This window comes from Dipteris shenzhenensis, chromosome 8, assembly GCF_047967505.1.
Source record: "Dipteris shenzhenensis isolate YYH24624 ecotype China chromosome 8, Dip_SZ_1.0, whole genome shotgun sequence".
In the NCBI taxonomy this organism is placed as follows: domain Eukaryota; kingdom Viridiplantae; phylum Streptophyta; class Polypodiopsida; order Gleicheniales; family Dipteridaceae; genus Dipteris; species Dipteris shenzhenensis.
In genome coordinates, this window is record NC_141603.1 from 23,627,013 (window position 1) to 23,699,101 (window position 72,089).

General features: G+C 42.3%; 2 protein-coding genes across 3 annotated transcripts; one reads left to right on the forward strand and one right to left on the reverse strand.

Moving 5' to 3' along the window:
* Positions 1-11,395: 11,395 nt before the first annotated feature.
* LOC147899308 (uncharacterized) lies at positions 11,396-47,528 on the reverse strand. 2 transcript variants are annotated; one of them, XM_087378060.1, is made up of 10 exons: positions 47,181-47,528; positions 46,940-47,025; positions 46,520-46,699; positions 45,176-45,251; positions 18,807-18,936; positions 18,590-18,695; positions 13,999-14,090; positions 13,627-13,696; positions 13,436-13,518; positions 11,396-13,158 (listed from the first exon to the last, which is right to left on the reverse strand). In XM_087378060.1, the coding sequence occupies exons 2-10, from the start codon at positions 47,015-47,017 to the stop codon at positions 13,032-13,034; spliced, it is 942 nt and encodes a 313-aa protein (XP_087234186.1). In that variant the 5' UTR covers positions 47,018-47,025; positions 47,181-47,528; the 3' UTR covers positions 11,396-13,031. The 2 variants fall into 2 exon arrangements, with proteins under 2 accessions (XP_087234186.1, XP_087234185.1); XM_087378059.1 differs by having other exon boundaries at positions 46,940-47,051.
* Positions 47,529-65,113: 17,585 nt separating this feature from the next.
* On the forward strand, positions 65,114-67,687 carry LOC147899309 (putative inactive purple acid phosphatase 29). The gene is made up of 4 exons (XM_087377691.1): positions 65,114-65,251; positions 65,422-65,569; positions 65,718-66,118; positions 66,995-67,687. Exons 1-4 carry the CDS (start codon positions 65,114-65,116, stop codon positions 67,685-67,687), a joined length of 1,380 nt encoding a protein of 459 aa, XP_087233817.1.
* The last annotated feature ends 4,402 nt before the right edge of the window (positions 67,688-72,089 follow it).

Sequence of the window (72,089 nt, forward strand, 5' to 3'; positions counted from 1 at the left end):
TCTAAGCTATCCATTTTGTCAATCAATGCAAGACATATCTTTTGGAGGCTAGTGAGGACACTAGATGTGTTATTTGGAGTTGTCACTGCTGTGTAAGCTGTCATGGCATTTTCAAGTGCTTGATTTCCCCAAATGTCCTCTACACATGCTCGTGTAGGCATTGTACAAAATCACTATTTTGTCCCTTTAAAAAAAAATAGAACTATAAAAGTGCAGAAATAACTAGATCCGAGCAGGTACCTGTATTGATAGAGAATATGTTTTATTTGAATTTTGGAATTTTAGCATATAACCACACATTTTGTTTTTAGAAAATTTGAATTAGCACATAGCAATTTTAATTTGACACATAGCAGTTTGCTTTTCACTTTATGCTCTACACATAGTACTTTGCAATTAGTACATGACCACACATTTATGTGGGGGGAGCGTTACGACACTTCCTCACCAAAGTTATAAGACCAAGGAATGTTTTCTTTTTTGGGTTCATTACAATTTGCATTTGGCACAAAGCACTTTTAATTTTGCACATAGCATTTTGAATCTGGCATATAGGACTTTGCATTTGGCTTATAGTAATTTGCATTTAGCACATAACCACACATTTGTGTGAGGGGAGAGTTGGCACACTTTCTCTCTAAAAATTATATGACCAAGAAACGTGCCCTTCCTTGGGTTCATGTCGATTTGTATCTAGCACATAGCAATTTAAGTTTATCACGTAGCACTTTGCATTTGGTACATAGCACTTTGCACTTGTCAGATACTTCTATGGAATTTGTCTTTTTTTTCATTTCAATTTGCATTTGCCACAAAGCACTTTTAATTTTGTACGTAGCATTTTGAATCACGCATATAGCATTTTGCATTTGGCTTATAGTACTTTGCATTTAGCACATAACCACACATTTGTGTGGGGGGAGAGTTGGCACACTTCCTCTGCAAAAATTATAAGACCAAGGAACGTGCCCTTCCTTGGGTTCATATTGATTTGTATCTAGCACATAGCAATTTAAGTTTATCACATAGCACTTTGCATTCAGTACATAGTACTTTGCACTTGTTGGATACTTCAACAGAATTTGTCTTCTTCATTTCAATTTGCATTTGCCACAAAGCACTTTTAATTTTGCACATAGCATTTTGAATCTGACATATAGCACTTTGCATTTGGCTTATAGTACTTTGCATTTAGCACATAACCACACATTTGTGTGGGGAGAGAGTTTGCACACTTCCTCTCCAAAAATTATAAGACCAAGGAATTTGCCTTTCTTTGGATTCATATCGATTTGTATAGATAGCACATAGCAAATTTGCATACAGCACATAACAATTTGAGTCAATTAGCACATAACAACACATTTGTGTGAGGGGAGAGTTGGCATACTTCCTCTCCAAAATTAAGCCCAAAGAATGTGCCCTTCCTTGGGTTCATTTCAATTTACATTTGGCACAAAGCAATTTGAATTTTTCACATCATAGTTTGAGTTTGGCACATAGCACTTTGCATTTGGCTTATAGTACTTTGCATTTAGAACATCACCACACATATCTGGGGAAATTCCTCTCCAAAAATTATACAACCCAAGAAAGTGCTTGTTCTTGGGCCCATAGCACTTTAAATTGATCTCATAACATTTTGCATTTAGCATATAGAAATTTGAATTTGGTACCTCAAACTGCATTCTGTTACATAAGCTTTACATTTAATACAAAACCACTTGTTAGTGTGGGAGGAGAATCGGCACGCATATCTTTATGCATCACAAGCTTAAACAAGCTAGTTTTATGGCTTCCATGAAAGGCCATTCACCTGCATACTTGTTTAGTACTTCTTTAAGACATTCATACAAAGAGTTGGAGCATCACAATCCCTGGAGTATAAAAGGAATGAAAATGAATCTTTCTTCCTACCAAAACATTAGAGTAAGGAGAGCAGAAATACCTCCAAAACCTTTGTTTGGTCTACACTCTAAATTTACTGCATTTTGAGGTTTAGGCTCCCTAAGATCGTGAGGGCCTTTAGTAGTAGGGAAAGTTCAAAAAATAGCACACAAGGAACTAAAGAGAGCATCTGAAGCTGTGTAATGCACATGTTTTATTTTCGTAGCATGTAACAACAAAGGAATATGCCAATGAAAGAAAAGTGGCAAAGTGATTCAATCAAACCCGCATAGAGGAATGGGAAAATTCCCAACCAAGAAACTTGTTTTTGAGGCAAAAATCCACATCGTTCTAGTAAGACTCTTTGAAGACAGCACAATAATCCATTGTGATTTAAAAAAAAAAAGAATATGAATAAAAGTGAAGTGTTTGATGTAATAAACGCTTCTTACCAGCAACACTTGGTACATAATGTAATTTATACGAGTGCAAAATGAATTGCACGTGCGTGCGTGCGTACATGTGTGGGTGTGCTGCATAGACATCATGCCCAACATTTGGATACAAACCATCATGATTGATAATCTGACCATCTCGCCCTCCAACTGAAAGGATAGGTCCATTCCATGAAAGGCTTCCAACTCGAGCTCAGTAACCTGTCATCTGTCGCACCTACATTTGCCATACAATTGCATTTTTATTGTTGATTTGAGGCAAGACAATATCGATACATAAAGAGCAAATGAGCAAAAGCTGCAATTGTTAGTTGTACTTTGAATAAAAGACGACCTTATATAATGAGAACTATGAAAAACAAGAATGGCACCTCGGTCCCCTTACAAGCATCCCATATTTGAACTTCGGACATGTTGATGCCTAGTGCAATATGTTTTCCATCTGTGGCCAGGTGACACTTGTAACATAATCATCATCTTCGGTTGTCTGCATCAATTGGTTGATTGCATCGGACTCTGCATCCCAAAGATATATTGTCATCCCTAATGCAACTGTAGAACATTCTTGCAACTCCAGTCTAGAAGATTCAAGTAGCAGTCATCCACCAATTCGGGAGCATCAAGAATTCTTTCTGGTAACTACAAAGCTCAAAAAGCAAACATTTGAGTCGAGGAATGAGCAGAAAAAAGACACTTATCTAGAATAAACCAAGCTCTAGACTTGATGGGATAAACCTGTGAGACCCCTCTACTTGAGGAACATTCCGGTGAAACCTTCTTGGTAGAGAGCTCTGCATGGACTCTGTTGAGTACCAATGCTCCATAGAATCCTCACTAGTTCTTGTGTATGATTCATATATCCCACTCTGTGACAATTTTTCGACACTTGGAGGTGGAGTCAGTTTGGTCTACTTCTCTGTGCATTTCACAATAGCCATACTTTTAAGAGATATGGCTAATAAACCATCAACTCCAATCATGCATAATACGAACTAGAGCTGCTGTTCCCGTGCTACCAGGTCCTCCATGCCTCCCCCAACGCCTACCTTCCCCAACTTGGCCTGTTGCCTGACCGTGCTGCCTACCTTCATCACCACACCAGTGTCATCTTCACCCATGCTACCCTGCGCTGATTCCTCTCCATCACCGGCATGCTGCCTTCATTTTCCAACCTGCTCCTCTTCCTTTCTAGCCTGCTACCTCACTTATCGACTACATGATTGCATCTTGTCCCTTCCTCTCTATATGGGCTGATTTCTTGGGTGTGCCGCATGTGGAGGAAGTCCTGATGCTACTGCACGAACACTCTTAAAGCCTCAATTTTTGTATGTAATGAGAACTCTCATGCTGCAAAGAAAATGCTGTGGTCGTAGAGAGTCTCCCGTAAATAATTATTTACTATCCGATTGAAAACTATAAGGCTCGAAATTGGATACAAAATCCTATGGCTGGATGAGTCAGTTTCAAAAAGACAGGGCTTTCCAGTCATCAAAAGTCTCTGCACTTGGATTATTCTGTGCATTTTAAGTATGTGATAAGGATCCTGTGGGTGGATGAATCTACAGAGGTAAGGCAAGGCAAAGGCTTGTGGGAGTCATAGGTCTCTACACTTGACGCATTCTGTGCATTTTGTTGACAGTTACATTGTATTATGGTCATTAGACTCAGAGGCAGTCCTCAGCATCCACCATCCATTAGCTCATACACTCTTGCATGAACGATAGATTGATCGATCAGTTGGCCTCAAGAGTTTCAATCCATGGACCTTGCAACCCAACAATCCAGTTCCTCAAATTCCTTTAACCGCTCACTCATCAGTGAGCACACTTCCAGTTGTTGCCAATAGCTCTGCCTCATTTCTTATGCCTCTCAAAATTGAATTGGATTTGCTTCCTGCAGTCGAGCGGCCATGATCCTGACGTTCATTCCACTGCTCTCGAAACCAGCTATTTTCAGGCCCACCTTTCTTGCTTCAAAAACAACATGAAGGCGCTTAATGACAACAATCACTGCTATTGCAAATTGCCGGGCATACGAAGATCCAAAGCGGCAAGTCAATACAAAAGAGGCTCACATAAGAGTGTTCAATTGCTGAATGATGTTGGAGTAATGGATGTGCTTGAAGTAGCGAGGGAGCAAGGACTCCATGAACCCGGAGGTATCCCAGATGATGAAGCTATTGTTGGAGGCACTCCATGAGACAATGGAATCAGACGACCATATCAAGTTTTGGTGAGGAAGGGTGTAGGATTGGAGATTTTCCATGGGTTGAAGGAAGGGTGGGTGGGGGGCGGGACGGGGGAGAGGGGAGGGGGGCGAGGAAAGGAGGAGGAGGTGGAGAAGTCGAGGGAGCCAGGGAGGGAGAGGGAGCAACGGAGCTTTTGATGGGGAAGGAAAACATAACTAAGGAGGAGGCAAGGAGGCCATTGGGGATATGACGCACTAAAGCTACGGCAAAAAACGCTTTGAAGCTTAGTTATGGTGGCTCAATGATGAAGAAGATGGGAACCGGGCACGAAGGGGAAGCAGTTGCAAAAATTCTAACACATTGTTCTAATGCCAACTCCCAAAGGAAGGTTATAAAGTAGACACGGGGCTCAAGGACAAGCTACCTACCTTAAAAGATTCCTCACATATTTACTACCCTCGGTGATCTTCAAGCATGGTGGTGGTCCCCCCTGTCCTTCTGTGTCTATTTTGTTTTTTCAAAGTTACAATTCTTGTGGATATGCTGTTGGGGTCTCTTTTTCTACAGTTTCCTGATTCAAAGCTGGTCTTTCTTGATTGTTTTGCAGATCTCGAGCTTGCTAGATGGAGTCGTGGTGCCACGCGCCTTTACGATGCAGCCCCATGGCTTGGTGGCTGGAACAACCCCCGTGTGTGACAACAAGATGCCCACGATGGCCCAGACAGCTAGCAATGCCACGGGGGGCCGGGGGGAGTGTACACGCAGGGCTAAGGGCAACGGGGCTGAGCAGAGACTATAGAGCGGAGGCTGAGAGGCTAGAGAGAGAGAGAGAGAGAGGCAGTGTAGGTGAGCAGAGAGGCTAGCGGGTAGAGCAACGTAAGTTAGCGAGGGCAACGTAGACGAGTGGGTAGGGTAGCATAGGTGAGCAGAGAGGCAAGCGGAGAGGCTAGGGTAGGTGAGTAGTGTAGGCTAGCATAGGTGAGCAAGAGAGGAGTGATGTGGGAGACGGATGTCAGATGGGAGGGAGAGAGAGAGAGAGAGAGAGAGAGAGAGAGAGAGAGAGATGCATTATCGTCTTCGAGAGACCTCATGGTCCTATGACACAAGGTACTATTATGAAGAAATCTCATACAAGCCACTATGGGTTGAGGCAAGGGCTCACTAAGGCCCTTGCTGGCTCATAATATCCTAAGAGAGAGCGCACAGATGTGATAAACTAGCAACTAAGATCCTAGTGCCATGGAAGCCCTCTAGTGGGATATGAAAGTATCTCGTATCTATCTCTACCAGTTTGCCTCTCACTGTCGCGATGGGGTGTGTGGCCTCTATGATCTCTGTATCTGGTGAGCCATATCAAGAGTGACGCCTCAGTTTTGACCCTTGGAGTAGGGCCAAGATAAACTAACCTCCATCGTGAATGCTCTGATCAACCTTTGCCTCGTGCGAGCATCTCTAGCTCCACAATGTCACATCATCTCTAGCTCCACATCCACTCTACTCTCATGTCAGCAAGCTCCTCCTTGTCCACACCATTGTACCCTTGGGATAACTCAAAGGTGTAGAAGTATATGACATGCTGCTATGTCCAGTCTAGCTCTGTCTCTTGTGTCACTTTCACCTCTTGCTGTCTGATTTGTCTCAACCAAGTCTCTCTATGTCAAGACCAGTGCAGACATGATCATGAGAGATCGGCCAAAAACTGGCCCAAAACTATGTCCTCTCCCTATTGAAAAAGACATTAGTAGCATCCATGAATCTCAGAGTCGATTAGGCATGTACATAAGAAATGCTCATGTGTCTCCACCTTCTCTAGTGTGCACATAGCCTACAGATTCGTTGCTCTCTGAGTGCACCTTTGGCTCTCCTCGTTTCAATCCTTGGTTGATGGGGCGAGATGCACATCTGCCCAATGGAAATCCTCAATACTTGCGAGAGTCGTTTGTCCTCCAAGTGCTGGGGTCTAATAATCATGCCATCCTCAGTAGATCCAACTGTATGATATTGTTGATGACATAATGCGATTAGGAGGGATGAGGCATCCAACCTGTATTAAAAGGGAGGAGTCGATCCATCTGAATACCTTGGTTGACAAACCATTTGATCACTACCCCAAAAGAGTGCTAAGTGTTTCAAATATCCATTTCTTCGTCGAGAAGTCTTGGAAGTATGCGTGAAAGCACTGTTGCTCCAGATGAGCCAAAGCCCCTTGAATTCCCATGCCTTGGCTATATAAATCATGTGAAAATTTGAGCCCGTGAAAACCACCCCTATGTAGGAGTAAAACCTTGGCCTTGCCAAGGTTGGCTGTCAAGTGTTTCTCCCTACAAAACACCTCTAGGGCCTCTAGAGGTCTCTGTAGACTTGCTACTGAGGAGGATACAAGGGCTATATTCTCTATGTATGGTAGTATTTGTATCATCAAGTGACCCCTCACCTCAAGGAAGGTCATGATCTCATCAATGTAGAGCCCAAAAAGTGTTAGTATGAGAAGGAAGCCTTACTTTAGTCCGATCATGGCTCTCAATCCAATTTGGCAAGCCTCCTGGGGTAAGTACTCTCCTTCTAATAAACTCAAATATGCTCATCATCCCCCAAATCATGACTCCTGGGATATCTGTCTCCTAAAGTCTCCTAATCATACGAAATTGTGGAATTGTGTCAACAGCCTTCCAAAAACCCACGAAGCAAACAAACTTTTAAAGATCTCAATTTCACCTCCTTAATAAGGGTTTGCAATGTAATCATGTGGTCTAGACTAGAGTGCTATCTCCAAAATCCAACCGTTCGAAGCCTCTGTGCCCCTGTGCCTCTGTGTGTGTGTGTGTGTGTGTGTGTGTGTGTGTGTGTGTGTGTGTGAGAGAGAGAGAGAGAGAGAGAGAGAGAGAGAGAGAGAGAGAGAGAGAAGGAAATTGGCTACAACAAAAGGGTTCTTGTTGTGCACATTATCTTTTTATCAACCTAGATCTTATCATGAACACACATGGTGCTACTTTGACATGCATTGTGTGGTGTGCACTCTTCCTACTCTCTCATATAGTCCCTCATAGTTTTTCAAAATTGTGCAATCTCTAGTCTTTGGAGATGTTACATGAGGCAAACTTATGGGGCCCAATTGCATGCCTTACTATAGTCAACCGAACAACATGGAACCTTCTAGTTCTAATGGTTGGCCTTCTTAATGAGAGATTTGAGAAAGCAACTATGGTCTAAATTGGTGTGGTCCCCTTTGACACTACACAGAAGGAATAGAAAGACTATTGTGTGGCCATGTTGCTAATGAATCTTGGTGATGTAGATGCCCAAGGTACCAAGGTGGGTGTGTGAGAATAAACTCACCAAGCTAGAGTCTCCTAAAACGATACTAAAATATTTCCTCACATGTGCATACTATGGGCATAGTAAAGGGGGCAAGCAGGAGGGAGAGGAGTGTTATTAAGATAGGGTCAAAAGTGTGCACACACACATAAAGAGAGAGAGAGAGAGAGAGAGAGAGAGAGAGAGAGAGAGAAGAAGAAGAAGAATATATTATCGTCCTCTGAAGACCAAAAAATCGACCTATGGGACCTGAGCAATACAAAATCCTCGTACACAAAGACTCCTCCCTTAGAGGGGAGGGTATTAAGAGAAACTACCTTTATGTCTTAGGTGAGTTCCTGTGCTTGAAAAGCTTATAGACAAACGTTCCTAAAGCTGGGGGTGACCCGCTATGTAGCATATCAGCCAGTCTGTTATGTCCCTCGAGAAGAGAGCTAAATGCTTTCCGGATGTGAGTATAGTAAGGGCATATCATTACCATGTGTTCTTCAATTTTTGCCATTCCCTGGTCACATAATTGGCATATTCTGCTCTCTTTTGGCATATCTTTCCATCCTCCTATTTTAATCTGCAGCTGGTGTGATCGGGTGCGAAGTGAGGCCAAAGCTCTTCGCTTATGTATTGCCATAGGTGTGCAAATGTACTTCTGCGTGGCTGTTTCTCTTCCTGTATAAGTAGCCCAATATTCGGGGTTAATAAATGTACAGTAGTACTCAAACTTAAAGAGAAAGAGAGTTTATTAAAGTCTTCAAAAGACCGATGGGTCTATGAGACTATGAGAATCCAGATACAAACAAATTGTGAGGGTGGAGCTACTAAACGAGCATCCACACCAATGCAAAATGCAAAAAGCTAGTGCTAACTACTACATAGTCATGTTAAAGTGATCGACTACACATCATCATCATCATCATCATCATCAATTCATCCAAGTGGATGAGATGACAGGAGCATTAAGTCGACGATAGAGTGTTGTCACCAACTCAAGGGGGTGGTCTTCTGTCGTCTCTTGGTCATAACTTTGTACATAACAAGAGCTACAATGACCCCTATCGGTTGAGCTCTGACTCTAAACAGAGAGAGGATATCCCCGAGTGTAAAATGTGCGCCAATCCTCTATCTGAGCTATCGTGTCGCTAGCTCTGGATCCTGATCATGTCAGATTCCTTATAGTATGGGAATCCACATGCTCTGGCTGGAAGAACTCCGTAATCGAGCTCTAAGAGGGTCTACTAAAGAGATCTGCTCGTCTTCGTGATCGAAGTCAACATTCATAGTGCCTGACTGCCTCATGGACGAAAGCCGCCAAGCATCTCTAGTCTGGATAGGAGAGAAACCGAGACAACACTCCAACACTGTCTCTGAGAAGGCAGTAGAAGCATCCTCGAATCTCCTATAGTAAACAAAGAGAGAGAGAGAGAGAGAGAGAGAGAGAGAGAGAGAGATGTTTAGAAAGAAAGTTGCCACATGAAGGGTTCTAGTCTACATATAATCTTTGTATCAACAAGCTAGATTTTATCCAAAATCTAGCTCTTATACTTAGGTTTTCTCGTAGCATCCACTTTCCATGAGTAGCAAAATTGCATCACAACTACCCCACTAATGACAAGGTGTTACACATTGGTTACATTAGTTGGTGGTAACAAGTTGAGTTACTTTTGTGTGAAATACCAAAGGACAATCCATGTAATTAACCACTTGTGTCCCACGATATAAACAAGTGACATACTTATCAAATTTTCATCTTACAACCAATACAAACTTATGTTTCCCATAGACAATCTTATTACCCAACATGGGGAGCATGTAACATGTTGGTAGAGTAAGCTACATTCATCTAATTGAGACTTTGAAATTGTCTAAACCTTCCTCTTCCATTCTACTCATGCCAACATAACACAAGCATATATGTCCCAAGGCTCATGAAGCAATGTTACTTTGACTGATAAAAACTCTCTACCATTGTGAGATTAAAAGACTGGGAGGATTTGTTACTAGTATGTAGCATGCTTACAATAAGGTTCCCACCCTAGACACCCCTTGCAATATTAGTACAAATGATGAAAATCTACCGCCCGAAAGATTGGACCTCCATCAACTAATGGGACTCTCTAAAGATGCTCAAACCACGAAGCTAACATATATTGAATGTGCATTTTTGCATGGGAGACATATTTTTGGAATCTTCCAAGGGAGTTTCTTTAAATGTCAAAATCATTGAAAAGGATACTTTATAGCAAGATAACCAAGAGTTCCTCAATACACACTAAGCATGAGGGGCAAAATACCATCGAACACCGTTTTGAATTTACAAACAACTTAGCAACCCGACGATGGGATCAATAACTATGTATAAATCGATGTCACATTGGACCAATCCTTTATAAATCCTAGATAATCTCGCTTAGATATGAGTAAGCATTATGTAACCAAGGTCGCTCTATTGAACGACCAAAGGTTATAGGATCTTAGTATGAGTCATGAACTAGGTCCAAGCCTAATTGGATCATTAGAATTTTACTCTTTTGAGGGACATTATGGACACCTTAATACACCTCACTTAACAGCCTCACCATGTGTCACCACAACATATCCATGACACGAGCTCCTATCACACTTTAACCAAGGTCTCACCATGTGTCACCACAACACATCCATGAAACCAACTCTCATCACTCTTTAACAAAGGCCTCACCATGTGTCACCACAACACATCCATAAAACCAGCTCCTATCACACCATAACACACCTCACTTCAAGGCCTCACCATATTGACGTCACCACAACGCATCCATTAGACCAGCTCCTATCACAATTTAACCAAGGTGAATGCGAGTAAGCACTCCATCTATACCACATTACAAGCTTTCACCATTTATGATTTGATGTAATCCCAACCATCACAAACAAGAAATCACAGCTTTAAGTAGTGCATAACCGACCCATAGAAACGACATCAAAGATGGACAAAAACAAGGGTGCTCAAAAGTAATCTCAGCACCAATATATACGAGCTAACACCACCACCAACATAGTTGAGCTAACATAGTGCTACTAGGTGCCTAAAGAGATCTCAAAACCCTCCTCATTAGCTTGTCCTTCACTGATTGACATTCATGGCAATGCATCTTTACTACCTTTCACACACCCACTCAATGCATTTTGATTTCTTCAATGTACATAGAGCATACTTTCTCAACACTACCAATGATAATTACCATATCCATCACTTCCAAAATATAGCTACTAGAAATTTTTAGACAATACATACATATGAGAGTATGAGTATGAGACAAACCATGCAATTGTGTGGGGTTTAAACAAAAAGGACAGGGTACAAGTGTGACATAAAGGTGAGTGAAAAAGAGCTTATAAAAATAATAATAAAGTATATGTGATATGACCAAAAGAAAGCTACTTTGAAAGTGAGGAAGAAGATATGTTCACAGGACAATGTGTTTCTTCCAAGGAATATGATGTGGCTAGAAAACAAGAGAGAGAGACACAGAGAGAGAGAGAGAGAGAGAGAGAGAGAGAGACCCCAGGATGATTTCCTACATGTGCAGGGGCACAAATTTCCATGACCTAGCTTTCCCATCCAACAATTTAGACATTTACATATGCCCTTCATATAGTTTTAAAAGCATGTCATTAACAAAAAGCCCTAAATTTCTGACTTCTGAAGCAAACCGTTAAGCAGCCTTTTGTGTGTCCTTAACATCCTATGGAACACAATCATGATGGGTCAAGCGAAGGTCGACTTTGGAAATATTACCACCTACATCTGCCGATATATGGTGCCCTGCAAAGTGCACTTACTTTCATTAAACCAGACAGCTAATCAACCTGCACACATGCATCTTGGCAAGTGTAGGGGGTGTTGGTGTATGTGAGGGTGTGGTGGCATGATTGTGGCTGTCATGCAGGCTCTTGTCTGCACACTCCATGCTACACAAGTTTTCTCACAATTCATGTCTCACTCCGCTTTCCAAAGCACTTTTGTTTTGCTATCATCGAAACTGCAGCATTGTGATGGGCAACTACATTCCTAGAAGAAGCCACCTGCTCAATGAACTTCAAAATATCCATGGACAACTCCTATGACAGACAACTTAATTTAACCTCGCATGACACCACAACAAAACAAATGTACTCATCTAGTAAAATTGGAGTAATCCCTGCACGCAATCACTCGACCATCAATATGATGCTGCATTATAGTTCACAGTTGTTTCTCCTTCACAGCCGTTATCTTTCCATCCCATTTCCTCGTCTCCAATGATCTTTGGCCAGTCTCCGCGCATGTCTTCCACAATAAAGAGCATGAGTAAAACAGAAGTTTGGGTGGAGGAAAGTCCAGAAATCCGGAAGGCCTTTACAAAGTTTATTACGAACTTTACCCCTGTCAACCTGAACCCAAAAACTAATCAGTATTTCACCTAATTAAGCATGCATCATCATGCATAAGCTGTGTAAAGTGAAACTTGCAAAAGTATGGGCATTCAGTAAGCCATAATCCAATGACTACATGGTCATCTCATGCAATCTCTCATCCAGGTGTCCTTTGATTCTGTATTCCCTCACATGATGTATGGTAAACCGTAAATCCATGAAATACTGTGAGAATCCCATGCTTACTGGAGTGCTTACAATAAATTGCAGGCACATGTAAACACATCCACACATGTTACATAACCCATGCACAAGATGTTCAAAATACATCCACTGAAAATATGTCCACAATGAAAATATGTCTACAATGAAGGCCATCAGAGAGCGAGGGTATCTGAAATGAAAGAACTGTGGTTTCAAGGAATGTGACTCAAAATGTTGGCCCATGATTGATAAGGATGCATCTCGACTCATAATATGTTGCCCCATGATTGATAATGATGCATCTTTGCCTTAAGCCATTCTTCATGCTCGATGCCAATGCATCTATCTCCATTCCTTCCCTCTAGATGACCATGTATGCCATGAGACAACAGAACAGACAAAAGGCAAACATGCTAATGCCTAAGATATTGTTCTCCATGATAATGGCAGCAATATGATGCACCCTGATGCACCAGCCAAAGCTGAACATGCCATGATTTCATGATTTGCAAGTTTTGAAGATTGAATACATCCCTTTCCAGACAGCTGTTATTGTGAGCCCTCCGCATCCAGCACTCTTTGATCGTAAGCTATTCTGCACCACGTCCGGGTCTACCAGACCCCCCATTCACATCCGAACCACCATGCACATCTCCATCTGTGGAATGCGATCCATGCAGGAAATCTTTCTTCCTTCCAAATGGATTTTTTGAATACGTAATAAAAGGTTAAGGAAACAGCTAGCCATCTCAGTTCCTGCCCGTCACACATACCTACATACAAACATCTCTCTCTCTCTCTCTCTCTCTCTCTCTCTCTCACACACACACACACACACACACGCACACCCACACCCAGATACACAGACATGTGCTCACACACACACACACACACACACACACTCACGCACACACAGAGCATTCATGCCATACATCTGTGCATGCCCGTGTGCATGCCTATTTAGCTATGTATACATGACAGTCAAGAAGGATATTGTATACGCATGCCACCCCGATCACAACTTGTAAGGATTGCTCCTTGTAAATTATTGTGGACAGCCATGGCAGTGCTCACATCCTGCATGTAAAAGAGCATCGGTAAGACTATATCCTTTGTGCACAGCCTTTGTGTGAACATGTGTTGCAAAAACCTAGACTGCATAGATTCCAAAAGGGAGCTACACACCACAAATTCAATAAAGCACACAGTACTCCTTCCTTGCCTTAAGACCTTCATTTGTCGAAAACCTGGCTGGCTGAAAAAGAGTAAAGTCCATATGAGGGACAGGCGAAAAATCAAGTATTGTGTGCAAGCAATTCCTTTCCATCATAAACCCATGTCATTATCTCCTTTCATATTAGAAGTCAAGAGTAAGGCTTCTATTACAGCCTTTTGCAGAAACATTAGACATCCCTTCACCCAAGAAAACCTTTCAGAAACATTAGACATCACTTTACCCAAGCAAAACCTTTCAAACAGCTGTAAGGATCTGTAAACAAACATGCACATCATACCACGATTATTTCTTGTAAACAAAATTTGTATTAACTTGCATACCCACTGAAAAGGCCTCGCAACTCGGCTTCACTTGTGGATTCTCCCAAATTCCCAATGAACAAAGTGTTGCATGGCGGATTATCTTTTGTATTCTGCATAACCAAATTCACAAGTTCAGATATATTTTAAGTGGACGCACATCTCAGGGAACCTCCACAAGTTTCCTTTCCTTGATGCCATGACATAGCATGTGCACACACGTTCACCTTCTTGATGCCATATATAACATGTGTGCATTCCTTGCATTTTCCTAAAAAATTGATATTCTCTAGATCAAGGGCACAGAGGTGCAGAAACAGGAAAGTCCCACCTAAGATAAGAATGGAGACTGGTCCAGGGAGGCAGCAGCACAATAGCTATTGAAGACTACACATTATACATGTTTTAGTGATCGAAGCATGGAGAACTCATCATAAAGTTCCAAAATTTTCCATCTGAAGCTGTTAGAACCTTGGGTCTCCTTGTTAAGTTTACACAACCTACAGAGACTATTGACCCTAGCAAGGCAACACACTTAAAACTTAACAGAAAACTTTGCTTCCCCACAGTAATTTTCAATTCTTGCACGTAAGGACATTTTGTTGCAGTACCCACATCAAACAAGTTCAGCATTCCTATTTTATAAGCACATGCATGCCAAGCAGAACCACAAATGCCTGCACACAAGTGCACCCACAAACATATGCACACAAATCGCTCGGGTGACTCTTGTCAGATGTCCCCCTCTGGCAAAATGTGCTGCTAACCAGCCAGTCCACAACGCACAAGTTGCAGGAGCTGCAACCTTGAGAATGATCTCTGACACTCCACAATATGGTCGAAGAGAAGCTCGATATCAGCAGGGATGTTGATATGCACAGAGGACAATGAACCAACATTTCTGTCGAAACTGGAGCCAGAAAATGCAGGCATCCCATCTCGCTAAGGAATTGGCAGCGTCAGCTCTCAAGGAAAGTAGTCCCCCTTGCAGCAGGTGTATGATAAATCATTGCATACATTCCCTTTTCCTTGGGATGATGGATAATCATTGTATGCATCCCTTTGCTGTTACGTCACTTTAAATTATTGCACAGAGGCAGGCTACAATATTGCAAATTGACTGCTCCCTATGTATATAGAAAAGAATCTTGCACCGCTTTGTTTAATTGTGACTGCTATGTCCTTAAGCAGTCCTTATGTAAAGCAATTACTACTATGTCGACTGTATAATTTAGTGACTAGTACATCACTATGTTGGTATAATCTCAGTGACTGCTATGCCCAATATAATAGAAGTAGCTAGTATGTCACTCTACATACCAGTGACTGCAATGTCGCCTATGCCTGATACAGTGAAGACAGCTGTGTTGCAGACGCTTTATAGCAGTGATTCTAGAACTTGAGCATGTTGGTTAATCATAATATGCATCCCCTTTTCCTCGGGATGATGGATGGAGGACACTTGCAAAGTCAACGTCAACTCCTGCAGTCTTTCCGAAAATCGATAGGATATTCATTGGCAAAGGACACAAATAATTGGTGGACAAGATGAGCATCAGACGATTAACCCAAAACAGCCAGAATTCAGTATCAGACACAATGGCAACTCGAACTTTGGGGACCGACCCTTTCAAGAGGTGCAGCAGGACCACGGTTGTTACGACAAGCTTTAATTATGAGTGTCTTAGAAATGTTCCTTTTTTATACAAAATCCATAATAGTTTATATATATAAATATAAATGCGTAGATTTCATGTATAAATTGCAATGTACACACAGATACATAAACTTTAAAACATCAAGATGTAGAATTATATCGAAAATTGACAATAGCCCTATAACTTACAAAGATTGAAGCTTCAGGCCTTTGACGTTTAAAGTCTAAATATCAGGATTTGGTGTCGAGCGACTGCCATTCATGCTTAATCACATGACATTTTAAAGTACAGTCTAGACTCTTGACAAAACTAACAATATCTAATCTAGATCATGATCTAGAATTTAGGGCCCCTAAAGCTTTTGTTGTTAAAAAATATTGCAAATTTTGAAAAAGTGAAACACAAATCCAAAAACTTGTTCATTGACTTGTGCCATTTCTTAAGCACCACGTATCTTATGGTTGCGCACACTATAGCTCACCAACCCAAATTAGGACCCTAGAGACCAAGCACATGTCATCCTTTTAGTAGACTGATAGCTAATCCATCTCCCTTCAGCCATTTGAAGACCCTCAAGAGAGATGTTGATGCAACTGACTATGATCCAGCCAGTGGCAAAGAAAGATCTCATGTGGCACCGCGTGGTCCTCCCAAGTCCTTGGCTAAGGTAGATATGCAAGGATGGCCCATGGTCAATAAAGCCTAGATCATAGTTACCCAAGACATGAACCTTCTTCAAAACGCCAACCTCTCCAGAAGGGAATGGGACTTCCAAGGGGATAAGAACAACAATAGGAACACCACAACACCAATGGTGGAAGAATAGAGGAGGAAGGAATCTAGAGAATACATATAAAATAACGATGATGGGTTGTAAAATACGATGATGGGTTGTAAATGGCATACAAAAACAAGGCAACTAGGAAAGGCTCTCAAAGGCAAGCAATTAGCATCAAGCTGTACACTCGGCTCCTACAAATTTAGAAAGTATCATTTCGTTACTAGTCCCTATGGAATGGCCTCCCAAGACATTCCCTAGTTGTTCTGATGTTTAACTTTCCCTAAGCATTCCCAGTGGTCATCCTAAGCAAAACAACACTCCCATGTCCATATGAAGGGAATGGTGTTCTGTGGTAACTATGGCCTAGATACCTTATATGAGATCATTCCTATAGAGGTGTCAAGTAACACAATGCATTTGGAGACACTTGTCGCTCATTCGTTTAGTGAGCTCTGTGTGTGTGTGTGCATGCGTGTGCGTGCATCAAGTGCGTGCGTGCATGCGTGTGTGATGTGGTTCCCTTACAACAGTTTTTACACGCAAACAATCTCACTGTGGAGGATATCCTACTGGATGCTTCCCCTAGTGACTTGTAAACTTTTTTACTTTTTCTAGTTTTTAGTTCATCTCTTGGTTTTTCCCAGGGGTCTACTTGTAATCCCTTTACTTTTGTACTTCATGGTGGGTTTTCACCTCTTCTGAGGTTTCCCACAGAGAAATATAAGATTTCACTTTTCTTTAAAATGTGTGTGTGTGTGTGTGTGTTTTTTTAAATTCTTAGTGCTCGTCAGATAGATTCCTCTCTCCTTGTCTTATATTGCATGTTCCCTCTTTGGGAACTGCTTCTTGTAATATCAACAAACATGGATTTCACCAAAAAAAAAAAGTGTGTATGGGTTCACACACACACACACGCACACACATAAATGTATATATATGTATGTATACATATATATACATACATACATAGTTGTTTCCATACGTTACCATACGCATACAACATATGGGTACGGAAGTATGATTGGAGTGTGGATCAGCCCTTGGGGCTGAATCACACGTGACCCTAATTTTTTAACCAAAAAAAACAAGAAAATATACATTGTACACATTTAATTGATAGAGAGCTACAAAACTTTCAACTTCAAACTTCAAATTTCAAACTTGTATTACTTTTTAAGTGAAGAAATTGATTTTAAAATGCTTTCATAAAGGTATGGGAACGCCGCTTTTCCCCCAAAAAAAAGCCAAGTATGATTGGCCATACCATACGTTTACGAAATAATTATTTCATACGCGTATGGTTCAGCCAACCATTCGAGTACGGAACCAACTATGCATACGTACATGCATGCATGCATGTATGTATGTATATATGTATGTATGCATGGATGGTATGGACTCTGGAGTATGTATGTATATGGGCTCACAAAGACCTGGAAATCGTCGTCACCCAACACCCACGAAACAACCCCTCTCACATGCTAGAGCACAATGGGTAGCTGGCGTCATGCCTAGCACCTTTGGATGGCTCAATGTAGCCTTGTGATGGACCCATAGCTTAGACAGAGATTTCTTAGACTCGCCTGCAGCAGGAAGTATTTCAGTAAAGCAACATTGCAATTTTGGATCATGTAAAGACAAGATAAAACCCATCCTATATCAAAAGCTCGCCTATAGTGGCCACCTACAGACTTGCCCACCACAAATGGCACACATTGGCACCACTAAAAGAAATAGTGAGCTATATTGTTCATGTTGTAATAATAATGCTTAAAACAACCAAAGACACCAATTCTATTCCCAAGCCTTCATGATGATCCTTTCATGTGTGTGTGTGTGCGCGCACACACACACACACAATATATATATATATATATACACATACACACACACACACACACACATATATATATGCATAGAGAGAGAGAGAGAATCCAGTAACAGTTGTGCGTTCTTAATAGTATAAAAATGTGCCTAAGTGAATTCCGTTACCTGAAACACAATACGTTCCAAATAATTTGGCAGCAAAGAGGCCAGAATAGTCTGCCTTCCATTATGTTTATGTCTATGTGTTCTTCTTTAACTATAACAGTTTATCTCTGTCTGGTAAGAAGAGATCAAAGTAAGTTTCTTTCCAGTAGAATAAAATATATATACATTTTTATGCATTCACCTGGACAGGAGCATATCCTGCTGGCGCTACTGGTGGCACAATGGGCTGAGCAACAGGTTGGACTGAAGCAATGCCATATCCGCCATAAGGATCATATGATATGTAGCTGCAAAGGCACGCATGAGCAATTATCCACATCAGGGGAGCTGCGATATTATGAATTCCCAACTCTTGTGCATTTGGCAAGTTGCATGGTCACAACACAAAAACATTCTACCTTTGAGGACCCCAATTAGTTGGAGCTGCAGCAGCAAAGGCACCAGGAGGTGCATATGGAGAGGGTGTGTAGTCTCCACCAGTGCGGAGCCTTTTACTTTGGTCAAAAGGCGGTGTTTCTGCATTAACACCTGTCACACATATTTCACAAGGAGGAAGAGCTTGTCAAAATATTAATCATCGAAATACAAGTTAAAAAAGACTAAAGAGAACTTTTGCACAACGTTTGCACTATAGTTTTCAGTCACAACTTCAGTTGAAGATGTAGACATATAGGGCCATCGAAAGACATATTTAGTAGAATGCACAACGATGTCAATCTCCATTCAAACAGGAACAGGTGTTGTAGCTTCCATTGCAACCCGCTGCTTCACAAAGTTAACATCCAATTCTGAGAACTGGCACTTTTCAGAAGGGAGAAGTCTAACAAAAGAAACAAAACTATCTAAGATTCTCAAGACTTGCTTTGCCAAAGTGGTATCAACAAAGTATGGGTTTATTTGCAAAAGAACCACTCATACAGGTGATAATATATTTCACAAGTAAGATTTAGGGGGGACAAGTGTGAATGAACATGAGTGTGAGTGTGTGTGTTTTAATAAACTTGCTTGGGGGCACTAATGTAGCTTGGGGTACTGAGGTTAAGAATTAAAAAATAAAGTAAGCTAAAAAATAAGGGAGGAATTTTTTTAAAAACAAGACTAACTATTTAGGGGGGGATGGAAGTTTGGCCACTATAAGAGTAGTGAGTTAATAGGGGGGGGGGAAAGAAATGTGGAGGGAGGGGGGGTGGATGAGTTAAAAGCAAGTAAATTTTGTGTGTGAGTTTATTAACCAAAACATAAAAAATAAAGGATTTGAAAAAGTTAAATATTGTGTATGTGTGTAGTAGTATAAAAAAAAGGCATGTCATCGTATCTCCCTAATGCATCCAAAGAGCTCAAGAAGATTGCATTGAGTGCTTTGTCTGCCTAGACTGAGCATCGCACAACTTTATCTAGACTCGATCATAGCACTTAGAAAGTGTCATCCTGCTTCAACATGTATCCACTTGTTTGGTACTATTTCTTTTTGTTTTTCAATAGTATGCTTATTAAGAAATGAAATGTTTTCCTACTGTTCAGTTACGGACAATGGGGACTAGGTCTAGCATTTGAGGGTGGACCCCCTTGCTTGGGCTTATGGGCATTAGTGACCCACAAGAGTGATGGCCTCTCTTTGAGAGGAACATCTAGGAACCACACCCCACCTGAGTACCCAAACATGGGACCAATCAAATGCACAGATTGCGTACCGACCTAGGAACCATTCAAGAGAATGTTCCCTGAGCTTTGGGTGTGGGCCTGGCAGCATGCCAAGAGTAATGGAGATACAAGATAAGACGACAAACAAATGAGCTCAGTATGGCTCAATTATGACCTTAGAGTACGTCAATAGATAGTCTAAGCTGTTAGGAACCCATGGGTGCGATCAGAATTAAATTCTGACAACTTTGAAATTTTAGGGTTTTTGGGAGTGACGTGGCAACTGACACGTGGCAGACTGCCACATGGAATCTGAGCTGGCAGGTCAGTCCACCTGTCCCACACATGTGGCAGCATGCATGGCAAGTGACAGGGCATGCAGGCCAAGTGTTTGGCCCCAAATCTAGTAGATTTGGGGCAGGTTGTGGGCTGTCCTCTTTGGGACTGCAGCCCACCAAAAATCTGGGACAAGTGTCCACCTTCCACTCTAGGCCTAAGGGGGGGCTGAGCCTATAAAAGAAGGCCTCTCCCCTTCATTCCACACATGAAAATTTCGTCACTTTTCTTCTCCCTCCTTTTGGATGATGCTACAGAACCTCTCCAGCTCCTTGGGTGCAGCCAGCTTCTCCCCAGGCCATTCTCTCACCTCAGCAGCACTTTCTCTCTCTACAACAGCACATTCTCTCTCTACAGTTCCAGCCCCTCCTCTCTAGAAATCTGCCCCCTCTCAGCTCTTGTGGAACAGCAGCAGCATCCTTTCTCCTTCACCTAGCCTGGAGCAGCCACAGCCCCTTTCTCTCTCCTGCTGCAGTCTTTCTCTCTCTACTGCAGAATTTCTCTCTCTACTGTTCCAGCCCATTTCCCTTGCAGAAATCTGCCTTTCTGTGCACCTCTGGAACAGCAGCAGCTCCTCTCTTACATCTCCTCCCTTGGGATCAGCATTGGCACTCTCTCTCTACAGCTATCACTCCATAAAAGATTTCTCTCTCTAACCTACAGGCTGTTTTGTAACCTGTTCTCATTCCAGCCCCATTTCCACACTCTCCTCACCCAAGGTAGCTTCAGAGGCATCAAGGACTTCATCTACAAAAGGGTCAAGTCACGAAGGGAGCCTATATTGTCAAGTTTATCTCACTTACAGCACTATTTCATGTTGTTTCTACTATCTTTCTAGAAACTAGTGCTTGTCTCTAATGTTGGATGTAAGTGGTGACTGTTGCAGGCTTCTTCCTTGTGGATAAGGCAAGCCAAGAGCTGAAACCTGAGCTTGGAGTCCTCCTTTCTGTTGTCTACCTTGTACATATGCTCTTGAGTCTTGTATCTAGGTCCTAGGTTTTCACTGAGTTCATCAGTTTGGAAGGTGCATTGCACCTTGGTCTTGTATCTCCATTTTCAAGAATAAAGTGAGCCTGGATAAGGGGGGGGGGGGCCGTCTTGGCCCCTCAATCATATTGCATTCTCCAATGATGTCACTTTGTGTTTAAGCTGTATAAGTCTTAATTCCAGCTTAATTGCAAACTCTTAAGTTCAAGTATATGTGTTTGGCAACTCGCAATCATCTCATTCAAATGCCTCTGCAAAATCCGTTGTTTGAAGTGATAGAAAGCACCGAGTAGTTTACATTGGTATCAGAGCTTAGGCAGTGGTCCTGTACTCTGTGCTTTCTCTTGTTGAGTCTCTCCTTCATTGAGTCATCTTGTCATCATGGCAGCCAATGGACCTGACCCTCCTCCTAACCTGCATGAGTTGAGTGCTCTCTTGGCAAACATTGCTCAACAGGTTCAAGTGTTGGAAGGCAGCCAAGCAGAAATTCATGACATAGGGCCCCAATCCCAAGGAAGAGGCCGTGCGGACAACACCAACTCCAACAAGGAGGGAAGATCATCCTCTTCTTCCCCTCCTCGAGGTAGACGGCGTCGTCGGAGTCCATCTCCTTCGATACGTCCACGGAGACGAAGGTATGCAAAGCATAAGGTACCTCTTGGAGATAAGCTCTTCAAGTTTATCAAGTACAAGGGAGAGGACAAGCCCGAGGTCTTGCTGGCCTGGATCCGAGACCTCGAGTATTTCTTTGAGGGGGACAAGTACGAAGACAAGGCGAAGATCCGGTTTGCCGTCCTGCACATGCAAGACCGTGCTTCACTCTGGTGGGCAGCTATGGTCAACACTGGACAGCAAGCCCACACCTGAAAGCACTTCAAGAAGAACTTGATGAGGCACTTCCTGCCTAAGGAGTTTAAGAGAGATACAATGGTGCAGTGGGACATCCTCCGCCAACGCCAAGAAGAGAAAGTCAATGAGTATGTTGATCGTTTTTGGGATACTTTGTTAAAAGTTCAAGCATTCGGTAGGAAGGATAAAAAAGAGCAGCAAAGGAAGTTATTTGCTGGCCTACGGTATATCGTTCAGCATGAGGTGGACATTGCCACTCCTACTTCTCTCGAAGGCACCATCAACATCGCCTTGAAGGTGGAGAAGAAACAATCTTTCTCCAACAAGCGGAATGGCAGCAACAACAAGCGGAAGTCCCAGGAAACCTCTTCCAAGGAACAAAAGGGTAAGGAGACAGCAAAGGACGCACCAAAAGAGCAAAAGTCAGCCAGCCAGCCTCCTTCGAAGAAAGCAGCCCGCACTTTCAGCTCATTGTCTCCACAACGGAAGCAAAAGTATTACTCCGAAGGGCGGTGTTTCAAGTGTGGCGATCGAGGCCACAACTTCTACGAATGCCCTCAAGCTGCCAAAAACAGCAGCAACAAAGAAGCAGCCCTCAAAAAGCCAGTTTTGGTAGTTAACAAGGTGGAAGCACCTCCAGAAAAGGGAGCTGTAAACGACACCCATAGTTTGTTGAAAACATGGGGTCAGGTAAAGGATCAATCCGCTTTGTTTTTGTTTGATAGTGGAGCTACTCACAACTTTATTTCTCATGAGATGGCACAGAACCTCGGGATAGCCCCAGAGGATAAAGGAGAAGCCTTGGAGGCAACTGCAACCTTCAAGAACCAAGAAGAGAAGGTGTACCCCATCATCGGCAAGCTTCGGGTACACATCCAGAGGTACTTGGATCATCTACCCTTCATGGTGGCACCACTTCAAGGATCAGATGTAATTCTCGGCATGCCCTGGCATAAGCAAGTCAACCCCCGAATCGATTATGTGAAGAATATTCTAACCCTCCAACATAAGGGTAGAGATGTGAGCATTACAGCGGGAGTTTCAGGAAACACCATTCCTATGGTAAGTCATGCACGATCTCCCAATTTGCTTAAGAAAGGAGTATGTTCTTTTCTAGTGTTTGTACGCGATAAGCAACCAAGTGAAGAAAAGTCAGATCCTCTCACAAGAGATAGATTAGATTTCCTTCAGGAATTCTCTAGTTGCTTCTCTCAGGAACTTCCTAGTCACCTCCCTCCTGAGAGACCAGAGGATCACAAAATTGACATAGTTCCAGGGTCTTCACCTCCAAATAGATCCCCATATAGAGTTAGTCAATCTCAACACGATGAAATCTTCAAGCAAGTCCAAGAACTCTTGGACAAGGGATTGATCCAACCCAGTAGTTCTTCTTTTTGCTCTCCTGTCTTACTAGTCCAAAAGAAGGATAAAACCTTCAGGATGTGCATAGACTATAGAGCCTTAAACAAACAAACGGTTAAGAATCGTTTCCCAATTCCTCGTATAGACGATATCTTTGATCGTTTAGGAGGATTTGAAATTTTCAGCCGCATAGATCTTAAGAGTGGCTACCATCAGGTATGAGTTGTACCTGAGGACATTCATAAAACAGCCTTCCGAACCACATTTGGGCTGTATGAATATATGGTAATGCCATTTGGCCTTACTAATGCCCCAGCCACATTCAATCGACTGATGGAACGGTTGTTCAGGAACTATAGACAGTTCACTGCCGTCTTCTTTGATGACATCCTCATTTTCAGCAAGAATGAGGAAGAGCATAAGGAACATCTAAAGATTGTATTTCAAATCTTAGCTGAAAATGCTCTTCACATCAATGAGAAGAAAAGTGAGTTCTTTCTTCCTGAGATTCACTATCTTGGTCACATTATCTCACGAGAAGGTGTCCGTATGGACCCAGCCAAGATACAGACAATTGTAGAGTGGCCTGACTTGAAGAATGCCCATGAGGTAAGGTCTTTTCTAGGCCTATGCTCATATTACCGAAGGTTTATTTGGCATTTTGCTGAACTTGCAGCCCCTCTACATGATCTCACTAAGAAAAATCTGACGTTCAGATGGACCCAAAAAGAAAAGGACTCTTTTAATGCTCTAAAGCATGCCCTGACTACAGCTCCTGTACTTATCATTCCTGACTTAAGGAAACCATTCCTAGTAGCAGCTGATACCAGTGGCGATTGCCTTGGGGCTTCTCTTACCCAAGCTGGTCATGCTGTAGCCTTTGAAAGCCGACGGCTAAGAGATGCTGAACTTCATTATGATATCTATGAAAAAGAACTCTTAGCTGTAATTCATGCTCTCAAACTTTGGAAACATTATCTTTTAGGGATAGATTTTCTTGTAAAAACTGATCATGAAAGTCTTAAATATTTTCTAACTCAACCTCTGATCAGAGAGAGACAAATGAAATGGTCTACCTTTCTGCAATCATTTCATTTTCAGATACAATATACTCCTGGAAAAGAGAATGTAGTGGCTGATGCCCTTTCTCGTAGACCACGGCTTCACCATATTTCAGTTCCCTATCATGATGAGCTAACAGCCCTCAAAGAATTCTATGAGGGAGATGCTGATTTTGCTCAGCCATGGGCACATTTGAAAGATGGAGGCACCCATCATGCCTACCACATCAGGGATGGCTATTTATTCATGGAGAACAAACTATGTATCACAAAGCAGCTTAGATCTAAAGTGATGGAGGAAAGCCATAACCCACCCTATGCTGGTCATAGGGGTATTGTGGCCACTTTTTCAGCCATGGATAAGTTTTTCTACTGGCCTAATATGAAAAAGGACACTGCTGCCTACATTTCAGCTTGTCTCGCATGTCAAAAAGCTAAGTATGAGAGAGGAAAACCCAAGGGTTTACTTCAGCCCCTACCCATTCCTGAGAGACCATGGGAACACATCACCATGGACTTCATTACAGGAATTCCCAGGACCAATCAAAATCATGACATGATTTGGGTGATAGTAGATCGATTCAGCAAGCAAGCCCACTTCATTCCTTGCAGAAAGAATCTCAAGGCACCTGAAGCTGCCCATTTATTTATTAGACACATCTTTAGACACCACGGCATGCCCAAGTCTATAGTATCAGATAGAGACTCAAAGTTCACTAGTAACTTCTGGCAGGCTTTGTTTGAGAACCTTGGAACTCTTCTAAGTTTCTCCTCAGCTTTTCATCCTCAAACGGATGGCCAAACTGAAGTTACGAATAGTACACTCTTGGATTTGCTGAAATTTTATGTGCATGACCAGCAAACCTTTTGGGAGAAATTCCTTCCTCTTGTGGAGTTTGCTTATAACAACACAATTCATTCCTCCACTGGAAAAGTTCCTTTCGAAATTGTATATGGTAGATCTTTACCAACTCCACTCATGCAAACAAAAGAGAAAATCTTTGCCGCTGATCAATTCGTGGAGGACTCAGCTTATGCCACAGTTCAAGCAGCCATTCAAAAGGCACAGGAGAAACAAAGAGCAGCTGCAAATAAAAGACGGAGGGCGTTTGCAGTGAAAGAAGGCCAATGGGTCTTATTGAAATTTGAGAAAGCCCGGTTAAAAACCAAAGTGGGCGAAAAGCACATCTACTTCAAGCTATCCTTTCGATATTATGGTCCTTTTCAGGTGTTGCAGGTAATAAATAATGTCTCAGTCCGATTGAGACTACCAGAGCATTGGAAGATCCACAATGTCTTCCACGTAAGCTTGGTGAAACCCTTCATTGGAGAACCACCTCAAGAGCCCACACTGGACGATGCACCTGAAGTAGAGGACACTGAGATCTTGTTGATCCCAGAGCAAATTATTTTGCATAATTTCACTACAGGCGTCGAGGCACGACTCGCAAAATGTACCTTTTGAAGTTCAAAGGGCTCCCATCCACCGATGCCCAATGGGTGGACAGAGCTACATTTCAGGAGTGTCCTGAAATCCTGGATGCTTATGAGGAAGCATTTCAATTGCGGACAACCCAATGAAAGACGGAGGGAATGTCATCCTGCTTCAACATGTATCCACTTGCTTGGTACTATTTCTTTTTGTTTTTCAATAGTATGCTTATTAAGAAATGAAATGTTTTCCTACTGTTCAGTTACGGACAATGGGGACTAGGTCTAGCATTTGAGGGTGGACCCCCTTGCTTGGGGTTATGGGCATTAGTGACCCACAAGAGTGATGGCCTCTCTTTGAGAGGAACATCTAGGAACCACACCCCACCTGGGTACCCAAACATGGGACCAATCAAATGCACAGATTGCATACCGACCTAGGAACCATTCAAGAGAATGTTCCCTGAGCTTTGGGTGTGGGCCTGGCAGCATGCCAAGAGTAATGGAGATACAAGATAAGACGACAAACAAATGAGCTCAGTATGGCTCAATTATAACCTTAGAGTACGTCAATAGATAGTCTAAGCTGTTAGGAACCCATGGGTGCGATGACAACTTTGAAATTTTAGGGTTTTTGGGAGTGACATGGCAACTGACACGTGGCAGACTGCCACATGGAATCTGAGCTGGCAGGTCAGTCCACCTGTCCCACACATGTGGCAGCATGCATGGCAAGTGGCAGGGCATGCAGGCCAAGTGTTTGGCCCCAAATCTGGTAGATTTGGGACAGGTTGTGGGCTGTCCTCTTTGGGACTGCAGCCCACCAAAAATCTGGGACAAGTGTCCACCTTCCACTCTAGGCCTAGGGGGGGGGCTGAGCCTATAAAAGAAGGCCTCTCCCCTTCATCCCACACATGAAAATTTCGTCACTTTTCTTCTCCCTCCTTTTGGATGATGCTACAGAACCTCTCCAGCTCCTTGGGTGCAGCCAGCTTCTCCCCAGGCCATTCTCTCACCTCAGCAGCACTTTCTCTCTCTACAACAGCACATTCTCTCTCTACAGTTCCAACCCCTCCTCTCTAGAAATCTGCCCCCTCTCAGCTCTTGTGGAACAACAGCAGCATCCTCTCTCCTTCACCTAGCCTGGAGCAGCCACAGCCCCTTTCTCTCTCCTGCTGCAGTCTTTCTCTCTCTACTGCAGAATTTCTCTCTCTACTGTTCCAGCCCATTTCCCTTGCAGAAATCTGCCTTTCTGTGCACCTCTGGAACAGCAGCAGCTCCTCTCTTACATCTCCTCCCTTGGGATCAGCATTGGCACTCTCTCTCTACAGCTATCACTCCATAAAAGATTTCTCTCTCTAACCTACAGGCTGTTTTTGTAAGCTGTTCTCATTCCAGCCCCATTTCCACACTCTCCTCACCCAAGGTAGCTTCAGTGGCATCAAGGACTTCATCTACAAAAGGGTCAAGTCACGAAGGGAGCCTGTATTGTCAAGTTTATCTCACTTACAGCACTATTTCATGTTGTTTCTACTATCTTTCTAGAAACTAGTGCTTGTCTCTAATGTTAGATGTAAGTGGTGATTGTTGCAGGCTTCTTCCTTGTGGATTGGGCAGGCCAAGAGCTGAAACCTGAGCTTGGAGTCCTCCTTTTTGTTGTCTATCTTGTACATATGCTCTTGAGTCTTGTATCTAGGTCCTAGGTTTTCACTGAGTTCATCAGTTTGGAAGGTGCATTGCACCTTGGTCTTGTATCTCCATTTTCAAGAATAAAGTGAGCCTGGATAAGGGGGGGGGGGGCCGTCTTGGCCCCTCAATCATATTGCATTCTCCAATGATGTCACTTTGTGTTTAAGCTGTATAAGTCTTAATTCCAGCTTAATTGCAAACTCTTAAGTTCAAGTATATGTGTTTGGCAACTCGCAATCATCTCATTCAAATGCCTCTGCAAAATCCGTTGTTTGAAGTGATATAAAGCACCGAGTAGTTTACAGAAAGCGTCTAGTTGCTATCCCCTATACCTCTCAATGGAGGCAAGGTTCTCTAGCATGTGCTCCCCCCTCTCCCAAAGGGACTTGGAATGCCCAAGTGCTTGCACTTGAGAGGTCATACTTCTCCTGTAACTATCCTTCGTGTTCCATAATGCCTATCCATCCAAGCTTGACTTATAAACTTTGACTTCCACCTCTTGGTAGAGTGAGTCTCGTAACCTGCGTATTCTTTAGCATAGAGCCTCTTCTCTAGCATAGGACAATAGGGGCTGATGTAACATAGTCGTCCTAGAATCACCTCTCTCCATGGCCTAGTCACCAACATCAAAGTGATCAAGACACTCATCAAACCATTATGTATTTGCTGCCCAAAGGATATTGGGAGTGCGAAAATTCTGACTCACACAAGTGGTCTCTTTCCATATTGAGAAAATAAACTACTCCCACAATTCTCTAACTCCCATAGGTATATCTAAGAAGAAGGCTATCCACGCTTCTCATTTCTAGATTCCATGCAATCCAAGTGCCTTCTCACGCAGGTGGCTCATTCTCTAAAAGATTTCCCCTCTATTATCGACAAGATGGGGCACAAACATCCACAATACCAATCCCAAGCTCCCCAACTTTGAGCAACCTACATTGTTCGGCCCACAATAAGCTCTCCCTAGAGATAAATCAAGAGAAATGCACACTACTCTACTCATCCTCTAAAAACAAAACAGTGTGTAGTTTCAATCTCACGATAGTCACTCATAAGATTGAAAACCATAAACTCCATCACGCATGTTGGCTATGACAAGCAACGGAAGCTCAAAAATGGAAGCAAGAAGGAGAAAAACGAGATGTTGTAATAGATTGCTACAAAAACTGAGAGTGGAGGCTCAAAGGAGAGCCAACATAACAAAACCCTAGGACTTATTGCCCTAACTAGACTAAGTGTCCTAACTAACCTAGATGGTACATAAACTAACTATACCGATAGTCCTAACTGACTATATCTAAGCCTACAAGGCACATACCAAGATATAAGTGGCATCTATGGACAGCCCATGGGATGGCCTACAAACCCTCCTCCATAGTATGGGCTGAAGTATCCTAGACATGGCTCAGGATACTTAAATATCTAATGTCATGGTTTGGGCAGTGCCTATAAAAGGCCCACTCCTTCAGTCATTCCAGCATCCAGTGCAAGACTGAAAGCCTCCTTCCAAGGTGTGCTGTGCACTTAGAGCTGGTTCAGTTTGTGAGAGAGAGTTCCATCAGTTTTCTCCAGCACTTTGCTGAGTTTTGTATTGCTCCCTTGGAGCCATTTTCTGCTCACCTTCCGGTGGATGAATATACTCTCTCTCTCTCCGTTTAAGTTATCTCTGAGTGAGTGTTTATTGCATCTGTGATCATCTATCTGAGTTGAGTGTGTGGAAGAGTTGGAGAGACCTTGGGTGGAGGTTTGAGTGATTCATTCCCTCCTATTCTCTAACATGGTATCAGAGCCATAGGCTCTCAACTCTTCTTCATCAAAGCACTCTCTGAAGGAAGGAGTCCCTTGGCAGAAAGGTGATTCTGTTTTCAGCTCAGGCTAGCACGGGAGGTCAGTACATTTTTTTGCTTCAGTTTTTTCAATTTGCTATTCACCGAGATGGATCAGCGTTCAAAAGCCTCTACACCATTGCTCGTCCTTCCTCCTTCTCCAGTCATCTTCCTTCTTCATTTATTCCCAATTTTGATGAAGCTGGAAAGCTCGATGGGACGAACTATCCAATCTGGAAAGTCAAGATTCGAAGCCATCTGTTGGCACGGAAGCTGTGGAAGATAGTGATTGGGACCGAGGAGAAGCCGGAGGACATTGTGGACAAAAGAGGTGAAGTTTTAGTTGAAGCAGATGCGGATGAACTCAGTGCATGGAAGGAGAGGGATGCTCAAGCCTTAGCGATGCTTATTGGCACGACAGCAGATGCTGTGATTCCTCATATCCAGTTAGCAGAGACGTCTTAAGAGGCGTGGGCCATACTGAAGGAGCTGTATGAAACCGATAATACAGCCCGAATCATTACTCTTCAGCATCAGCTTTATAATCTTGATATGAATGAGGGTGATATGACAAAGGTGAAAGTCGTGCAGGACCAGATCGCAACGGTTAGTCAGAAGGTGGACTCGAGTCAATTGGCGTTGCTCACACTCCACAAGTTGCCACGGAGTTTCAAAAGTTTTGTGACTACGGTCACTGCGGGTCAACGGACTAAGCCAATCACCTTTGAGGAGCTTGGCCCACTCCTTACGCAAACCGACGAGAAGGCATTAGTGGCTAAAGACAAGCCTGGAAAAGGCAAGCCACTAATGCTCGAGAGAAACTCTTTACGCAAACCGACGAGAAGGCATTAGTGGCTAAAGACAAGCCAAAGGAGTCCAAGAAGTTAAAGGACACTGACCGCAAGAAGAAAATGAAGTGCTATTACTGTGAAAAGCTTGGCCACTCCGCCAAAGAATGCTGAAAGAAGAAGGCGGATCAGAAGCGGAAGAGAGAAGCCAGGAACAAAGAAGAACCTAAGAATGATTCTGCCAATGTGACGACTGGACAGTTGTTTTTAATCAGTGAGCATTGTTCAGCATATGCAGTCAATGAAGGTAAAGAGGGTTGGTGTCATGTGCACGGATCGGTATCTGACGTGTACTAGGTACACAGAACTAGCTCAGGTTAGCCTGGGGAGGCTTAGAGCTAGGCAGGCTTGATTCTCGGGTTGAGTGGCAAGGGTACGAACTATTTATAGGTCTTCGCTATTTTTGGCGCCGGGGCCCGAGTCTATAAAAGAGGCCCAGGGGGTTCAGTTCTCAGTGTGTGCAGTTGGGAGCAAGTCTCGTTCCCAGGTGCTAGGTCTGATCCTGGATTGTGTCGCGGACGCGCGCCTGCATCTTAGCGTAGCCCAAAGCCCAGTGGCAGATCCAGGGCTTCACCGCGCCACCTGGTGGTATGGGACACCAGGCTGGTTTGGATCTGATTGGGAGTTCGTGCCGGCAGCTCAGCTCGTGGCTCGGGGGGACATCTTCTGATTCGGGATCACATCCCGTAGATGTCACGGTTGGGTGGTGAGCAGCCTGCTCAGTTCTGATGTTGTGTGTGGTTATCTTGCAGATCAGGGGTTTCAGGAGTGCTGGGACGTGTCAGTTGGTATCAGAGCCAACTCCTGAGGTAGGAACTTCTGATGCTAGAAATTTGACGGATTTCTCTTCCAGGTATGCCCTAAAATTCGAGATTTCCTGCTGCGTTTTTGCTGTCTACCTGGGGTAGAAGGGGTGAAGAAATATCTGGAAAAGGAAGAAGAAGAGGAGTGAAATTGGATCGAAAATTCTGAAGGCTATAGAGAGAAGTCTGAGGGAGGAGAAGGAGAGCAGAAAGGAAGGAGAATAGGGCAGGAAATTGACAGCCAGGGAGTAGAGGATGCGGGGTGTAGAGGAAGGGGCGCAGTAGGTGAGGCAGAAGTGGCGGGACAGCCTGTGCAATAGGCTGTCCACAGCCTGCGCAACAGGCTGCGAACAGCCTTGCCTAGGGCTGCGTGCAGTCTGCGTAGGAGGAAGGTGCTTTTTTGCGAAAAAAGCACCCCTCCAAAGTTGGAGGGGCTCAGGTGCTTTTTTCGCAAAAGCACCCCTCCAAAGCTGGAGGGGGCTCAGCCTTTTTTGGAAGCCTAGCTTCCAAATCAGGCAGCCCTGCACCCTATATAGGTGGGGGTTGGGTGCTAGGCAACCCACAAGCAGCCCCAGATTCGAGATCTTACCTCGAATTTCGTGCCAGCCATACTCGCCCTTCAGCCTGCGCCTTATCTCGACTAGCTCCTCTGCTGCAGCCCTCGCCTGCGTCAGCCCAGCGCAGCTCCCAAGCCTTCCGTACCAGCCCGTACAGCTGCAGCGACAGCCGTACAGCCTGTACGGACTGTTTCGCCTGCTCTTGCACTTGCTGCTGCTCCGTACAGCGCCTGCGCCAGCTTCTGCAGCCACCGTACGGACTGCGTCAGCAGCCGTACAGGCCACGTCAGCAGTCCGTACAGCCTCTATTGTTGACTGCGCATCCGGTTGCAGATTCGGGGAGGCACCAGGGCTCGTGGTCTTCCAGATTTCAGCATCTCTTCTATCAGATTTATCTGGGGCGGTTTTCTTCTGTTCCATCTTCCTCCGTGCTTCGTTTCAGTATTTATTTCTCTCCGTTTATAATCAAATCAGTATTCAGCCATGTCTGATGCTCCGAATCCCGAGTTCACTATGGGGGAGCAGGAATTAGATTACACTCCAGTGGGAGAGGATGATCAGGGTCTTTATGATGACCTGATCACTAAGAAAGCCTTCAGTGAGTTCACGACTGCTCTGGATGGTAAATTTGAGCAGGTCAACGCTAATCAATCGGGGTTGACACAGCAACTCCAAGGGATACAAGCCACTTTGACTCTTCTGGCTAGCACGGTTCAGGCACTCACGCATGTGGATGCCATGGCCTCCGTGCTAGGCCCGAATATCACTCCGGATCCCTTTCCAGGTGACCAAAAATCAAGAACAAAGGAGGTGGTTGACACTTGGTTGCACAAGTGGCAAGTACACTTCCAATTTCACCCCTACCCAGATGAGAAAAAGATTCAGCTAGCAGCAGGGTTTATGTCAGGTAAAGCCTTGCTTTGGTGGAAAGAACTTCAGCCTAAGCCTGATACTTGGACAGAATTTGAGGGTATCTTCAGGAAGGAGTTCCTGAAGAAGGAAGATGACTACGATATCGTCGGCAAGCTCAAGGCCCTCGATATGTCAAAATTGAATTTAACTTTCGAAGTTTATCTTCAGAGATTTAGGGATCTGCAAACCAGGGCCACTAAAATGGATCCTGTAACCTTGTTAGGTTTTTTCGTGGATGGTTTGCCAGACTCCTATAAGTTACAGATTAAGAATAACAAGTGCACAACATTGCAGGAGGCCATGACATATGCGCGCATATATGATGATACCATGGCCGGTACCAAGGCAACCACATTTACCGACACGAGTGGAAAGAACAAACGCAAGTTCTTTCAGCATACGACTGGTATTGCGGAGACGAAGTCTACGCACAACGCCTCCAGGAAAAGCTTAACTCCTACCAAGAATGGTAAGGCCCGTTTCCTTCGCACTCTCAGGCTCAAGAAAGAGGGCCGATGTTTCTATTGCGAGGAGCGGGGCCACACGAAGTATGAGTGTCCTAAGCGGAAGACCAAAAGTTGGTCCTAGGACCCAAGCTCCAGGCAGGTCCACGAACCGCAGCCAAGGGAGCCAACCAGGTTACGATGACAGGTATTTCAGTAAATGTCATTACCTGCCCCTTTTCTTGTAATTGTACCTTTAATACTTCGTTGTTTGGTTCCCATGATCTTTTCCGAGTTTATGGAGAAGTTAGGGACCAACAGGTTCACATTCTCTTTGATCCGGGCAGCTCTCACAATTTTGTTAATTACAAATTTGTGCAGAAGATGGGGCTGTCCACAGTACCTAGCGACCACACCTACGAGGTGCAGCTTCCAGCTGGGAAGCAGTTTTGGGATCGCAAGGTTGAAGCGCTTCCCATCCGGATTCAAGCCTACACGGGAGCTCTCACATGTTATGTTATGCATTTAGAGCATGTAGACTTGCTGATCGGGATAGAGTGGTTTAAAACCCACAATATCCAGATTGGATGGACGGAGCATACACTTTCTTTTGTAGACAAAGGCACCCAATTTTGTATTCAGTGTGATAAGATTATCCCTTCTCAGGGGCCTATTGTATCTGCGATGCAGCTTCGGAATATATTGAACACTTCTCATTATGATGTCTATCAGTGTGTTTTGATTCCACTATCTTCATTTATTGTTTCGGTAATTAACAAAAATGAATTAAGTGTATTTGAACGCCGTGAATTGAGAAGGTTGTTAGATAATTTTAAGGATGTATTCCCAGCTCAACTGCCGGAAGGTTTACCTCCAGAAAGGGCAGTAGATCATCGCATAGATTTAGTCCCAGGGGCTCAACCTATCAGTGTACCACCTTATAGGATGAGCCAGGTAGAGGAGGATGAGTTAGCTATCCAGCTTCAGGATTACCTGAATATGGGCTATATCCGCCCAAGTAAATCTCCTTGGGGTGCACCTGTTCTCTTAAGAAAGAAGAAGGATTCTTCCTGGAGAATGTGTATAGATTATAAACGACTAAATAAAGTTACAATTAAGAACCGCTATCCTTTACCTCGTTCTGATGATTTGATAGACCGTTTGGCCGGAGCGAAGTATTTCACTAAGATTGATTTGCGTACGGGTTATCACCAAATCCGTATCTATGCTAAACACATAGATAGGACCGCATTCCGGACTAGGTATGGTCATTACGAGTTCCTCGTATTACCTTTTGGTTTGACCAATGCTCCTGCTACTTTTCAGCAGATGATGAACGATTTGTTCAGAGATTATCTGGGCAAATTTGTTGTAGTGTTCTTAGATGATATCTTGGTATATAGTAAAACGCTTGAGGATCATATAGGACACCTTCGGGTTGTCTTACTTGTTCTAAGACAGCATAAGCTTTATGCCAAGATGAGTAAATGTGACTTCTTTATGAAGGAGATCATTTACTTAGGACACAAGATTTCTTCTGAAGGTATTAGCATTGATCTGGATCGTATCCAGAAGGTTTTAGAATGGCCTATCCCTCAGACTGTGAAACAACTTCGTTCTTTCCTAGGATTTACGGTATTTCTTCGGAAGTCAGTGCGTGATTATTCACATATCACGGCACCATTGACCAACATATTGAAAGGTCGTGGACGCAGGTCTACCCAGCCAATCTCTTGGAATGATGCAATGAACAAGGCTTTTGAAACCTTGAAGTTTTCTATCAAGGAAGCACCCGTTCTTGCATTACCCGATCCTACCCGGCCTTATGTTTTAGAGGCCGATGCGAGTGATTATGCGATTGGGGCAGCTCTATTCCAAGAGGGCAGACCTGTAGCTTTTGAGAGTAAAAAGCTAGACGACACCCAGTATCGTTGGCCCACACTTGAGAAGGAACTTTATGCAGTAGTGTATGCTCTCAAAGTTTGGAGACACTACTTGTATGGTTCAAAGTTCCTTGTATTGACTGATCACCAGTCAATTAAGTATGTGTGTGATGGATCAGAATTGAGAGGAAGGAAAGCTAGATGGGCAGAGTTAATGCAAGATTTTGATTTCGAAATACGTTATCGTAAGGGTTCGTTGAATAGTGTGGCGGATGCCTTAAGTCGGGTTAAGTTTGTAAATGCTTTGTCATTTACGGAAATATCCTCAGACCTATTTCAATCCTTGAGAGGGCTATACGCAACTGATAGTCATTTCAGTTCTTATTGGCAGAGAGTCCAGGATGGGAGCTCCATGGTTGACCAGGACTCAGGGATTGTGCCACCTAGGATACAGGCGGTGGGAGGTCAGTGGATGATTAGGAACGGCTTGCTGTTCCGGAATGAAAAGATTTGTGTGCCTGATGTTCTGGACCTAAAATCCAAGATTCTCTGGGAGTGTCATGATGCTCCTAGTGCGGGACATCCAGGTATACATAGGACTCTGTCTCTTGTGAAGCATACCTTTTATTGGCCTAAGATGCGTGCATTTATAGAGAACTATGTGGTAGGTTGCCGAGTTTGTCAGGTTACTAAGGCTGAACGCCTTAGAAGCGCGGGCTTATTACAGCCATTACAGATTCCAGGTAATAAATGGGAAAGTATTTCCATGGATTTTATTACTGGTTTACCTCGAACGCGCAAGGGTCATGACTCTATTTGGGTCATAGTCGACCGTTTGACAAAAATGGCTAGATTCTTACCTACAAGAACAACTATTTCAGCTGTTCAATTGGCTCACGAGTTTGTGGACCACTTGTTCAAGCTGTATGGTTTGCCATCTGACATAGTCAGTGACAGGGACTCAAAGTTTACAAGTAACTTTTGGACACTTGTATTTGAGAAGTTAGAAACTACTCTAAGTATGAGTTCCTCGGATCATGCACAATCTGATGGAAGTACAGAAAAGGTCAACCAGTTGGTTGAGGACATGCTTCGGGCATATGTATCTAAGAGACAGTCTTCATGGGAAGATTATCTACCCATGATTGAATTTGCTTACAACAGTGCAAAGCATTCAAGTACAGGTTATAGTCCTTTTATGCTTATGTACGGGTTTCAACCTAAGTCACCAGTTATGGTTGGATTAAAAGGGATTCAAAATGATGCTGCTAAGAACTTCTTGCAAGACATGCAGGAAATGTTGCAGTTTGCCAAGGAGTCTATTAGAAGTGCCCAAGATCGGGACAGATTTTATGCTAATAGACATCGTTCACCTAGAGAGTTCTCTGAAGGAACGATGGTATATTTGAGAATTCCTAAGGAATCCAAGAGCCTAAGTACTGGTTTGGTTCCGAAATTATCCCCCAGATACTGTGGCCCATTCAAGGTCATTAAAAGAATTGGACCAGTTGCATATTGACTAGAATTGCCTCCTGATGTTAAAGTACATCCAGTCTTTCATGTCAGTAGACTGAAAGAAGTATTGGGTGCAGATGATCAAATTGTGTCTCCTCATGAGATTATAGAAGTTACAGATTTAACTTTTATTCCTCACGAACCTGAATCTATTCTTGAATTCCGTGAAAGACAGATTCGAAATCGTACTATCACAGAATACAAGATTAAGTGGAAGGATCGTGTTGAGGAGGATGCAACATGGGAGACATTACAAAACCTCCAAAGAACATTTCCGGGTTTTTTACCGAACTCAGGAGTGAGTTCTTAGAGGAGGGGGAGTATGTCATGTGCACGGATCGGTATCTGACGTGTACTAGGTACACAGAACTAGCTCAGGTTAGCCTGGGGAGGCTTAGAGCTAGGCAGGCTTGATTCTCGGGTTGAGTGGCAAGGGTACGAACTATTTATAGGTCTTCGCTATTTTTGGCGCCGGGGCCCGAGTCTATAAAAGAGGCCCAGGGGGTTCAGTTCTCAGTGTGCAGTTGGGAGCAAGTCTCGTTCCCAGGTGCTAGGTCTGATCCTGGATTGTGTCGCGGACGCGCGCCTGCATCTTAGCGTAGCCCAAGGCCCAGTGGCAGATCCAGGGCTTCACCGCGCCACCTGGTGGTATGGGACACCAGGCTAGTTTGGATCTGATTGGGAGTTCGTGCCGGCAGCTCAGCTCGTGGCTCGGGGGGACATCTTCTGATTCGAGATCACATCCCGTAGATGTCACGGTTGGGTGGTGAGCAGCCTGCTCAGTTCTGATGTTGTGTGTGGTTATCTTGCAGATCAGGGGTTTCAGGAGTGCTGGGACGTGTCAGTTGGTATGTTGACAGCGGAGCTTCCAAGCACATGTCCAACAGAAGGACTTGGTTCAAAACCATGGAAAGTACACACCCGGATTCCAAAGTTTCTGTCGGGGATAGCCGGACGTGTCCTGTGAAGGGCATCGGTAGCATTCCTTTCATTACAACGATATCTCTGGAGTACTTTATGTACCCAACCTTTGCAAGAATTTACTGTCTGTAAGTCAGATGGACAAAAACAACATGGCAGTTCTCTTTCAAGATGGCAAGGTCACTGTGACATCCAAAGCAAATGGATAGATGGTGGCTAAAGGAGTTGACGAGAACGGACTGTACCGTCTCAGTGCAATGTTGTTCATGAAGACAACGAAAAGTCCAAACTTTGGCATGAGCGCTTCGGTCATGTCAGCTATGGAATCTTGGCTGAAATGTCAAAGTCGAAGATGGTGGATGGACTTCCACCAATTACAGGCAAGGATGATGTCTGTAGGGCTTGTCTAGAAGGAAAGCAGCACAGGTATAAGTTCCCACAAAAGGCCTCGTTTCAGGCCAACAAACCACTTGAGTTGGTTCACGCCGACATTTGTGGCCCAATGTCTACAGCATCGTGGGCAGGATCCAGGTACTCACTTCTCTTTGTGGATGATTTCAGTAGAATGACCTGGATATATTGTTTGGCTAAAAAGTCTCAGGCTTTCGAGAAGTTCAAGGACTCGAAGGCCAGAGTTGAAAAGGAGATAGGGGAGGATGTCAAGACGTTCCGCACAGACACGGGGGGAGAATTCACCTCAACTGAGTTCAACACATTTTGTCGCAAGCATGGGATCAAGCGACAACTCACCACAGCACATACTTCTCAGCAAAACGGGATAGCCGAGAGGAAGCATAGAACCACCACACAGACAGGGCTTGCTATGCTCCGAGGAAGGAACCTTTCTAAAGCCTATTGGAGTGAAGCTATCAATACAGCCGTACACATTCTCAACAGGACCAAGACGAAGGCCGTCAAGGACAAGACTCCATATGAGGCATTTTATGGTAAGAAGCCATCTATCAGTCGTCTTCGCATTTTTGGTTCTAACGCATGGGTGCATGTGCACAAGGAAGGCAGGACCAAGCTTGATTCCCGGAGCAGAAAATGTATCTTTGTTTGGTATAGCGAAGAATCCAAGGCCTATCGACTCTTCGACCCAGTAAAGAAGCAGATCCTTATTAGTCGGGATGTTGTCTTCGAGGAAAAGGAACCTGAACCCCAGGAGGAGCCTCAGATTGAGGAGGAGGAGATTGTTCAACCCCCAAACCCACCCCGCCCCAAGTTGACCATCCAAGAGGTGGCAAAATCAGAAGCTGATGTTCCACGAGATACTGAGGAAGAGCAGGATGTTCCAGAAGCAGTTCAAGTTCCTCCTCCCACTGAGAAGCAGAAAAGGTTGCCCCAATGGTACCTACGGACATTGGAAGAGTATCGGGTCACCGAATTACCTGAGAGTAGCAGTTCCGGATTGCATCGGTCCCAACGTCTTCAAAAGACCCCATCCGTGAATTTTGCGTTGGTGGCTCAGCTTGACGAGCCAAAGACCTTTGAGGAGGCGAAGGACAATCCAGAATGGCAGGCTACTATGCAGGCAGAGATGGATGCTATCCTGAAGAACAATACCTGGGACTTAGTGGCCAGGCCCCCGTGACGGAAAGTCATCGGCACTAAGTGGGTATACAAACTTAAATACAAATCAGACGTCAGCTTGGATAAGTATAAAGCAAGGTTAGTGGTCAAAGGTTTTGCTCAAACTGAAGGCATGGATTTTGATGAAACTTTTGCTCCCACAGCCCGCATGCTTACTATCCGGACAGTGATTGCCCTTGCTACCCAATTCCAGTGGCCTATTTTTCAAATGGACGTGAAGTCTGCATTCCTTAATGGAACCTTGGAGGAGGAGGTATACGTGGAGCAGCCACCGGGCTTTCAAGATCCAAGGTCCCCATTAAAGGTCTGCAGGTTGAAGAAGGCGTTATACGGGCTGAAACAAGCCCCCAGAGCTTGGTACCAAAGGATTGATGTATTCTTTCAGAAGATAGGGCTAAGTCGGAGTCCTTCTGAGGCAAACCTTTACTTGTTCATTGAGAAGGGATTGCGACTGGTACTCATCCTCTATGTTGATGATCTTATCTTGACAGGTGATCATGTCAAGAAGATTTCACAGGTCAAGGAGCTACTCATGTCTGAGTTTGAGATGGATGACCTTGGGTTATTACATTACTTCCTTGGGATAGAAGTAAAGCAAGCCAAAGGCAAGATCTTCATTTCACAGGAGAAATATTGCAGAGAACTTCTAAAGAGATTTCAGATGGAGGATTGCAGGACAGCAGTAACTCCCAGGAGGTCGGGCTCAAGTTAAGTGTTCACGACACATCTCAGCCGGTCGATACTCCGTTGTACCAACGATTGGTAGGAAGTTTGCTTATTGGTAGGAAGTTTGCTTTACCTTACCAATACTCGACCTGATATTTCTTATGCAGTTGGACTATTATGCCAGTTCTCTGCTTCTCCCAGGAAGAGTCATTGGGATGCAAGTTTACGGGTGCTGAGGTATCTAAAGGGTACTTGCGCCTATGGGATCACCTACACCAAAGGCATCGAACTAGGCGGGTTCTGTGACAGTGATTGGGCGGGTGATGCTCACACCAGAAGATTGACAACAGGGTATTGTTGCTTACTTGCATCTGGTGCCATCTCTTGGCTGAGTAAGAAGCAACCCACAGTGGCCCTTTCGTCTATAGAGGCAAGAGTACAGAGCCGCATGTACAGCAGCTTGTGAGACACTGTGGTTGAGGTGGATTCTGGAGGACATGGACGTGTGTCAGGAGGACGCAACAGTGCTGATGTGCGACAATCAAAGTTGCATAACCATTGCCAAGAATCCATTGTACCATGCGCGGACCAAGCACATCGAAGTTCATTACCACTTTGTTCGAGAGCTCATCATCGACGACGTGATCGAGCTTATCTACTGCCCGACCGCCGACAACTTGTCCGATCTCTTCACGAAGGCATTCCCTCGAGAACAAATGGAGCACCTCATCAAACGCATGGGGATTGGCCCACAGTTGTGACATTGAGGGGGGGTGTTAGAAACTCACTGTGCCCACCTGTGAGCCCCCGATTTGAGGGGACAAGGGGCAGTGAGAGGTAGGAGGGCTGGGAAAGAGAGAGACTCAGGCTGGCATCATAGGCAACCAGCACACGGGCTGGTTGCTGCCTGCAACAGCAGGGAAACAGGGGCCTTGGGCCTCACTTGGAAGCGCCTGCAACTGCACAGGGCACCCTTAAATAGGGGCCTGGGGCAGGCCAAGTCGGCCCAACCAGGGCCACCGACCAAGGCCAACCCTGGTCGGTTTTCTAGGGCCATCTGGTCGGCCACCAGACAGGATACCGACCCTGCTGGTCGGTCAACTCAAGGGCCTGGGCAGTGCCTATAAAAGGCCCACTCCTTCAGTCATTCCAGCATCCAGTGCAAGACTGAAAGCCTCCTTCCAAGGCTGTGCTGCGCACTCAGAGCTGGTTCAGTTTGTGAGAGAGAGTTCCATCAGTTTTCTCCAGCACTTCGCTGAGTTTTGTATTGCTCCCTTGGAGCCATTTTCTGCCCACCTTTCTTTGAACCCAACCATAATTGGTGACTTAGGTTGAAACCTGTAGATAAGCATAAAAGGACTGTAGCTAGTACTTGAATGCTTTGCACTATTGTAAGCAAATTCTATCATTGGGGAGATAATCTTCCCATAAAGACTGTCTCTTAGAAACATATGCCCGAAACATATCTTCAACCAATTGGTTAACCTTCTCTGTAATCAAATTGTGCATGATCTGAGGAACTCATGCTTAGAGTAGTTTTCAACTTCTCAAAAACAAGTGTCCAAAAGTTACTTGTAAACTTGTCACTGAGTATGTTGGAAGGCAAACCATATAGCTTAAGCAATTTGTCCACAAACTCGTGAGCTAACTGAATAGCTGATATGGTTGATCTAGTAGGTAAGAATCTAGCCATCTTTGTTAGACGGTCATCTATGACCCAAATGGAGTCATGACCCTTGCGCGTTTAAGGCAAACCCGTATTAAAGTCCATGGAAATACTTTTCCACTTATTATCAGGAATTTGCAATGGTTGTAATAAACCTGCGCTTCTAAGGCGTTCTGCCTTAGTAACTTGACAAACTCGACAACCTATCACATAGTTTTCAATAAATGCACGCATCTTAGGCCGATAAAAGGTATGTTTCAGAAGAGACAGAGTCCGATGTATACCTGGATGTCCAATACTAGGAGCATCATGACACTCCCAGAGAATCTTGGATCAAAGATCCGAAACATCTAGCACACATATCTTTCCATTCTAGAACAACGAGCCGTTCCTGATTATGCACTGAACTCCCGCCACCTGTACCGTAGGTGGCACAATTCATGAGTCCTGGTAAACCATGGATCTCCCATCTTGGACCTTCTGCCAATAAGAACTGAAATGACTATCAGTTGCCCAAAGTCCTCCCAGGGATTGAAATAGGTCTGAGGATATTTTTGTAAATGACATAGCATTTACAAACTTGACTCGACTTAAGGCATCCACCAAACTATTCATCGAACCCTTTCGATAACGTATTACAAAATCAAAATCTTGCATTAACTCTGCCCATCTAGCCTTTCTTCCCCTCAATTCCGACCCGTCACCCACATACTTGATTGACTGATGATCTGTCAATATAAGAAACTTGGAACCATACAAATAGTGTCTCCAAACCTTTAGAACATACACAACTGCATACAATCCTTTTTCTTAGTGTGGGCCAACGATAGTGGGTGTTGTCTAGCTTGTTACTTTCAAAAGCTACAGGTCTGCTCTCTTGGAATAAAGCTGCCCGAATCGCAAAATCACTCACATCGACATCTAGTGATCGGCTATATACCAAGATGTCATCTAAGAACACGATAACAAGTTTGCTCAAATAATCTCTGAACAAATCGTTCATCATTTGCTAGAAGGTAACAGAGACATTGGTCAAACCAAAAGGTAATACGAGAAACTCATAGTGGCCATACCTAGTTCGAAAAGCGGTTCTATCTATGTGTCTAGCAAAGATACGGATTTGGTGATAACCCATACGCAAATCAATCTTAGTGAAGTACTTCACTCTAGCCAAATGGTCTATCAAATAATCTGAACGAGAAAGAGGATAGTTATTCTTAATTGTCACTTTATTCAATCGTTTATAATCTACACACATTCTCCACAAATCTTCTTTCTTCTTTCTTAAGAGGACAGGAGTACCCCAGGGTGATTTACTTGGGCGAATGTAGCCCATATTCAAATAATCTTGTAGCTATGAAGCTAACTCTCCTTCTCGAGTTGGCTCATCTTATAAGGTGGAATACTAATAGGTTGAGTCCCAGGTACTAAATCTATGCAATGATCTACTTCCCGTTTTGGAGGTAAACCTTCCGACAGTTGAGCACGGAATACATCCATGAAATCATATAATAACGTTCTCAATTCACCGTGTTCAAACACACTTAAATCATTTTTTAATTAACAGAGACAACAACTGAAGAAAGCGGAATCAAAACACACTGATACACATCATAATGAGAAGTGTTTATTATATTCCGAAGCTGCATCGCAGATACAATAGGTCCCTCAAAAGAGAGAATATTATCACATTGAATACAATTATATACCTAGATGAATCCAAGAACATTCCTAAACTCATCCTCTAAAAACACAACATAGTACAATTTTAATCTCACGATAGTCACTCATAAGATTGAAAACCATAAACTCCATCACGCATAGCAGGGACTAGCTACTACGACATTCCCACTGACGTCATCAGCGTCCAACAGTGGGCACACCCACACATACTTGAGCATCCATTTATACAAAGTCTTCGTACTGAGTTTCTATCGGCACCCTGGAGGTGAAGGACAAACTCAGCCAAAAATTGAGTGTCCTTGTCCAAAAAAGAGAGTGTATAATCTTTCCATCCAATACGAATATCATGGGTTTTAACCCACTCTATTCCAATTAACAAGTCCAAATGTTCCAAGTACATGCATGACATAGCACGTAAGAGAAGTTGTGTAGTCTTGAATCCAGATAGAAAGTTCATCGATCTTACGATCCCAAAACTGCTTCCCAGTTGGAAGCTGCACCTTGTAAGTGTGAACGCTAGGTGTCGTGGACAGCCTCATCCTTTGCACAAGTTTGTAGTTCACAAAATTGTGAGAGTTGCCCAAGTCAAAGAGAATGTGAAATCGTTTGTCCCTTACTTCTCCATAAGCTCGGAAAAGGTCATTGGGGTCCAATAACGAATTATTAAAAGTGCAATTATAAGAAAGTGGACAAGTAATGACATTTACAAAAATACATGTCATCGATGCTTGGTTAGCTCCCTTAGCTTAGGTGCCTTGTCCCACATGGAGATTTGGTCCCGATGCTTGCATCTGGTTCTTGCCCTTAGGACAATCATTCCGATTGTGGCCCCTTGTCCCGCATGGAGCTTTAGTCCCGACGCTCGCATCTGGTTCTTGTGCTTAGGACAATCATTCCAAGTGTGGCCCTGCTCCTCGCAAATAAAACGACGTCCTTCTTTTTTAAGCTTAAGGATGCGGAGGAAACGGCTTGACCATTCTTCGTTTGAGTCGAGTTCTTCTTGGAGGCGTTGTCAACTGACCACGAGTAGCAAGTACACTTCCAGTTTCACCCTTATCCCAATGAAAAGAAGATGCAACTTGCAACAGGGTATTTATCAGGGAAGGCTTTATTGTGGTGGAAGGAACTCCGACCCAAGCCTGCCACATGGATCGAATTTGAAGAGGTCTTCCAAAAGAGTTTCTGAAGGAGGAGGACGATTATGATATCGTAGGCAAGCTCAAGGCCCTCGATATGTCCAAGCTGAATTTGACTTTTGAAGTCTATCTTTAGAAGTTTCGTGATTTGCAGACCAGAGCTACAAAGATGGACCCCATCGCTTTGTTGGGTTTCTTTGTGGATGGTTTGCCTGACTCGTACAAGCTTTAGATCAAGAACAAGTGTACCACTTTGGAACTATGCGCGCATATATGATGATACTATGGCCAACGCAAAGGGAACCACTACTGCCAACACGAGTGGCAGTTCTTCCAATCAACAACTGGTACTAGGGAGCCGAAATGACGAGAGCGGCTTTGCAAGGCTTGGCTTGCAGGTATCTTATATGTTTTTACTGAGCGAGGTATTCCTTGGATGTATAGACCTGCACCTTGGTTTTCCCTAGGTAGTGAGCTGGGTTCTTTCGAAATAGGCTGGTTTTTATAACCACGAGTGGATTTTCCTCTTTTCCCATAATCAATGCCTTCTGTATGCTTGGTTTCTCAAGCATAAATAGAATGTTCTTTTCTCTACGTGACAAAAAAGACCATAGTATAAACACAGGCTCTCACACATATAAATCCACACACCCACACATACTTCAGCATCCATTTATACAAAGGTCTTCATTCTGAGTTTCTATAAGCACTCCGAAGGTGAAGGACAGACTCAACTATGACAATGGCTAGCATAAAGGAGAAGGCTGATCAAAAAGTAGTACACATTCTCTTCATTCAAGCTACAATTGCTTTGAGAAGACTATACAATTTCAATAGAAAGAATTCATCACAATATCAACATATATGATATGTTCGAATCCGAATATTCTTTCATGAGAGTAATCTCTTAACAACTCGACCACTTCATTCACAAGCAAAAGCTATAACATTCTTACCTCGCTTCAGATATAAGTTCTTCTTCGCCATCTCTGCACGCAATACACTATTTGCATCGGCGTCAAAAACTAAATTCTGAAAAAACAAGAAAGCAAACATTCACGTGAGACTCTCTCTCTCTCTCTCTCTCTCTCCCCCCCAATGCGCACGAGACGCACACACAGACACGTATATCGACGTTTTGTGGGAACTTTCTTTGATGACATTTTGATATTCAATTCTAATTAAGCTAAACATTGGTAGCATTTAGAAACTGTTCTTAAACCTTGAAAGAATATGAATGGAAAGAAGCGTAAGAACCCTTTTCAGAACCCTATACCCTATTTTGAGCCATGAATCCTTGCACCCTACAAACCTTTCTTAACCCAGACTCTTAGATTAGACTCCACCCTATTTTAAACCCTTTGTCAATCAATTTTTGAACCCTAATAATCTCCTCCTATCCTTACAACCCTATGCAATAGTTATCTTTAACCTTTTGTAACCGGACCTCTTACATTCTTTTACTCATACATACTTCACACCTCCTTTCGACGAAATATGACATGGGGCCCTATGCTACAAGTGAACATATCTACTACCCTAAGCTGGCATACCACTTATATTGACAAAAACCTTGGTAACTACAGGAAAGAGAATTAAGTGAGTACATTTCGGCACCATTTCTAGTAAAATGCAAGAAAAGAATTGTATTTTATGGAAATATCACTCAAGGACTAGCAATACAAAACTTTTCTCCATCCAGCAAACAAAATGGGTGCCATTTTCATGCTCTTGACCTCCATTCCACACAAATTTGAGAGAGCATTAAAAGTTTAAAATTCATAGAAAAAAGTAGGAAAAGTTTGCAAAACCTACTCATAGTGTTCTCTAAACCGAGAGCTCTTCTTTACCACATGGTTAGTGGCTAGTACTCCATAGGACCTATGCTCCTTTGTCATATGCAGCTCATGTGTGCAGCTACTTGTACTCGTCATCATGCCAACCATGACATAAATTTTCGCTGATATGTGGCTACCAAATGACGATATATGTGTGTGCAAAAAAACATTGCGGTCCCCTAGAGAACCTTAATGAATACAAGGCCTTGGCCTCTAGAGAGTCAATATAATTTGGTCACGTGATGCTCATGGACCCAATTGAAGAGGATGGAGCCATGCACATGGGCGTTCATTTTGGAGAGTTTTGTCCTAACTCCCTCCTTATTTTGTAGTCAATCTTTTTTTAGGTTTAGCACTTCAATAGCTAGTCTTTCTTGAAGATGTGTTTAACGGATTAAAGAATCTTGTGAAACATAAGAATTCCAGAATTAATGCAAACAGCAAAAGAGGCTGTAATGATACCTGCAATGCATCCCGGGCAGCTGCAGCCATTGCAGCCGAAGAAAATAGAGCAAAACCCATAGGCTGGTCGCCTTTAAAATTCATTTGTGATGCTTCATAGCCAGGCCACCATCTTAATAGATTTTGAAGTTCTCTTTCTTTGACATCTGGTGGGAATCCAAGCACAAAAATTGTCCTCACCTAAGAAACAAAACAGCCCGGTCCAACAATTCCAAAAATATAATTTTAGTAGTAATTACTTTGAAATTGTGCATCTTTGAAAGTCAGAAAGTGCAGTCCCACCAAGAGAAGATGCTATCTGTGGTGCAGGCTCACAACGATGCAGGGTGAAACATGCTTAAGATTTACCGGACAAACAAGGCCGAAGCCACTCCAGAGAAGCAGTAGATGAGAAACGCAATTCTGCAGGAGGATACAAACCTCGTCGTTGTCAGCGAGTGTGGGAGGTCCGCCTGCGGGAGGCCATTGGGCATAATGTAGATGACCGGCGCCTGCCATATTGTCTCCTGAGAAGTTGCAATCGAGCGAATGTCTGCGACAAGTGGCAATCATGAACCGAAAACAAAATAGCGGCAGGGAAGAGAACCCAAAGAAGCCCTCTCTCTGTCTCTCACTCTCTCGCTCGCTCGCTCGCTCGCTCTCTCTCAACCCTACTACAAACCTCCTGTGGTCGTCTGTTCACGCTTTCTGATGCCTCCTGTTGTCGTCTGTTCTGGCTTCCTCCAAACTACCCAACTCCAGTCCCTCCTCGGAGACCACTCCTGTTGTCCCTCCTTGCCTCCTCACTAACGAACGGAGGAGCCCAAGATCTAGAAGAGCAGCGTCGCACTCTTAGTTACGTTATCCGTGACTCATCGAGTAGAGCTTCTTTGTTCCTATCTTGGCCTCAAGGGTTTAGGTCAGCACTCCAAATATTTAAGCCCGGGTTTAAACAGCCCGGGTTTATGGCTTTACAAAATGCACACCTCGGCAACATTCTATGGAGAATTGACTATGAGATTGCACTTTGGACGCATTTTCCACTATTGTGAGTTTGGACGCATTTTTCCACTATTGTGATCATTGCAGGAGGCATTGTAAATATGGGCATGATGGTTTTTGGCCTGCTCGGGGGTAGCCTTAGCAACAATGCAATTTGGGCAAAGCAAAAATTAGGCATTTTTGGCCTGCCCTGGTGGGGGAGCCTTAGAAATTGAGAATATTTGAAATAGAAGAAATTAGATTTATTTGATTGGTTGGTTGTTGTGCATTACATGTGGCAGAGATGCACATCTAGAGTTGGTACTGATAGTTGTGGTTGCATGGATTGAATATGCATTTCATCCCTGTCGACATCCTCAGTTACTATGCAGTGCTCATTCGCCTGAGCTTGAGAATTTCTGCGTGCCACCGTTTGCGATGCTCATCAATTGTGCCAGCCTCCTCTACGTTTCGTTCCCGTCAAGCGTTTGTGATGCTCATCAATTGCGCCAACCTCCTCTGCGTTTCATCCCATCGACGTCCTCAGTTGCTATACATCGCTCATTTGCCTAAGCTTGAGAATTGTTGCGTGCCTCATCAATTGTGCCAGTCTTCTCCAATATTCCGCAGCTTCAGTTGCTCTTTAATTGCGCCAGCCTCCTCCAAAATTCCACAGCTTGCGTTGTTCTAGCCGCGACTCTAGCTTCGTCTTTAGTGCGGTTGCTGGAAGCGTGAATACGGTGCTATTGGGTTCTCTGTTTTCCGGTCCTCTCCAGCATTGAGGCTCTTGCAATTAGTTGCTCGACCGACGGTTCTTCCTAGCGTCTCCAGCTTACCAATTGTGCCAATTAGGTGGCGGATTAAAATGAACCTCATACGTTCGTCTTTACGCCTGATACATGTTGACAGCATGATTAACGCGGAAGGGTATCATTACAAGAATATTTAGAGGTGGCTACGGTAGACCTTTGTCGATTGTTTTTTTTTTTTGTGTGCTTCAATTATAACTGCCCTTGCATGAGGCTTGTGTGCAAGGTAGGAGAAGATACGTGTGACGAGCATAAGTAATTAGGCATGGAGAATGTTTGAAGTTGTCATCGCTGCCTATAAATTCTGCATGCATGGCTGAAAGCTTTGCAAATTCGCAATTGCTTGTCCTGCATTGTCTCTCCTTTAGGCAATCGTTGGAGTCGATCAATGTGGCGACTACATGGAAACTGGCAACGGGACATTTGAGCGAGGTCTCTTGCAGATGAACACCTTCTTCCTTCTCTTCCTTCCTTCATTCATTCATTGCTTGAGTTGAAATAGTATTTTCTTCATATTGAATTGTTCCTTTCATCTTGATCTACATGCTAATGCTTACACTGTTTCTTCTACGTAGGATTGGCAAGGGCCCTTCACTCAGCTCTACCTATGAAGGTTGTTCCTTCTACGTGTGAGACTCCTGTGATTGCATGCTCGTCAAAGCCCAACGTTGTGGCCCCTGCAGGACGTAACAATATCCATGACCTACAAAGTAAGTTCTTGTTTAATTCAAGTTGGTTAGTCAAAACGTTGTTATTGTGAACATAAAGCCATAAGGTTGTAGATTCTACTGCATAGAGTTTTAGTCTATTGCGCATGCATAAGTTCGCAAACATTCTTGCAAAGTTTGTATGTGTCTCATGGTTGCGTATAGTTTTAGCTTATTGTTCTTCAATCAATTCGTAAGCGCTGTGGCATATTGTGAGAGTTTCTGATGGCAGACTATTCATTAGTTTTTTCTGTCAATGGCTTTTGTTAGAGACGTTCTATGATAACGCACTGCTCATTGTGTGTGCTCTAGGATAATGTGACATGTTGTGTGCTATGCTTTCGCTATTTGGAGACGCTGTCAAATGTTCTTATAGCATAAGTCTGCACTGACAAATTCTTACGATGTCCATCTTCACGCTCTGGGTTAATGCATGACCGTCCGTTGGCTATGTGTGCTCTGGAAAAACGTGAGATTGTCTACAAGCTCTGTGCTAGGCTTTTGTTATTTGGAGACACTGTCAAAGTTTTATAGCATAAGTCTGCAGTGGTGAATTCTAACATTGTCCACCTTCAATCCTTTTTACTTGTATACAGTACTTTGAAAATATGAATTATTTCGCTAATTCTTTGTGACCTTTGAGTAGTGTTGAACAAAATACATAAAATTGGGTGCATGTGCTCTGTTTTTTGCCTTATTTGTGCTGTGAAAGAGTTGTCAGCATTCTTGGCAACACAAACAAAAATTGGAACAATACATTTTTTCCCCCATATTGTTTTACACTCTCTTAATTTGCTCTATGATATTAGGCCCATCTCCACCGAAGTATGCATGTTCGTTCATGGAAAAATCAGCTTCCCCACCTAGTCATGCATCAACTCCTTTGTCAATCCTTTCTCCAACCAAGGCCCCAAAGGAAAATTTGCTGAAAAACACAGCAATTAAAAAGTCTTCCTCGAAGCGATCTTTGAGAGGATCGTTTCAAGCTGTTGCAGAAGAGGCCTATGCCCAAGGTGCATACAACTAAACCTTTATTTTTCTAAATTTCGCCATGTACACCTTTTAATAGTTTATTTTGTCTGTTTTTCTTAGTGAAGAAGCTTGTGCGCAGACACCCAGAGTATGTGGACTTTAGGTGTAAAATTAGCACACGTGTTGTTCGCTCCAAAAATTGTGTTCGTGTTCAAACTCCAAAGGATGGCTTTTGCGGAATGAAGCCTAGTGTTGTCGATGTCATTAATATTGACTCCGACTAGAAGAACTTCAACTTTGAAATTACCATATTGCAATGAACTTTAATGATCGTGCTTTAGAATTTGTGATACTTTGAAGTTATTTAGACGTAAATTGTTAGAAATTGTTTTGAGTACTAAGCAAAAATTCAAATGTTTTAATATGAAACATATGACTCAGTTACCAAATAAAGAATAATGATTTTGAAATTGTTCTTTATTTGTACTCTATTATATGAAATGCATATCATTTTCTAAACATATTCTTTTATTGTATTGCATTTTGCAAACGAGCGCTTTCATGAAAAAACAATATTGGACAAAATATGTACTCTTCAATTCAAGTGATAAGAAAATTATGATATAAAGCTTTGCAATAAAAATGTTGATTGCTCAACAATCTTTGGAAATACTCTCTTTTTGAATAATTGTACTTGTAAATGCAGTTAGCAAACAAATTGTCTTAAAACAAGATAGAGAAGAAGTAAATTCTTACAATGGAGGCGCTTACAACAAGAACTGCCAAGGAACTTCTTGTGGATTTTCTCCAAATTCCAAAGCAATCATTCCTACCAAAGAGAATTTTGTAGGAGGTGGAAATACATTGGTGTCACTAGGAATAACCCAATTATCTGAATGTGTTCCACATAGATTTGTCTTTCAAGGCAAATTGTTATGCAAGTATGGGACATACAAGGTCCCAAATCCAAAATATCAAGTGTTATTGAAGGGGGACTTGACAGACAAGAATTGTTCTCATACTATTACATTGCTTGTACCCTCCACATACATTCACCAATTTGTGAACTTCTTACAAGTTGGAGAATTCTATAGAATAGAGGGAGCAAGTGTTGTTCCAAGAGGTGCAAGTGAAGGAGGTAGTACCAAGTTATCTTTGCTTGTTGATGCAACCACTTGCATTATTAGAGGAGAGCCATTTGATGGTAACCTTCAATTGCTTCCAGATCATCCTCTTTGCACTTATGTCCCTTGGGCTGCTGAAATGGTCAACGTTGCAAATGTAGTTGGCACAATTGGCATAGTCATTGTTAAAGTTAGCAATGACAACGGCAATGTTGACCAAATCATTGGCAGATGGGCCAAGAGATCAAGATAGAGCAACTGTAAGTTCAAAACACTCTTTGTTTATTTTCAAATTTAAGATAGCATAGTAAGGCTTGTACATGATGATTTCTTTGTGAACCATAGTTGTCTTTTGTGACGGAAACGCAAGTCTACTCTCACATCATTGATCCAAGAATTCAATGAAGAAGGGGTGGTTATGTATGTTCTCAAAAATACCTCCTTCCTAAAAGCCAAGGGGACTATATGTGTCTTTGATTTCACCATACTTGCAGAAGTTCTCAAAGGCCAAGTCAAAGATGCATTGAAGGCTGCATTCTCAAGTCAAGTCGCTCGTTTGGGCTATGGAACAAAGGTAGTTTGCTATTCCAACAACAATAAGTTTCTACTTCATCAACGATAAACACTCACAATTGTTTCTTGTCTCCATAGATTCATGGTGTGTTGCATTTCACCAATATCAATGCAGACTTGCTCAAGTATGAATGCGACTCTTGCAGTGGGCTACGCGTGAGTCGAGATGAGCTTCGCCCTTATTGCTACTCATGCAAAAGTATGCAAATGATTGTTTGTGTTCCTTGTTTGACTGGTGATATTTACTAGCGTGATGGGGAGAGGATTCCAGTTCAGCTCAGAGGACCATATGTGGACATTGTTCTTCAGTTGAACGTTCCTTTCCTTGACTTCTACGAGGTAGATATCATGTTGGCACGCGACCAAGCTCAAGACAACTAAACCAAGTGGAAGCTTCACAATCAATAGCTCTGGCTTTGTTATTGCTTTTCAAAACAATTTGTGATTGTGGTCTTTCAAGATCAGTGTCCTTTCATTTCATTGTCATAATGGAATAGTTTCAAGAAACTCTTGCTTTGTTACTAGCTTGGAAAACAATTTGAGATGCAATCTTTTACAAAGGCTTGTTGTAATTTCAATGTTTAATGAAGTAGCTCAGAAAATTATCATCAATTCTATTTGAACAGTTGCTACATTGCAATTGTACATTGAGATTAACTTCAAAACAATGGAATTAGATAAAGCACTTCAAAGTAAAAACTTCACTCTTGATTTTGACTTCTTGCAAAAATTCCCTTCAAATGAAGATTGTTTCTTGTGTTTATTGCATTTCTTTCCTACTTTTACATATGAACAATTGTTGAATACTATCTTCAAAAACATTATAGCCACAACAATTGTAAAAAATTCTCCATGGCAAATGTTGAGTATAAAATCAATCAATTCTTCTTTTGATTTTATAAGTATGCAAGGTGTGCTCACAAAATCTTCATCATCATACACAATTATTGTTGATGTGTTGCAACGTTTCCATAACTTATTCGGACACTCTTTCAATTTATTATGCTTTAATGGCTCCAAAATAACAAAGAGAGCATTGATAGGCAAATATTGTCTCATTTGCACCTGCAGATGGTAATCCATAATAATACAAGCTATGAATAAATTACTTCAAAAATATCTGGGTTGGGATGAGAATTGGCCCGAAGGTGGGTTGATTATGTGTCAGGTTCTAAAGCAACGTGATATGCATAATATCATGGTATGCTAAGGTATTGCTTAAAGGATTATGGTCAGCCTCACTTGAAGAGTGTGTGCAAGAACATTAGTTCCAAGGATTTGCAAGCAAGGACAGAGTTCTATGTCAAGTACGAGTCATATGAGATCAAGAACCGTGTTTGTCTTAGTAGCATGAATACTTTTGACCGTTTGTTCATATATTGGAAATGTATGTTACGTTACAGATTGGGTACGCCTTTGAGCAAATGCTTGTTGAAGATTTTATACTTAGGACAATATTATCCTTCTATTGCTCGGGTAATTCCTTGCTAGGGGACAACAAAATGGATGCATGAAGAGCCCACTGCGGTTTTCTTCTATTGCGACTCACCAAAGATGTACCCACGATTGGACCAGCATGTTAATGGTATTGTTGAGGCCCCGATGTATTTTCAAGATTCACATTACCCCATCTCCATGGAATGAAAATGTGATTGATCCTATCGAAGTCTTGGATCACAGATTCCTACTTGCAAGTGAGAGTCCGTTGACTACAAATGGAACTAAGAGTGTGGGTTATTTACAAAAACACCACCCTAGGAAAGAGCTTGCTTGTAGCCCTAAACTGACCCAATCCTCTACTAGCAGCACTCATCCTCATATGCTTGAATTTCTTATATTGATAACCACGTCGAGGAATGGCATGCATATTGCCTAAGTTTTGTGAATGCTATGGCTCCAAAGTCATCTTTTTCATCTTGATGTAAATATTTCGGCAATGAAATCAATACAAAAGTTTGTGGATGCACGTTGATCTTCTCTGTTGTATCTTGTTTGATTGTTTAAATGTTCTATTGATTCAACCTTAATTGTTTGATGAAGTTAATTAATAGTTTAAATGAGTTATATGGGTTTGTTAGCTTAGATTAATTGTTCATGTAATTTCCTAAGTTAATTAATTAATTGTAAGAAGAAGTGAATCACATATCTATAGCCAATATGTGGCTACTAGCCATCACATATCTAACCATTAGTAGCATCACATATACATAGCCAATATATGACTACTAACCATGGTAGAATGTATAATCATCACCAAATCCCCATATATTTTAGCATGCAGTTGTATGTAGGGTTTATATTAGGACTTCAAAGTAGATTATTGTACCATGTTACATGGTAGTGGAGCTGGTAGCAGGAATGCAGGACCAGCCTATAGCTCAAACCTATTGCACATGGTGGCAGTGGGTCACACTTAGGAGGGGGTCATGCATTTGTACCAGATTCTTCAATGCAAGTGCTAGGGATCTAGATTAGTGGGTGTCAGATAAGTAGATGAGTCCATTCAATATGTGGTGTGGTATATCAAGATCTAAACTCCCATCAAGATGGTATACATCTCTTTTCTTATTTCTTTTCCTTCTTGTGATATTTATTTGTGAAATCTCATGTAGGCTCCATCATTTACCCCTTCTAGTGGCAACGATGCAAGTTTTGTTTGTGGATCATTACCTTAAGCTCTGATTATCCCCAAAGAGGTATGTGTTTCTTTTTCTTGTTTGCAATAAGCCCAATTTAGATTTAAATTTATAATGATGTGTGCTCATATTTCATATTAGTACTTATTTAATAATTTTAACATTTCTTTAGTACTTGTTTAGAAGTTATTAAATGGTACAGGTGTGATTTTAGTATCGCTTTAGCATGTGTATTACTTGAGCACTTGTGTTAGTATTAGTAGATAAGTTTTGGCTAGAATCTTAGTCAACTGCATGGCCATATAAGGACCTACATTGACTTATAAGAATGTTAGTCAATAAGGGAATCATATAAGGACCTACGTTCTAAAATGATGATACAACTGTTGGTACTACACTTTTAATGGTAGAAGAGGTGGTTGGAACGGCCTGCATGCAACATGCAAAAAATAATGGACTCATGTTCTAAATAAAGACCATGTTTCTCTAAATAGTTCTATAGTACTAAAATAATATAAAATAAGTAAATATTAAAACAAATTCATGCAATTAAATATTCCTTTGGATGGCCTTATAAGGACCATTAGGTCCTTACAACTCCTCAGACTATGTCCTTACAAGGATATCTATATCCTTATATGTCCTTACAACTCTCATAGGTCCCTTATGAGGGCCTTATAGGTCCTTACAACTCCTTGTCAGCCCTTATATTAGGCCATGTAGATCCTTATAAACAATATGTACTTTTGTACAAGCCATGTTGGCTCCTTATAATACCATTTAGGTCCTTATCTATATAGCCATGTAATTGAAGATCCCTTTGAATGCAGTTATAAGGACCACATAGGTCCGAATATGTCCTTACAAGGGCATTTAGGTCCTTACAAAAGGCATGTACCATTTTACAATAACATTCTCCCAAGTCCCACTTTCAAATAAGGAATAAGATTTGACCATGTGGCTAAATCTTAACCCCTCAGTTGAAAGTGGGACTTGGGAGGATTCCCTAATATAGCGTTTAGGGCAAATTCCACATGCAAGTAAGAGATTGAGATTTGATCATGTGGCCAAATCTTAACCGTATTGGGAATTCTCAAATTCCCTAAAACAATGTTCACTACCATCATGTATGGTCCTTATTATGCCATGTAAATGAGTATCCCTTTGAATGGCCTTATATAAGGTCCTTATGACACATGTACTATTTCTCTGTAAGGCCACAATCTATTGCCCATATCAAGGTATGTTTCTCTTTTTTTCTATCCTTTTTAATATGCAATTAGTTGAGTTTCTCATTAATATTTTTTATAGAACAGCCAGTCATGAAAAACGACGATGAGTCATGAGTTGTCGTTTGCAACACGCTATCTATATTTCGAGAGCTACTAGTAATTCATGCATGCCTATGAAATGTATAATACATCCTTTACTTATAATTACCAAAATATGCTTTAAATCTACAATAAATTAAGGAATTTAATCTCAATCAATGTCGTTCATTCCAATATTTGAATTAGAGCATATTTTTTATGTTAAGGCATATTTTTAATGTTAAGATAAATAAGTATATGGAGTCCATGCTCATAGAAGAGGTTTATTGAAACTTACAATGTCTCTAGAGAATTAGATAGAAAATATACTATCTAGATGTTCAAAGTTTAGAGAAGAAAGTGATACAATCTATTGTCATTTGGACCAAATGGTTCAATTTCCACCTAATTTATTCGAGTTTAGATGGTAGTAAGTTTTGAGTTTACTTTATTCGATCTACATCATTGAAAAAATATAACTTCTAGTTTATGAAAAATAAATTCTAAGTCACGAAAACTAGAACAATTATTGTTCAAAAATTATTATGTGAACTTGGATTCTAGAATCCAAAATTGGGTGACGGATTTAAATTTCCGTCGAGGGAGTGAAATTTTCGTCCACAAAAATGGGGAAACGAAGTGTTTGACAAAGTTTAAAATCTCACTTTTATCCAATGAAACTTTCAGTGCCAAAATTTTCCGCCGATGGGAAAGAATACGTCCATGAAAAATTTCCGTCTGTCAAAAAATTTTCGTCGATCGTCACAAAATTTCTGTGGACAAAAATCTCAGTTCGTCGACGGAATTTTTTTTTCTATCGATGGAATTTGGGATTCCAGAATCCACTTGATTCTGAAATCCCGATTTTGATGACGGAAAAATTTTTCATCGATGAAAATTTTTTGACGGACGGAAAAATTTTCATTGGTGGAATTTTTAGACAAATTATTTCCTATCGGCGGGAAATTTTGGCATTGAAAGTTTCATTGGATGAAAATGAGATTTCAAACATTGTGGAACGCTTCGTTTCCCCATTTTTTTGGATGGAAAGGTCACTCCCTCGATGGAAATTTCAATCCATCATCCAGTTTCGGATTCCAAAATCCAAGTTCACATCACAATGGCTTGGATTGAAGCAAAGTAAATTGATAAACTTAAAATCGTCAATATTTAGATCAAAATTTAACTATTTGATCCAAATAATGTAAGATTATAAATGTCTTTACTTAATATTTAAATCTAAAAACATCTTTACATTCAACAAACCTCTTTTATGGCCATGAACTCCATATAACTACCTATGCTAATATTGAAAATTTCTTAAATTCAAGCATTGTATTAACATCGTATAAAAAGAAAGTTTTTTTAAAAGACAATGCATTCCTATAGGTTTATGGATAGCACATTACATACAACATGGAGTTTGGAAACATATATTGGTACAAAACTTATACTTGAGGGCAATGTTGTTACTTCTGTGGAAGTAATTGGTACAAATCTCTTTTAACAAAAGTGCAGAAGAGAAAATTGATTCAAAGATGCTTAAAAAGAAAAAAAAGAAAAGAAAAGTGGAATTCATCAATGTGTAGAAATGTTTAAATTCCAAGTTGTAGAAATTCTTGTGTATGGTTTTGAGTTATTAAAATTTGGACAATTAAGCACTGAAAAATAATTGATATATTAAAGCAAAAGGTCCAAGGACTTTCCTAGTTGAATAGAATAGTTACTTCTCCTTTGTAATTTTTCATGTTTTCCAAATTTTAGGTTAGAACACTCTTTCCAATTCATAATATTGGACGTTTTTAGGTTTAAGAGTAAGATGTAAGTAATGTTTTTTCCATAAAAGTAGCTATTTATGAAAGATGTTTGACATAAAATTGTGTATTTTGTCTCCATAGTTTGGAAAACTGCACTTTTTGGGTTTTTTTTCAAAAAAGGAATTGAGTTGTCGTTTGCATGATTTTGTTGTCATTTTTTATGGCACCCTATTATAGGTTTCTTTGTTGGTAAGAGTGCCTAGATACTATCCCGATACTACGTACATGTATTGTCTTTGGGTTGAATTTCACATGTAGGCACCATCCCTAACTTCTTTTATTATTGGAGGTCTAGTGTCAGGTTTTAGCTCATCAGCCCATGCACCATTGGTTCTAGTTATGTATAGGCTCAGGTGTCGGTTCATCACCCCATGCACCCATTAATGTTGGTGAGGTATTCATCCATAATATCTTATTTTCTTTTGTGCGTAAACCTACATTTGAACTCAAAATTGTGGTTGTAGCCCATACATACATACTCTCTCTGTGTGTGTGTGTATCTATCTATCTAACTATACATACATACATACAAACACACGCACACACACGCATGCACATGCACACACACACACATAGAGAGAGAGAGAGAGAGAGAGAGAGAGAGAGAGAGAGGGATGTGCCATAGTCTCAAATATAGTTGAGGTCACAGTGATACCTCAAAAATTGACATTGGAGTTGAGGGAGACATAAGGCCACCTAGATGAGGAAAGTACTAGATTGATTGAGACTCACAGTTACCTAGATGAGGAGATCACTAGCTCTAAGATTGTGAAGCTTATGACAAAGCACACTTTGATTTTCTATAGCATGTTGCTTATCATCAGGGGGTTAGAGTTCATTCATAAATAGGCCTCTAACCCATGACATAATAGAGATTATGGGATGTCTTGCCCTTCCATCTATAGCACCCACCTTTGCTCATGAGTCAGCATGACATGCTCTTTGTCAAGTTACCTTTCATATGACAAGATTCTATGTGCTTGAGTGTGGTCATCCATTCCGCTTAGATTGCATTACTTAACATTTTCTTGATAGAACAAGGTGCCCTCTGCCTGGGGTGACAACTCAATATGTAATATGTTACTACCCTTGTCCAAAATCCAGGGTATGGGGGGACAAGGCCATATATAATATGCATGGATATCCTTAAAAAAATTCAAATATGCAAGGGAAAAATATGAAAATTTCATGTCCCCCCTCCCACAAAATATAAGGTATATACCTTGAAAAATATGCAAGATTTTAAGATTTGTACATACTTTTCATAATATGTGAGGCCCAAGGGGGAGGGTATTTTGAATGAGGGGGGTAAAACAAAAAATACACTAAAATATGAAAATCAATCTCCTCTCAAATTAATGTAACTTTTTCATGTGTTACCCAAATTTCAAGGTGTAAAGACATATTTGAAGTTCTTTTAGTGCAGAACGCAACCATGTTAATTTGAATAATTTCTACTCATCGAGAATCTTTTTGGTAACAAAATCACAAACTCCAAGCTTTTCTTGAAGTTGCAATTTTATAATTTGAAAATGGAGGATAGTGATACCTTGAGTGCACATTTAGCAAAAATGCACCCTCTTGTGCAACAACTTTCCATCCTAAAGTGTCCCCCAGACGACGAGGACAAAATGGCTGTCCTCATGAAGAGTATGGAAGGAGTCACTCGATTTGAGCATACTCTTGAAATAATTAGGCTTGCCACGGCTACCTTTGATGATATGGTGACTCTTCTTCTCGAAAAAGATCGTCGAAACAAAGATTCTCCGATCTCTTCTTTAGATACTATAAAGGCTCTTGCCTCCACTAGCAGATGGGGAAACCCAGGCCTATAGGAGCAACACATGGAAAGTCAAAGCCATTCAAGCCTCTCAAGTGTACCTTTTGTAACAAAGCTTGGTCATATGGAGGACAGATGCTACCAATTGCCAGACAGCTCTCTACTAGAAGGTAGAGCCCTCTTCTTATGGTATTTCAATCGTACATCTTCTTCTTTGGCTTCTTACGCTGGTCATCTCTTTTCTCTTGGCTCCTTTGACAGCCTTGCTTACTATTCTATAAGCAAAGAGCTCGGTGCACGTACCACAGAACCTCTACTCAAGAACGCGTAACACTAAGTAACTATTATTAACACTTTGTTAGCTAAGTTGCTCTTTGCTCTTAGGAAGTTTTTAACCCTCTCTTACCTTTCTCGGATGGTCTATGTTCTCAAAACCTATGTACTGACCTCCTCACTCTCAAATGGCCAGCCAAGCTACTACTTTACTTGTTGCTTGTTTTCACTTGTTTCTTCCCCATTGGCTTTGGATTTTTTGGAGGAAATCGTTTTCCTCGCTCACACCCCAACGCAGCTTCCTTCTCTCGGTGAAGTAGCTTTCTTTGATGTCACGACCTTTCTCTTACTTACCTTCTCAGATTTTTTGTTATAGTAGCTCCTACACATTGCGAGTTGTGTCTACATTGGCTTTGGCAGCTTCTACGTGACCCTGGGTGACCGACCTTGCTTGCTTCTTGTCGTAGCAACCCCCCTGCATTATTGCGCGCCCATTCCTTTCTCATCCCTCGACTGTTTTTTCCCCTTCCTTTTGCTTCCTTGTCTTCTTGTTGATCATGTGAGAACCAGTCGTGTTCTAGTTGCGATGTTACCTAGGGGAGGTATTTTTCAGTTTACTTGTCTTATTTGTTAAATTTTTTTTTTTCTATGATCTTTAATCCATTGAATGTTCAAAGTTTTTAATTAATCGCTTGTTTCAAAGGAATTTATTATGTAATTGCGGTGTCTTCTATTAATTTATATGATTCATTGCTTCCTTTCCTATATATCTACTTTATCTTTTTATGGTTTCACTTCTTTTTTCTCAAGTATAGAACATGCTGTGGAAGACCAGCCATGAATTTAATTTCCAAAGATAGTTAATCCTCTCTTTTCTCACAACCTCCCTAAGATTTTTCATTTTCAACTCTTACTCAAATTTGTTAATCATGGGTGTGGAATACCCTCCATGGTTCTCTTCAGTATGGTGTGGACTGCTCCCCATTTTACAATAAGTTCCATTAATGAACAATAATTTTCTTTCAGCTATTTGGGTGGGGAATACCCCACATTTTTTCTTTCCTTCAAAAAAGGAATTTCACTATCTTTTGTAAGGTTGTGTAATTTACCCTTTTTTTGTAAGGTTGTGGTATAAGTGATAACAAGCTGGGGTTTTTGCACGCGTTACCTGTCTTCCTTCACAAAACTATGATGTTCTAACACATTGTTTTGTATGGATGGTGACAGGTAAGTGAACCCTGACCTCGGATGCTGGACTACCTAATGGATTTGACACTTTTGTACCAATTGTATACATATTTCATATACACCCATAAAATGAGAAATTTCTTATCGACCCTTATTTGAGCATCAGGTGCTGTATTGTTAAAAGGTTTTAGTTTTCACACACACACACACACACACACACACACACACACACACACACACACATTCCTGTGGTCATAATCCCTAATAGTTGTGGACCCAACATCCTAGGGATTAGGCACTATCGCCCAAGGTTGATATGGAGAAAGCACATGTTCACTCCATGGATCAGCCCATGCCAACACAAAACATCCTTAGTCAACTCATGCATAGTAGAAGCATGCAAACCACCATACGAAGATGGTGCATTCATGACGGTAGTACTCTTGATGGAACGGAGATTGAAAGTCCTATGCACTGAGCAACAATCATGTGCAGTAAATCAATCAATTCTTCCACCATCCACACACCAAAAAAATATCCTCACAAACCTATCATCACAATTAAAATAAGAAGAGGATGCACTATGGTCAAGGCTATGGGAACCACTCAATGACCTACTAGGCATCCTTGAACCACTTCACATGATGGTGTAGCTAGAAACACCATGCACTTGCTTCGTCATGCTATCCCTTCCCATGGTCAGTCTCAAAGTGACTCCAAACAACCTAGATGCTAGTGCATAAGTGCCATCTGAATAACCAAAAGAATTGCCTAGCAGATTTGCATGATGCACCACATCCATCAAACCAAATACAATGTTGCTACCATATGATGCACAACCTCCCAAGAAAGTATTGTGATGATTGAAGCAATATTGCAACATTGGGATTTTTTGGGGTGCTTTAAGGTGATGTAGCTTGGCAGTGAGGGATTGAGGAGCCCCCATACATGGCATAAATTTCATGGCCTTTGTGCCCATGATGGCCCTAAGGCTCTATACATACATATTAAGTAAATATGGAATTTGATTTTCCAAATTTGTAGTGTCTAACGGAGATTGTAAAATGTTGTAATTTTTGAAGTGGTAGTGTCTACTTTTTGAAGTGATAGTGTCTACTTTTTGAAGTGACAGTGTCTATTGGTGGAGATTATGAAATATGGAGTAAATTTGAAACATCGTTAAATTTGAGAATCTTCTCATTTCAAATTTCACATAAGCTTCTCATTCAAAAGAAAATAGACAAATAGAAGCTACCAATAGTACATATTTTGGATATTTGAAGACACATGCATGAGCCTAACTATAAACAAGGGATACTATACAATTTGGGATATTTAAAGACACATGCATGAGCCCAACCAAAAACATGGGACATATATATACATTTATTATGTGCATTGTACCATTTGAGAGTGTATAAAAAACATTGCTTGTACTTCCGCATCAATGTTGTAAAAGACTCACACTACAATTATAGAAGATTCCAAGGGCGTTTCAAATATGCTTCATATGAAAAACTTTGATGGGGAAACATTTGACTAGTGGGGAAAGGTTTTCGTGGTGAGGTAAGTGGGGGACCATTTAACTAGTGATGCCCAATCCGACCTATTACCATGCATGTGTTGTGTACTTTATTCGTGGATGCCTACTTTTGAATATGTTCCCTTAATGTTATTTCCCACCAATATTTGGAATGTGTAGAATTTGAATGCATTTGAATAAGTATAGCACCAACATAATGGAGTTTATACCATCCATCATGAGCCCATGCCTTCAAGTGATGCAATCTAATGCTTCCTTGTTTGGCAATTGCTTATGGAAGAGACTTTTGAGATTATGAGGAGTTAGCCCAAACTTGCCTACTTTAATTCCTGTATTACTTTTATGTATGTAGGTGAAGAAGATGGTTTGCAAACCTTAATAATTAAAGCTACGGGTATTTGCCAATTATATCTCATTGACTAGTCGTACATGTCCCAATTATCGTCTAAAGGTCACCTAGTAGTTTGAAATGCCAGTTGTTTTTTTCCATATGCTACCCATTCTTGAGGTTTGTGCATAGGGCAACTTCTTTCATTGCCCACAACATCGAGAAAAATCTTGCATGCATGTTGTCACATCTACACACACACACACACACACACACAATGTGCATGTGCACACACACACACACACACACATGTGCATGTGTGCGCACACACATGGACGCACGTGCGCGCACACATAGTCCACATGCACATATGCACCAGGTTGTATGCATGCATGTAGAGAGAGAGAGAGAGCGAGAGAGAGAGAGAGAGAGAGAGAGAGAGAGAGAGAGAGAGAGAGAGAGAGAGAGAGAGAGAGAGAGAGAGAGGTGTCGACATACTGCCCTCTACACAACCATGAGAACTCTGTCTCTGTGTCCACAAACCTCTCACGAAACTGCCCGATTGCAAGTTGGTCCACTGGAAAATTATTGCATGCATGAACCCGATTGTTATGGAAAAAGCGCATGCGATCCTGGAGGCTTGCAGGAAAATGGTGTTGGGTGGTAGGTAGGAAAGCTACGAAGTGTGGGAAGTTCCCCCCCCCCGAATAAGATTGATATGAACAGAAAAGGAGAATAATAAAATGCCAGTTGGGATTCTCACCTTCGCCTCCATGCTTCCCTCCTACCATGCCCATTGGGTTTTAGGGCCAGTGCACACGGTAAGAGTGGGAGCGAGGCTGGTCGGCGCACCAATAGTGCACGGAAACATCACTTGAGGACCAAGTTTCGTTCACACGCAGTATTGCACGTAGTCCAATGCTATTAGGCTCACCGATACTTCGCTGCTTTGCATCCCCTCTGCCTCGCCTCTGCAATATCTGTAGCGGTGAGCTATAAGGTCATAGTGAAATGGGGTGGTGCTGTGGTGTGAGAAAGGGCAACCTCCAAAAATGAAGGTCAGAATTTGAGCCCTGAGGGTGCATTGATGGGCCCTCACAAGAAATGGGAAGGTTTGCACGGAAAGGCTTTGTTGAAGAAGGTTTTTTTGGCCTGCCTACCTTGCCCCTGATCTGTAGGCCTTAGTAATCGTTTGGCCTCCAAAGAGAACTAGAATGCTTGGCCAACTTCTAATTGTAAGTAGCTACTAGAGCTGGCTAAGTAAAAATCAAGTATTTAGTTATTTTTTATGTTCACTTTATTTTGGCGTGCTTTGATTGGAGGAGCATGTGAGTATCCCATGAAATTCTCCACCTTTTTCTCTCTCTCCTCTTCTTCTTAGTCATCGCTTGAAATCCTCCACTCTCCCCCCCTTTCTCTCTCTTTCTCTCTCCTTTTTCTTCTCCTCTCTCTCAGCTTGCAATTCACTCCCTTTTTCGATCACCATCTAGGGCAGGCCACATGAATGAAATTCATCTTGTTTTTGGCCTGCCATTAGGAGGCCTAAGTGAAGGCAACTCTTAGTAGAAGCAAAAATACATGTTTATTTACTTCATTTTGGCCATGTTTTTGCGGACTGTGATTGGTGCATGCCCCCAACTTTTTTAGCCCCTCCCCCCCCTTTCCTTCTCTCTGTCTCTGTCTCGGTTTCTCTCTGTCTCTCTGTCTCTCTCTCCTCGCTTTCATGAAGTTCATCATCTCTCCTGACTTTCCTATTTGGATCTCGAGAGGGCCTTGTGAATGATTTATCATTGAGGGGCAGCCGCCCTGCCTCTACCACTACCCCTATGTGGGAATCTACCGCCTATGCGGGAAGGAGTGTTGATGAGGGTGTGGCACGTGTGCGGTCGAGGATGATTAACCAGAATATGCATCAGAGATTCCGAATCTGCCTTTGCGTCATTCACTCGTTCACTCAATCGATCGTCCTCTCCATCTCAACAATCCGTAGTCACTCCAATCCATTCCCTCCATCAAAGCTCTCGTGAATCATCGACAGTCGTCGCTAACCATCGTACCCTCAACTGCCAGAGCTCTGTTGAATCGTTTCCACTGCTCAGAATTCCACAGCACACGATTAACTTGGACTTTGGAACTTGGAAGCTCGCTTTCTCGAGCGGCGGATGTCGATCGAGCGCGAGTGGGCGCTTTTTCTTGGCTGAAACGTCGATGACACAGCTCTTCAGAAGATTGCGAAACTGCTTGCAACTTGCAATTGTAGATGATTCTTCCGCCAGTTCGCTCTCCAGGCGAAGAATTTGAAAGAGCCAGTCCGTATTACAACTCGGACGGACGTATAAACAGGGCCAGTGTTGAAGCGCAGCTTTCTTGGCGACAACAAATCAGATCGAAACAGGGAGGTCGACGGACGGGCTGGTAGATCTTTCGAAGCGCTGCATCAACTTCACTTATTCAAAATTTCATCTGGAGAGCGTACGTCGAAGGCAGAAGAGCAGGAGCAGATTCAAATTAGGCGCGGTTATTGCCGGACCGGTTTGGTTGGCTGTGTGAAACCGACATAACCGTTCGCGAATCATGAGACGGAGTTCTCAGATGTGGTCCGATTCTTGGACTTCCGTCGTGCTGTCCCTTTTCATCGTCCAATCGTGTAGCTGCTTGCAACAGCCGTCGGTTCTTCGATTTAGACCTGATGGAAAATTCAAGATTTTGCAGGTACTTCCTCTTTTGCTTTGTTTGGATTTGTCTTACACGATTTTGGATTTGTTACGCAACTTCTCTTAGAGTGATTGTTGGCTCTAATCACAAGGAAGCCATTTCTGCGTTCTGACACACCCTTGACGCAAAAGATATGCTCTCTGTGGTCTTCGTTGATTCTGTTACAGATCGCAGATATGCACTACGCAAATGGCGCGTCTACTAAATGTAAGGACGTGCTTCCAACGCAGTGGGACAGCTGCAGCGACCTCAACACCACCGCCTTCGTGAAGCGTTTGATCGAAGCAGAACAACCAGATTTGATTGTCTTCTCAGGTGCAGAACGTCTCGCAGTCCTTCACACGTGAACAGTCCCTTAATAAGTCTAACTTCTGGACTGGATTGTCTTTCCATCGACTCTTCCACTGCTGCTCCTCACTCATCAATCCTTATACTTTCCCATTCTGTTTCTTGCTTCCCGCAGGGGACAACATCTTCGGCCATGACACTCAAGACCCTGTAGCCTCTCTCAATTCAGCTTTCGCACCCGCAATCGATGCAAAAATCCCGTGGGCTGCCATACTAGGGAATCACGACCAGGAGTCCAGATTGTCCAGGCAACAGGTCATGGAGCATATAGCGAAGATGGACTACACTCTCTCGCAGGTATACCCTGGAGGCAATTCAAGCACCCAGATACACGGTTTCGGCAACTATCACTTGGAGGTGGGCGGCGCCATGGGATCCGCGCTAGAGGGCAAGAGTGTGATGAACATTTACATGCTGGACAGTGGGGATTATTCTCAGGTGAAGGGGATTAACGGTTATGGGTGGATTCAGGAAAGCCAGAAGAGGTGGTTCAAGAGCCTCTCAGCGAAGTTGAAGGTATAATTTTCCATAACCAGTTTGAGGTCGTTTGATTTCTTCTTGCAATCCTATACATGATGAATGCACGAAACAGATCTGTATTCCTGTGCGCATTGACAACGTACGGTTGAAAAAATTCTGGGTTGAAATTGTTCTTCATGTATGCAAGAAGAATTTTCAGTTGTTTGCAAGAATTCTGGTTTTCGAAGCACCAAGTCGCCCAAGGCTTCAATTTAAATTCTGCTGTTATATGAAGACTTACAGCTCATTAGATGCTCAAAATGAGTATGTTAAACTTGGAATCTGATGTTTCAAATCGTTGTGCAGCATATATGCATTAAGTTCATGTACATGCAAGAACGATTTCCTGTTGCTAGTAACCCCTTGTAACTATCCCCTTGTAACTATGCGGAGTGCATGAGTTGGGAGTGTAGATAATCCATATATCACCAGAATTCTCTGATGCAAGCAGTGAAGCTGATATGCTAGCTGTTTTAGATGCTCCTGCAAGAAATGCAGCTAACTCCTTACTTTAAATAGATTATGCAATTGTAAGAAATTTGGCAACTAGAATTTGTATGCATTTAGTCTACACCATTGGGAGAAATGTATATTTGGCAACTAGAATTTGTATGCATTTAGTCTACACCATTGGCCTTACCTCTAGAGCTCTCTAACTTAGAAATGTATAATTGTTGGCCCTACCTCTTGAGCTATCAAACTTAGAAATGTATAATTGATTGTTGGCCTACTAAAAATTCCATATGATTGAGAGAATTCCATAATTGAAGGAATATAAATGTTTTTTATGTCACAAAAGATTGGAATAAGCTTGTTAAATATAAAATCTCCTTCCACTTCTTACCTTTTTGGTAACACTTGTTGGTCTCACAGGAGGCGTACCAAAGCGAGCCAACACCACAGTCGGATGTGGCCCCGGCACTTGTTTACTTTCACATCCCGCTCGTTGAGGCCTTGTATGTGGCCACATGCTCAATCGTCGGAGTGAAGCAAGAGGGCATCGGATGTGCACAAGTGAACTCCAACTTCCTTGCCACCATGCATGAGGCTGGTGATGTTCGTGTTGTCTTCATAGGTCATGACCATGTGAATGATTTTTGTGCAGACCTTCCCAACAATATAAAGATGTGTTATGGTGGTGGGGTTGGATACCATGCCTATGGCAAAGCTGGTTGGCCTCGACGTGCGCGAGTTGTTGTGGCATCATTGCATCCTTCAACTACTAGTGTTGTTGCAAATGGTGTCTCTTTGCCTCAAAAGCCAAATGACTCTATGCCCCAAGCTTCTCAAGGGCTAGGAGTTTACCAAATCTCAACTTGGAAACGTCTCGACGACCACTCATTGTTTATGATTGACCAAGAAATCATATGGTCAAACTTACCTCCCCCTCTTATAGAGCATCAATGGTGGGCTCTTAATACCTCTTCTAGCCTCCTCCTTCTCATCTCTTTCTACCTAGTCCTCTCACTTCTCTTATCTTATTACATGTCATGGTGGCCCTTCTCCAAGGGATGTCATTCGCCATTTGAAAGAAGCTTCTCAAGTAGCCCTCTTCTAACGAGGTGAATATGGGGTCTACCCTCATTGTATCATTCATTAAAGTTGATTTGCCTTTAATAAAATAAAGAAATCTACATGATCATATCATTATTATTGTGGCACCTCATTGTATCATACGACAAAGTTTATTTGTGTTTAATAAAAGTTAATGCTTGTAGCAAGTACAGTTATACCATCATAACCTCATTAGTATTGTGTGCCTTGCTCCATACTCAACCCTTTAAGGGTGTGATCTCGATGGATCACTATGTGAAGGGATGCCTATAATAATTACAGCTCCATTTGTTGTATATGTCCCAAGCATCGTTTGTACGTCACATAGCACTACGAGATGCTATTTCTATATTTCTTTTTGTTTACTGGCACCTACATAATTCATTGTCCAACATAAAATAATGCTTGTATGCATGTAGTTACATAGATGACAATTTGTCCTAAGACATAACAATGCTCTTATGCATGTCATCACATCTATGACCATTGAAGAAATTGCCCCTATGCCCCTGCTCGTCCTACCCCACATAATGAGATCTTCAAATTTGTAGATGTGAGAGTTGACATAATGACGAGTGCACCCCACTATGCTTGCAAGGAATATGACCAGCTGAGCGTGTGAACTTAAATAGGAAAGATAATCATCATGTTACACCTAGTACGAGTAAATCATTCTTTTTTTAGAATATTGAACGCTCACCTATGCAAGTATGCCTTATTGAATAAGTATAGATATCGATGTATCGGTATTGGGTTCTACGATAGGCCCTTCGCTTGGAGTACCTCCCTCAGGTCCTCCACATGGGGGAATGGGTTCCCGGCTGGAAAATGCCCGGGGATCACCAGCTCGTGACACTTTCCAGCGGGGAATCCCCTGCCTTGGACGATTCCCCATTCGATTCCTTGCTTCCAAGCACGCGTTCGAGCCGAATGCAAAATTTCATCTGGAAAGCGTTCGTCGAAGGCAGCGTGAGCGGAGTAAGAAAAGATCAAAATTAGGCGAGCTGTTGCCGGGCCGGTTTGGTTGGCTGTCCGAAACCGAAATAATCGTCCAACAGTCGTTGCTGGGTTTGCACGTCGTGGGAAAGCGCTCTTATGAGATGGAGTGCCCGTTCTTGGTCTGCCGTCGTGCTGTCCCCCTTCCTCTTTCAGTTGTGTAGACCTGATGGACGATTCAAGATTTTGCAGGTCCTTATTACACTTCTTCAGCTTACACAATTTTGGAGTCGTTACGCTTTAAATGTCCTGGAACTTCTTCTCGAGTGGTTTGGCTCTACTTAAACACAATGCTAGGCTGCAAGTCCCTTGACGCAAAAAATCTGTCTTCGTTGATTCTATTCCTGATCGCAGATATGCAAAATGTCCAACAACGGAGGGGAAGAGCTGCAGTGACCTCAGCACTATCGCCTTCGTGAAACGTTTGATCGAAGCAGAACAATCACAGGTCCTCTAAGTGTTGACGTCCTATTGAAGAAATAGAAAGCTACAAGAAAGGAATGAAACAATCCAGGAGGAAGTTGAACAAGAAGAGCCAATGTGGGATCTCACTTGATGGTTACACATTTGTGTCCCCACTTAAGTAGGGTCACAACAGAAAACCTCAAGGAGTACAACAACACATACCACAAGGTCCTTTGGTGGACTATGAATGTCATGGCCCATGTGGTGAAGACTTTCAAGCCCCTGAGTTTGGGCTAGAGACTACTGAGGTTGACACATAGTTTGGAGGCCAAGTGTACTACATTTGAGGGAGAGAGAACAAAAACCAAGAAGAAGCAAATGAGGCAGCCTCCCATGCACCATGAAGGGCAAAAGGGGCGAATTAAGAATTTGTCTCATTGAAGGAACAACAAAGTCTCGATGGAGTACAGATGAGTGGTGGAGCAAAGAGCATAAGAGGTGACCTGCATATAGAAGATGATCTAGAACTAAAGGGAAAGCTTGTTTTCCAACATACCATGCTTTGCACAAGGCAATAAACCCTTTTATCTACCCATCAATTGGGGCAGTCAACACAAATGCAACAAAGGGAGCTCTCTCCCATCACCTTGAAGGTGTCGATGTCAATGGAACAATCGTTGCACAAAGCCATAAATCTCTAAATCTTTAATGCAATGTGAATCCAAGCTAAAGTAAGAGAGCATTGAAAGGTGCTCTTGGCCATCACTTCAAACATGGCAACATCTCAAATTGAAAGAGAGTAGACCACTGCCAAGCTAAAGCAAATAAAGGATGAGTAGAGCTATGGATCAAAGTCCAAATCATATAGACCGAATAGTACCAGATCCCCACTCCCACGCACCATGAAGGGCAAAAGGGGCGAATTAAGAATTTGTCTCATTGAAAGAACAACAAAGTCTCGATGGAGTACAAATGAGTGGTGGAGCAAAGAGCATAAGAGGTGACTAGCATATAGAAGATGATCTAGAACTAAAGGGAAAGCTTGTTTTCCAACATACCATGCTTTGCACAAGGCAACAAACCCTTTTATCTACCCATCAATTGGGGCAATCAACACAAATGCAACAAAGGGAGCTCTCTCCCATCACCTTGAAGGTGTCGATGTCAATGGAACAATCGTTGCACAAAGCCAATAATCTCTAAATCTTTAATGCAATGTGAATCCAAGCTAAAGTAAGAGAGCATTGAAAGGTGCTCTTGGCCATCATTTCAAACATGGCAACATCTCAAATTGAAAGAGAGTGGACCACTGCCAAGCTAAAGCAAATAAAGGATGAGTAGAGCCATGGATCAAAGTCCAAATCATATAGACCGAATAGTACAAGATCCCCAAGAATGATGAAGCATGCATGGAGAAAAGACAAAGGCATGGGTGTATCAAGAGCGCTAGTGCTGCTTGTACTGAATCTTATAGATGCAATCAAGAAGTAATTTCTTCTCCAAAGTTAGTCTAAGCTACTTGGCAATGTGTGAATTGTGCATTCGTGTATGAATTTGCATTTTCCCATTGTTCTATCTTTCATATGAACGAGCAATCTCTAAAAGGGGTTGTGAGCATAACAAACCCATCCTAGCATAGCCATTACTTTCATTAGACCATAAAAAATAGGTATACTACCTTTGCAAAAAATAGAGCATAGGCAATCCAAATGCATGTTCGACCGAAACAAATCATAATGTTAGCAACAAATTGTAGCCAACATTAACTAGCCTCTAAATGTCCATAGTGAAATAAAAGAATGAGAATCGAAATTTGCATGATTCATCCTTGCTATATCACAACCTTCTCATGCATGAGGACAAAAAGGAGACTTGTTCGAAACTGTTTGTTCCTCCTAGCTGGTGGAAGACTAGTTGGTGGGAGAGCACAATGCCACGAAAGAAGCATGTTGGGTTCATGAAGCAGTTCAAGAATTTATATATTCCGATCTGCATAGTGGAGAATGTTTACGGTTCAAATCCGTACAGCCCTAATCTTAATGATGGGTTGGTCTGATTGAATCAAGGCATTATACTCACCCTGTCACTACCATTGGAACAACCTAAGTGAAAAATCTCAGATTTGGGATTCAAAAGAAAAATGAACAACCTGGTCCAATGCTTCTGACATTGTAGATATTTTTTCCATTTATATTTTTGCAGCAAAGATGAAAGCTTGGTGTGTGATAAGATTTATATGTGTCATTGAGTTGAGAAAAGTGTCTGCATCAATCTCGTTTGTAGAATGCAAACATTGTAAATGCAAACATTGTGGGCACATATTTTAAGTGCTACTTATATAAAGCAATATTTCCTAGCATTTGGATCAGATGTTAATTCTTATCCATCTCACCCACATGATGTATCAACTTTTTGAAAGTTATATTTACAAAAAACGACAAGCGTTGGTAACTGCTTGTTTCTTAAGGATTGATAGCATAGATGATGATTGCATTACTGTGGTGGATGAAAATGTTTAGCCAATGGATCTTATCAATTTTAGACATATACGAGTATGCTAAGATTAAGGAAATGCTACAAGATGAGTAGAGTTTGTGGATGGCACATGCCATGAGAATCTTCTAAAGAAGAGGAAAAAGGGTGCGCAACCATTAATGTAGGACTTTCTTATACAATAGTGCAAGAAGAGCACTTAAGCTGGACCAAAGCATCTATTGACGGTCTTTTTCCCTCTCCCCTTGTTGTCCCATGTACCTAGTGCTCGGAAGGGACCATGCTATGCTTAGTGAAGGTGCCCTCTCTTGCATGTGCCTACTTGGTGCAAAGGGTGAAGTCATCAAAGAACTGATGGGGGGGGGGGTTCGTGCTATGGGGGTGAAACAGTATGGAGATGGGTGGAAGACCATAACTCAAATGTTGATAACAAAACACTATCTGTATATAAACCAAAATGCCATGTTTATTGCATCAAAGGATGGACCTTGGTTGGTTACAAAGCCATAGCTACAAAAGG

What these genes read in the sequence shown, in the direction of transcription:
- LOC147899308 (XM_087378060.1), bottom strand. Translation starts at nt 47,017, where the DNA reads ATGGCAGGCGCCGGTCATCTACATTATGCCCAATGGCCTCCCGCAGGC. An exon ending in CTGCCCGGGATGCATTGCAG is followed by an intron (nt 45,252 to 46,519) that starts GTATCATTACAG and finishes TTGTTTTTTCAG; the next exon opens with AATTTAGTTTTTGACGCCGA. An exon ending in TTGCGAGGCCTTTTCAGTGG is followed by an intron (nt 13,697 to 13,998) that starts GTATGCAAGTTA and finishes ACTCTTTTTCAG; the next exon opens with CCAGCCAGGTTTTCGACAAA.
- LOC147899309 (XM_087377691.1), top strand. Translation starts at nt 65,114, where the DNA reads ATGAGACGGAGTTCTCAGATGTGGTCCGATTCTTGGACTTCCGTCGTG. An exon ending in GAAAATTCAAGATTTTGCAG is followed by an intron (nt 65,252 to 65,421) that starts GTACTTCCTCTT and finishes ATTCTGTTACAG; the next exon opens with ATCGCAGATATGCACTACGC. An exon ending in GCCTCTCAGCGAAGTTGAAG is followed by an intron (nt 66,119 to 66,994) that starts GTATAATTTTCC and finishes TTGGTCTCACAG; the next exon opens with GAGGCGTACCAAAGCGAGCC.